The sequence below is a fragment of the Copadichromis virginalis genome, linkage group LG16 (genome assembly GCF_057382275.1).
Source record: "Copadichromis virginalis isolate Kocher_CV1m ecotype Utaka linkage group LG16, C_Virginalis_male_GT1.1, whole genome shotgun sequence".
Taxonomy (NCBI): Eukaryota; Metazoa; Chordata; class Actinopteri; order Cichliformes; family Cichlidae; genus Copadichromis; species Copadichromis virginalis.
The window spans coordinates 1786530-1858618 of NC_140633.1; the positions used below are offsets into that span (position 1 = coordinate 1786530).

The following is a 72089-nucleotide window of genomic DNA, read 5'->3' on the forward strand; positions in this document are numbered from 1 at the left end:
CAGATCAGACACATGTTTCTGTGTTGCAGATGTGCAGTAAAGAGCCAAAGACCCAGTACTGTCTCCTGCCTCTTACTTTCACGCCAGAACACAACGCAAGAACAACAGGCGTAACACATGAACGGGTTACACATACTGAGGTGAGTTGTTGAGGATATGTCGAGCTGTTGATAAGCACGGCTGTTTCTGTGCTCTTATATACTGTTAGCCTGTTTTGCTGGCGTTAGTGAAGCTGTTTTCAACTGGATGTAACATTGTTGAACTCTGATGATTAATGAATAAACTCTCGATGTGACGACGTGAGCATGTAATTGTAACCCTGTGTTCATTTAGTCGTTTGATACCGTTTAATATCCAGTACATCTATTGGGTGTTTTATAACATGCCCTGGAATCATTTTAAGTTTTACAATGCCGGTGATTTACGACTCTTTCGCGACAGTCAACTGTGGCGTAAACTCTGGCGGGTCTCAGAGCTAGCTTATGTGAGCCAGCAGTGACATCTATACATGCAGTAGCCTTAAAATACTGATTATTTATTCTCCTGCTAGGTAAGAATTTGTGTTTTATACGTTTATTGTCACATTGTGCGCCATGTTATTGTTTCGGTGAAATGAATTTCTACAATGGCGGACTTAGACAAAATAGTGTTACTGTTAATTTGACTCTCTGCAGTGTTTAAATGCTTACATATACACACACAGTTACTGTCCCGCCACACGTAGGACTCAGTTCTGCTTCTATGCCCCATCTTTGTTTACTCTTTCCCACCCAACAAGTGCATAAATAAGATGTTAAAAACGTCATCATCATATCAAACATGATCGATTTGGGGGGAGTTTGTTTGGCACATGCTGACTGCATCCTAATTATAACCAGAAGAGGAGGCGAGAGCAGAGAACGAGAGTGCAGCAGTTTGGTCAAAGGAACAGGTGAAGAAGAGGTGAGCATCCAAGAGACGAGCAAGAGGACAGTTTCAAAGCAGACATTATGGCACAATAAAAGCTGTAAGAGCAGAGATTCATTCATATCTTTACTATTTTTCTTTAGCTTCTACTCCCGCTGCTTACAATAAATCTGAGATAAAGAACAAACAAGAACAACTCACATGGCATTGATTGTTTAGTTCAGTGTCACTCTGTGATTGTTTGACATTTCATATAAATGTGACTCTAAAATATAGTCAATAATATTAAAAAGTTGCTGTTACTGAGTGAAACTTGAAGGATTATGATAAACTTCAGTTCTTACTGAATCTGTAACATTGCTTTTTTAAAAATTGTTAAATGACTTTTGTGTCACTGTGCACAGTGAAAAGCTCACCTGATGTAGTGGTGAGGCCATGTTCACCACTAGATGGAGACAACCTGGCACAGGTATTTTCTATACACTAAATTTCACACTGAAAAGCCTTGGTGGGAATTGTTGTTTCATAGAAAGTAAAGGAAAACGCTCATACTCTCTCCCGCACTCGATATATGATCCATTGTTGATCTGCACGCAGCTGTTGTCACAAATGTGGCACTCGCTTACGTCACTGTCATGAGACATTCTCGCAAAAAAAAAATCACGGTTTTAGTAACGCAGTGTTCCTACGGGAAAGTAACAGTAATCTAATTACCGTTTTTGCAATAGTAATCCCTTACTTTACTCGTTATTTGGAAAAAAGTAATCGGATTACAGTAACGCGTTACTGCCCATCTCTGGACGTCATCATCCCGTAAGCCAATTAGGTTGTCACTAGGGATGGGTATCGTTTAGGTTAGGTTAGCAGTGCTTAAACAATGGAAAAAACACAAACTTTGTCCAAAAACCTCTCATGTTTAGCTGTTTTCCACTTTTTCTTTTGTCATTTTAGCTTTTTTGGCCAGGATGAAGGGAGCATCTGCCATCAAACAAGAAGACAGCTGCATGTAACTACGACGGTGTTTGCTACTTCACCTTACATGCATTAATGTAATAACGTGGTTAGCCTACTCAACGTAAATTACACACGAACAACATTAAGCTCCTCGCCCAGAGAAGAACGGCTGCTGCTGCATCATCATCCGTCATCATTTCCGCTACACTGGCAGGGCTAGGGGCCAGGACTCTCGTCTTCGGGTTCTTGGGGGATGTTGCTAACTCCGGGTCTGATAACAGGCACCACAGCCGCAGTAGATGTGCTTGGTGTGAGGTCTTGCAGCAAGCTATCAAATATGGTGCATTTCTCGGCTTTTAAAAAAACGCTATGCGTCGCCAGGTTCGTCGTCAGATTCGAGATGTTACCTCCTTTGCACAGTATCACCTTAAAGCACTTGTTGCAGGCTGCTGAGTTTGCATCTTTTGCTGTGAAATACAGCCAGACTTTGACCGCTTCGCCTTGGGCATTTTTAATCTGTAGCTCTGCTCTAAAAGAACGTACGTACCTGGGCCCGCCTACTATCCTCGGAAAGGTAAAATGATTGGCTAGAATCCAAAGTGTATGATATCTCAGGGGAAAAAAAGCACCGAAATAAAGCACCGAAATGTGCGCTGCTTTTCGGTCTGTTTACTACCGTTTATGTCAGAACCAGTACCATAACGGCACCGGATACCGGTACCCATCCCTAGTTGTCACATGACATTTGTGGACCCCGGTATTTTTTTAGTTGGACAATTTATCAGTAAAGTTTCAATCTCTGACATTACCCCTAGACTAGACCGGCTGCACCACACAGACACTGCAAACCTCATCTCTGAAGAAAAACCACAAGAACAACATCCAAAAGAAAGAAAACATACCTTAGAAACATGCCGGGTTAGAGGAGACGGCAGCACTGCAGAGGTGAGGACAGGCATCTGTTTGAAATAGACAAAACAGTAAACATAGTCATACAGACTCAGAGACGCTTTCCATCCAATCTGTCTAAGTTTGAGCTGTTTTACAGTGAAGAATGGGCAAATAATTCAGTCTCTAGATGTGCAAAGCTGGTAGAGACGTACTCCAAAAGACCTGCAGGTGTAACTGGAGCAAAATGTGGCTCTATGAAGAGCAGGGGGTGAATAGAAAAGAATGACACACTTTTCCAAATTTCATTTGCTTAGAATTTTGACAACCATGTATTATTTTCATGCCACTTCACAATTATGTGCTACTTTGTGTTAATCTACCATTGAAACTGTCAATAAAAACATCTTTTGTTTGTGGTTGTAAGGTGACAAAATGTGCACAAGTTCAAGGACTATGAATGCTATTTCAAGGGACTGTAATGTTAAATCACCCCCCATGCACACATCAGTGCACATGCATGTACACATATGCAGAGTTACATTATCAAAGAAGCTAAAAAAACAAGCTCTGCTTTAACTTTTAACTAAAAAAAAGACTGCAAACTTTAGGAACAATATGGAATGAGTGATAATGTCATCATTCCATGAATTGAAAAAATTTGTTTCACCTTAAATCTTTTTTTCTTTTCTTAATTGCAAAAACTGTAAATTTGGCTCAAGGGGACCTGAAAGCCAGGAGACAATTTATTGACTTTGCCCACAATCTTATGAAGAAAAAGATTTCCATTAAATATTAATAGAGCAAAATCTCTCTCTCTTAAGTATTTGCACCTAACCACGTCCTAACCTAGCAGTCATATACAGCTATTAATTAATCCTGCATTTTTTTTGTCAAAGACATTTCTCACCATGAAATTACCCGATTCAAAACATGAACACTGTTAGCCTTTGCAGTAATTTCCATAGCTTAGTACTGCAAAATCAACAGTAAAAAACTCTAAAGGATGTTAGCAGTTTAGTACTGTAATTTGCATGTAATTGTGGGAAAATTCCATGAGATTACACTATTTTTACGGTAACTCACCGTACTCATGGAAACAGCTGTAAAATACAGCAAATGTAACAATTGGTGATGTTACTGAGATTATACTATTACACCATCTGGATTTCTGTTGTTTTCTACTGTAGATCTAAGAGTAATTACTTAAATCCTCATTCAGTTGTTTTTATTTGTTTGCTTCTTTTTTCTTGCTTTGTTTGTTGGGTTTTTTCCTTCCTGGTCTGAGGGATAGGGGTTCTAAGTGTTGTGGGTAGGGGATAAACTGCTGGAAGCAACTATAAGACATGTGAGTGTGTCATTAATCTGTATTCTGATATTTCAGTTTTAACAGTCACTGTGAAACTTGCTTGTTTGGCGTTTGACAATTCTGCGTGTATTTGCTTTTCTTTGTTGCTTCAACTCAATAAAAATATCTTTGAGAAAAAAAAATCCTCATTCAGAGTGTATTACTATAAAATGTGATTCACTGTGAAAGCAGTATAACATATAAACTACAATATACAGCATAATTTTTAACTTAAGGAGTAAGTTGCAGCCACACTAAAATTTAATTCCTTGAACTGAATGGAACCTCATATATTAATAAATGCATTTGTTTAGTCAAACAATGTGAAACATTAGTAATACTATTAATTAATAGTATACTTGTAAGGTTAGTATTGTGATAGAGTCGAGTATATTTAATTATACTCTTGTAGACATTATGACATTATGCTAGTACAATTATGGTGAACAAAAAGTACATCTAAAAGTTAATTTCAAGAATACTGTTATGTACTAAAACGGGGGCCAATATAGTCCCAAGAAGCATTATTAGTATACGTACTAGGTAAGATATACTTGGGAAATATAATTGAAGTATACTTATTTTTGTATGGCCAGCAACAAAAACTAATGGCTACATTTAGAGTAATGTTTAAAAATGACTTCATTTAGCAGGATGTTGCTTTTTTTCTCTTCTTATTCTTTCTTATACTGGACCTTCATTTGTTTTGTATAAGGTGGTACTTTTTAAGACACCTCTGCCTAACTACAGTGAACTTACCTAATAATATGCTCTGGTCGTCATTTTACACAAGGTGTCACATCCATGAAACCTACACCACTAACCAGCATCAGTCCTACAACTTCACTCTCAAAATTAATAAATTCTGGGACAAGCAGAAACTGTATTTTTAGCGGTGCATTTTGTTGCAGGCCAGACTGCTATTAAATGCTCTCCTAAAGAAATAATTCCTTTGTAGCACCACTTCGTCTTGGTTCAGAAGAGATGTCCTGATATACGTGATTGTTAGGTATTTTAGTACCATGGGAGCATTTACTGGATATTGTTTTATAGTGACATTATGCAGGAAAACTCTGTCATTCAATAAGGCCCCTTTGTTTTAGTTATTTTTCTCTTTGACCCAAGAATTGATGTGTGAGAATCACAGGCTGGTACAAGGTTGAAATACCACAGAGATCACTCCCTCAGCTACATTAGTTTCTTAATCTTTTAGGAGACGCCTGTTGAAGGCCAGATGGTTTGTTTCAGAATTCACTAATGAAAGAACTCTTTATTTCATGCCTTGAAAATATGTCGCTGAGATAATCACAATTGTAGCTGAACTGATACACTATACAAAGGATGCTTCTTCACCCAAGGGCAGAAAGACGCTCCCTTATCTTGGTCTGTACTGGTTTAAACTGAGAATCTGCTGACTCATGAATTTGTCCCTCTATATAAACTGTTGTACTTGTGAATAAAGTTGAGTCAATTTGGGAAGACAACCTGAAGCAGTCTCTGTTTTCTTGTTCTCCCAAGCTGCTCCCGAGCTCGTACTAACACGCTGAATGGCATGCTTGAATATTACTTGAGAATATATTTGACTGTGTTACAGACTAAGGTACATTCTCTGCTGATAGACGTCCACGCCTCGGAGGAAGCCGATCCACGGATTAGGCCCTGGAAGCCGTTTCTTTCAATTTTGGTGTCAGAAGTGGGATCCTGACGAAGGTAGGCACTCGTCTTTTATTTTATAAGACTGTGTTATGCCTTTCTCAGTGATCCACATAGAAACGGGATACGCTGACGAGGCCTTCTTCAGTGGCCCACATAGTAACAAGTGGGATACGCTGAGGAGCCTTCTTTAGTGGCCCACATAGAAACACAGGAAGTTGCCTGTTGTTTTGTAAATTAAAGCAGAAAGGACACAGGAAGTTGCCTGTTGTCATAAACTAAGAAGTTGCTCACCAGCAGAAAGGACACAGGAAGTTGCCTGGGGTCATAAAACGAGAAGTTGCTCGTTAAAAAGTGAGAAGTTGCTCACTAAAAAGATAAAATTGCTAGCAAAAAATCAAGTAACCTCAGGTGTGCCACAGCAAAATAAAAACTAACTTAAATCCTTCAAGCGTCTAAACCCCTCTGGAAATCACTGACCATGGGTCAGAATAATTCAAAGACCTTAGACGGGTCCGATAAAAAATCAAAATTAACTGTAAAACCAGATACCACCACTTGGGTGGGCCTGATTATAGATATATATTATGTCAACGAATTCCAGGTGTGACTGAATCTCAGCTTATTGAAGAAGTAGAGGAACTAGACCCTAAAGATGACCAAGCAGCCAACACCACCTCGTTTTTGTGGATAAACGATGACAAAATCACAGCCTTTTTTCAAAATCTAAAGAAATTTCTGCTCACAATGTCTAGAGATAAAATCAAACGTTTCACACACTGCTGGACTAATGAGGCATGCACGCCTGAAGGAGGAAATGATCAGATTTTCATAACAACATTCTTAAACAATATTCATCCAGAATGTTCACAACTATTGAAGCTGACTGCCACTGATAATCTCTATGACATGAAGATAAAGAACTTTATCACACTTGTCAAAACAAAAGCTGGTGCAGATCTTTTCCCCAACAGCACGAAGGCTAAAAGTGTTAAGATGATGTTGAATTTTGATGTTGAAGGCTCAGAGGAAAGTGAAAAAATGATGTATGCAGGGGCCCCGCCCCCTCAACAAGCGCAGCAGGGAGATTTCAGAAGGAGAGATAGGAGTGGAGACGCATGTTTTTATTGTGGAAAAATAGGACACTGGAGGAGGGAATGCAAATCAGCAGCACGTAGGTCTCAACCACAAAACACAGGACCAGCTCCTGCCACTAGGCGTCAGCAGAGCTCTTCCAGACAAGGTAACTGGCAACGCAGACAGGAATCACATCAAAATAATGGCCCTTTTGCACTTAGGCAGCAACCTTATAATCCACATTTTAATCCCCACCCATATGATAACGAAAGACTGGACCGACAATAGGGAGGCCCAGGTGAAGACGAGGGACAGTGTGAAGCACTACACACGATGCTGCATTTGCAATTGTCCCGTAACACAGAAAGCTTGCCCACGTTAGATATAGAAATAGGTGAAAAGATTTATTCCTTTTTAGTTGACAGTGGAGCCACTAAAAGTTCACTGTCTGGAAAATTCTATAGTGGGCCTGTTTCCTCTGTGTGCATCAACACCATGGGAATAAACGGAACTCTAGTGCAATGCCCCAAAACTCATTCTCTAAAAACACGCTGGGGCCCAAAACCAGACGAAATTACATATCATCCATTCATAATTCTTCCAAACTCGCCTGTGAATCTATTAGGCAGAGATTTAATGGCAAAAATGAACTTGTGTATTTCATTTAACACAAAGGGTGAAATGTTTGCAGACACTGATAACAGCTATGTTTTCTCTGCCCTATGCACCGACACCATGGAGAAGGAACAGCCTCTGTGTCAGCTGGACGCCTCAGCAGAGAATGAACTCAATATCCATCTGACTGGTACCCCACGTCACACACTGTGCCAAACACGTGTACAGACACCACTACCAGGTAACCCCATGCCTGGAAGCCACATATTTGTTTCTCTCACACTGTTCAACAACATGATAACTGCTCACACCAGTGAAGGCCAAACAGTGGTTTTGTCGCATAACTCAGACATAGGCTATGACATTACTGCACCATGTCGACACATAGATCTAACCTACCCCATACACTGTACTATCTTTGCTGTCACATTGCCAGCTGAATATCAAAACATGACATTATGGTCAAGAGGTGAGAATGATGTAGGATTTATCGACTGTACACCTTATCATGCTCAGCTGAAAAACAACAAGCCGGTATATGTCAAGCAATATCCCATTTCCGCTGAAAAAGCCGCAGCCTTAGACATCATCATAGGAGATTTATTGACAGCTGGAGTAATAAAGCCCACAGTATCTCCATATAACACTCCTGTCAATCCTGTGCCAAAGCCTAACAAACCTGGCGTATGGCGTTTCACACAAGACTTAAGGCAAATTAATGCAGTCATTATGCCTCTGCCACCTCTTGTCCCAGATGTTCCCAGCATACTGACATCTATTCCAGCAACAGCCACACATTTTACTGTGGTGGATTTGTGCTCCGCCTTTTTCTCAGTACCTGTGCATGAGGACACACAGCCGATATTTGCTTTTACACATAGAGATAAGCAGTACACATGGACTCGCTTACCCCAAGGCATGGTAGACAGCCCTGCGGCTTTCTCAATGGTGGTACGTGCTACCCTGGACGGCTTCATTCCTCCAGAGGGCTGTACCTTGATCCAGTACGTGGATGATCTCCTCCTCTGTGCTGAAAGTGAAAAACTATGTCAAACTGCCACACATATGCTACTCCAGCACCTCCAACAGACTGGCCACAAAGCATCAGCAAAGAAAATGCAGTACTGTCAGACTTCTGTTCAATATTTGGGATTTACACTGTCTCACGGACAACGTTCCATGACTACAGACAGGGTCAAAGCTGTGACCTCTGTCCCTAAGCCCACTACACAGAAGGAAATGCTGTCTTTCCTAGGCATGGTGAACTATTGCAGACAGTGGATACCAGACTGTTCTTTTCATGACCACATTCTGCGTGAATGCTGCAAAAAAGACAAGCCTCCTCGAATACTGTGGTCAACAGAAATGACTGCCTCTTTCAATGCATTACAGGGAGCGCTGACCTCTGCCCCTTGTTTGGGTCTGCCTGACTACCACTTACCGTTCCACCTGTACGTCACAGAGAACGGCACAACCTGTGCAGGCGTATTGGCCCAAGAGCATGGCTGTGGCTACTGTCCAGTAGCCTTCTACTCAAAGGTGCTGCCAGCAGTAGTTCAGGGGATGCCGGCCTGCCTGAGAGCAGTAGCAGCTTGCTCTATCATGATAAGGGACTGCGAGAAGCTCACACTCTCACATGACACTATTCTACACACCAATCACCAGGTCACGACCATTCTAGCAAACATAACTACACAACATATGACCGCACAACGTCGCTCAGGTTATGAAGCTACACTGACTTCAACAGCAAATCTCACTATAAAAGCAAGCAGCACACCCAATTCGCCAGCACGCTTACTCATTCGTATGCTGTGTTCCTCTGACCGACAGGATGGTTCAGACGACCCTGACGATCATGATTGTATGACACGTATACAGGAATCCACAGCACCACGCCCAGACTTAGAGCAGACACCAATACCAGACTCAGTCATTGTTTATGTGGACGGGTCCTGTTCAAAACCAAATGACAACTCATTTCTTTGTGGCTATTCGGTGGTGACATTGCCTGACATCATACTAGAGGCTCACTCATTACCATTTCACTCAGCACAAAAAGCAGAGCTCATGGCTTTAATACGCACCTGTGAGTTACATGTGGATAAGCGGGTAACAATTTACACTGATAGCCGTTATGCATTCGGTGTGGTGCATGACTTTGGCACATTGTGGAGACAGAGAGGCTTCACATCTGCTGATGGAAAATCGATCGCTAATTCTGATCTTGTTCAAAGACTTTTGCAGGCTATACAGCTGCCATCGGCAATTGCAGTTGTTAAAACGAAGGGGCACAGCACGGCTGACACAGACGAAGCAGTGGGAAATGCTCTTGCAGACGTAACCGCGAAAGCAGCTACTGCCTCACAGCAACCACCCAGAAAGGAAGTATTATCTTTGCCTTTACAGCTGCCACTTGTCGCACTCCCAGACTATTTAGAAACAAATGTTGACCTAAAATTCATACAAGAGCAAGCCTCTGCCTTAGATTACACTTACTGGGAAAGTAATGATTGTACCTTAGATAACAGAGACGGCTTATACAAAAACCTTGAGGGTTTGATTGCCCTCCCATCTTCACTACTGCCAATCCTTGTCCGCCATTTTCACGGTGTGAGTCATGTCGGACAAAGAGGGGTAATAGGAGCAATAAAATCAAGATTTGTAATCGAGAAAACATCACACGCAGTAAAACGCATATTAGCAACCTGTCTAACATGTGCACGAACTAATGTAGGTAGCTCAAAAGCAAAACATCAGCATTTACCACAACCAGATTTCCCATTTCATACATTACAAATTGATTTTACACACATGCCAGCACAAGGAAGCATCAAGTACTTACTGGTAATAGTGGACCAATTTAGTAAATGGGTAGAAGCTTATCCAACATCAAAAGAAACTGCAGAAGTAGTCTGTCAAAAGTTGTGCAATGAAATAATACCCAGATTTGGAATACCTCACCAAATTAACAGTGATAGAGGACCTTCATTCACATCAGAAGTAATTCAAAAGTGTGCTAAAACTCTAGGAATAGACTGGAAATATCATGTGCCATACCATCCTCAGAGTTCAGGAGTTGTAGAAAGAATGAATAGGACCATAAAAAATCGCCTGACTAAAGCAATGATAGAAACAGGAATGACCTGGATCAAACTACTTCCTCAAATCCTCTGCGAGATTAGAATGACTCCATCCGCAGCAACCAAATTATCTCCATTTGAAATAATCATGGGAAGACCGTTTCCAACACCATGGTCAGCCTCCAGAGGGGCACCGCTATTGGAAGGGGACATAGACACTGCATTGTCTGACTATGTTCATAACCTGGTAGAAACACTGAATAATAACTATCAGAAAGTTTGTCTCTCTCAGCCTCTCCCTTCCACAGATCCAACCCATCCGTGGAAACCAGGAGATGCGGTGTTGGTGAAGTCGCTAAAACCAAGGGCACTCAGGGAGGCCGCGTGTTCCAGCCCCCAGACTGTACTTGCAGTGACGAGAACCAGCATCCTAACAGACGGACAACCTCAGTGGATTCATGCCAGCAGGGTTAAGACCAGCCCCACCAAACCACCTAAGGCGTCGGATCAAGTAGATGACGACTCAGGCGAGCCAGCGCCCGGATTCAATACACCTACACACGCACAATCACTGATTAACACACAACGCCTGAAAGAGCCAAGACTCAGAAAGCCCTTTGATCCCCCACCTGAACAACAACAAGGTACTCGAACATCCAGCAGGAACAGAAAGCCTAGAGTACCACACAATGTCTAACCTGATAAAGATAGACTCGTTTCATCCTGATAATGGAAAAAATGAAATGCCCATTGTCATCACACGACGCTTAGGTCTCTCGAACCTGGGACCAGGCCAGGAGACGACTGAAGAACTGTGTTTTTTTATATATTTAGATTATTAATCATATCTACTGCATTAACCTTAGGATTTTTATTTACTATTTTGTATTGTAAACTGCAACCCTGTTCACATTTCTACAAGCCACATTTTGCTGACAATACCTCATGCTCCACTTGGCAAGACACCCACCTAGTACAGCTACTTCAATGTATTTGCAATTAGCACAAATTGATCCTGAGGATGTGCCAGATGTTACCAATGATGATCCTGGTGTGTATATTGAACATTAGGCTGTGAACTATTACATTTTATGATTTGCTTTTTATATTATGTTATTACATTTGTGATTTTTCCTTTCTATTTGAGTTATTATTTTAAAAAAATAATAAAAGAGGGGAACTGTTAGGTATTTTAGTACCATGGGAGCATTTACTGGATATTGTTTTATAGTGACATTATGCAGGAAAACTCTGTCATTCAATAAGGCCCCTTTGTTTTAGTTATTGTTCTCTTTGACCCAAGAATTGATGTGTGAGAATCACAGGCTGGTACAAGGTTGAAATACCACAGAGATCACTCCCTCAGCTACATTAGTTTCTTAATCTTTTAGGAGACGCCTGTTGAAGGCCAGATGGTTTGTTTCAGAATTCACTAATGAAAGAACTCTTTATTTCGTGCCTTGAAAATATGTCGCTGAGATAATCACAATTGTAGCTGAACTGATACACTATACAAAGGATGCTTCTTCACCCAAGGGCAGAAAGACGCTCCCTTATCTTGGTCTGTACTGGTTTAAACTGAGAATCTGCTGACTCATGAATTTGTCCCTCTATATAAACTGTTGTACTTGTGAATAAAGTTGAGTCAATTTGGGAAGACAACCTGAAGCAGTCTCTGTTTTCTTGTTCTCCCAAGCTGCTCCCGAGCTCGTACTAACACGCTGAATGGCATGCTTGAATATTACTTGAGAATATATTTGACTGTGTTACAGACTAAGGTACATTCTCTGCTGATAGACGTCCACGCCTCGGAGGAAGCCGATCCACGGATTAGGCCCTGGAAGCCGTTTCCTTCAGTGATAATGTAACACATTATCACAGTTTAGCGCGTTGTGTTGTGTTGGATTGTTACGTTTTTAAAGCTTTGTAATGCGACAGGTGCGATAGCCGACACCACACTTTCACCTGACGTACAACGTGACGTATGACGCACACGTCGGGTATTCACTTTCAAAACAACACTGGGGATAGAAAATAGTGCTCGAGGTGGTTAATGCTCCTTTCGCTGGTTGCCAACCACCATTAAATAACAACAAGAAGAAAATATTGATCTGCTTCTCTTAGTTTTGCACGTTTAAGCCGCAATTCAGACTCAAAAAAAGCTGCAAAGCAGGAGAACGACATGGCCATCAAATATTCTGTGCCACAGATACAGTTCGCTGCAGCACAGAGTGATGATGAGACCGTTAACATGTGCAACTTAGAAGTAGTCAGAGGTAACTGGATGTTCAATCGGGTTAAATGCAAGGTTGATTGGATTATATCTGAAGATCGTATGCTATTCGTGGTAACTCTGCTAGACTCCAAATTGCTGCTCGTCCATGCGGGAGTATCTCAAAATTAAATGAAACCACTTAACACTTTTTCCCTAAAACGGACTGACATGGGACACATTCAAGTTGGATCGGAACCTGCTAATCAGTCTGAAGGTAAGTGTTTTTTTCACTTATTCGAGAGAAGTCCGAAATGCGTTCTTAGTACTGTTTGTTTTGACTTTTAAGCTACCCTACCAGGATATTTTCATTTAAAGACAAATTGTCAATATCTCTGAATGTGGAGACTCAAAAGACTAGTTAGGTAATTTGCCGATGGATTTATGAGACTTGATAGAAACTTGGACGTTTGCAACAGGTGAATCGGTGAACTACCGAGGTTGCGCCCAAATGCTTAAAGCTGTTAGCTGGTCAGTGTTTTCAGGTGTGCTTGTACTACCTGTACGGTGCAGAGTGCTGACTAAGTCATGTTAAACCCATTAAAGCGTCGAGCTCAAATATCTTTTCATTTTTGTGCACTGTTCTCTTGTTGGCACACATTTTCTGTTTATTGAAGCCTTTTGTGAATAATTTTGATCATGTAAAAACTGGGAATTGGTCCCTATTGACAATACTCTTATTTTTTGCATTGAATATGTCATTCAGGAAAGGTAATTGGTCACTGAAGTTTTTGCAACTGTGTATTTCTAAATTTTGTGGCTTCAGTGCACACAAATTTATATTGTTCAGTTTGCATGTTAAAAGCCTGCCAAGCACCCCAAGGCTGATTATGCTTGGTAAGAAGTCATTTATGACATAGAGCTGATTAGACCATATTAAAATTTCTGTTTGGCACAGGAGCTTTTCGTGGACACAGGTATCCAGTCTCTGTTTTGTTAGCTCAAATTTCTGTAATTTCCTTTATAAACCAAGGTTGTTGGACATGTGTCTCAGTGAATCCAGCAAAGTAACAATATCAAATTTCACATTACATATTACTGATCAACAGTAGTCTAGCTACACCAACAGCAGAAATACTGAAGTCAATACTGTAAAGTTTAACAGCAGCACAAACTATAAACTCCAAAATAACCATACAGTTGATTCACCTCCGGTACTTTAACTGGGCTGACTCTTTGTTAGGTGTGTTTAATGTGCAGAATAATTCCCAATTATGTACAATTATAATATGTTAAAATGGACTTATGTACATAAGGCCATTAATAATTAACTGTACGTAGGTATTTGCTTTATGACTATCTAGACAGTGTGAAGAAGTGAAGTATTGAAATTATTTTATGTTGCATAATGACAACATGTTGCCCCTATACATTTAAGGACAAAGTTCAATGACCGCCACCTGCTGGATGGTGAGTGCAGAGGGGCGTGTAATTGTTGAGCTGGACAAAGAGAACACCTGTGCTGATGCAATGTCAGTCTTCTTTGGTTCATTCTATGTATTGAACCTGGAATACCAGGAGTCAGCGGGTGCAAGGTTTTTTGTAAGGATAAACCCTGAAGAGGGAACAAAATGTACCTCCAAGGTTGGGACAAGCAGGAAGACTGGGACCACTGTGAAGCGAAAGGTTGTTCACATTAACCCTCATGTCACAACTTTCCTCCAGTGGCTTACTGAATTTGAGTGGAGAACTTCAAATTAGGGAAATTAGTACATTTCTTGTATAATTTAAGTGACCAATGTGTTGTTACCCATGTCTCCACAGATGATCCATGGCCCATGCTTTCTGGACATTTACACAAGACGAGCAACAATGAAGACAAGCTCTCTCGCCATCTTGCAAGACGCTGTCTCTGTCCAATAGGTTTTTTTGAGTGCAACAGTTTTGATTTTTTTCCCTTCTTTTACCCATCCATCCATCCATTCACTTCCGCTTATCCTTTTTCAGGGTCGCGGGGGGCGCTGGAGCCTATCCCAGCTGTCATAGGGCGAAAGGCGGGGTACACCCTGGACAGGTCGCCAGTCTGTCGCAGGGCCAACACACAGGGACAGACAACCATTCACACTCACATTCACTCGCACATTCACACCTAGTGGCAATTTGGATTATCCAATTAACCTATCCCCACAAGCTGCATGTCTTTGGACGGTGGGAGGAAGCCGGAGTACCCGGAGAGAACCCACGCAAACACGGGGAGAACATGCAAACTCCACACAGAAAGACCTGATGGTGGAATTGAACTCAGGACCTTCTTGCTGTGTGGCAACAGTGCTAACCTTCTTTTACCCGTTTGTTAAAAATTATTTCAGCTACTTACACTTTAATTGTCACATGTATTGGCTCACCCTACAAATCAATGAACTCAGTCCACAAAGCAAGATCAGGGTTCAGTGCAGGTCAGTCAAGTTCCTTCACACCACACACGCTCATCCATGTCCTTGTGGACCCTGTTTTGTGCAATGATTTGGTCGTGTGAGCCAGTATTTTGGACAAAGTGTATATAAAGGCAGACGTGTGGGGCTTGATATTATATCCATTACAATTCAGTTTGTTTGTATGGTGCCAACAAAATGAATGCCAAGGCACTTCACATTGTAGGTTTGAGACCCTACAAAATATAAGTAAGGAAACCCAACACTTGAGCATGTGTTGTCTGCCATGATATGGATATGACATAATATTGTTATTGTTTGTACAACCATCTGAGAAAATAATGGATTACATGGTTTAGTAAAAACAAGTGCTTCCTCAATGAAAATATGTTTTCAGTTCTTTTCAGTTTTTGATTTTGGAAATGTGTATTTCAGCAGGGAAGAATCAGAATTGAAATAAAGTGGTGTAAAGCACATGAATTATATTTTGTGTGTGTGTGTGTGTGTGTGTGTGTGTGTGTGTGTGTGTGTGTCCATCCATCCAATTTTTTTGGAACCCTCCAGTCTCTTACAGTATGTTACTGTTAACTGAAATTACGGTAAATTACGACCTTTTAAAAGAGTAAATGACCGCCTGTTAGGACACGGTGTCCTCTAGCAGAGATGAATATTTTTGGTACTGATGATGCGTACCAACGGTAAGTTACTGGTTAATATATTGCAGTTTATTACCTTGCAGCGGGCTTACAGTGACATACCGTGAATAAACGGTAGTATACCAATTTATTAATCACAGTATGATGTTACTTTGTTGACGTAATTTACGACATAACGACATAACGGTATCTCACTGACATAACTGTCGCCAGTGAGATACCGTAAAAAAGGCTACGGTGCGTTACCATAATTTGTCCAAGAGTATTATACCACACCAGCAAAAAACGGTATCATCCTGCAGAAAGGTAAGCTACCGTAACACGGCGTCACGATATGACGCTGGCAGCATGCAGTGACGCCAGTATGTTACCGTAAAGTGGCGATGAAAAGTCTAACGGTGCAGATACACGGAGTAATCAGAAAAGTTTAGCATGAATCTGGACATTAGATTTAAGATTTAAGTTTTAAGCTTATCAGATATCACTTGTTAGAAGCTCCTTACCGTTTGAATAAATCTCTTCTCAATCTGCTGTCCTCTTCTGCTTGCATCTTTTTTTTTTTCATCTAACACTGACGTTATTTTTTCTCCGTGAAAAACACAGCAACTCATCTTATCCCGGGGTGCCAGGAAGTCGAGCTGCGGATCTCAGCAGAAAACTTTTCAAACTGATTGCAGGTTGATCCAGGTATACATTTGAAACAGGTTCTCCTCGGTGACGTGACAGTCGGAACGCATCTGCGTAACCATGGTTACAGGGGGACGCTTTGGAACTCTGCTGCTCAGCAGCAAAATATTTCAGATGAATATGTAAATACTCCAACTCTAAAACCAAGTAATATAAATATGCTGCATATGTGTATAGTGCGTTCATGTGTGTGTGCGCTGCGTGGTGACGTAGGCGCGTGCATGTGTGCCCCGGTCACAGCTCCTTTCAGCATGGCCGGAGGTAAGTCACTGCCACTTTGCTCTCAGCTAATTAAAGTTTGTTCAGATCCCAAGCTGCAATGTGAATACAGCCAAACCGCCGCGTTTTTATTTGTCATTAAGAGACTCATTCGGGATAAGTTTTGTGGAGGGCGGAGTTCACTAATATACGCTTATGAGTTTTAGCCGAGAACGCAGCTAAAATGCTAGCATGCTAAGTTAGCCTGATTGCTAGCGGCTACTCGCGGCAGTCTTTTTTTAACAGCATGCACTCTTTTTTCCTTCGTCAGGAGAGGTGTACTGGCAGTCGCGTGACACACACAGATCAGACACATATTTCTGTGTTGCAGGTATGGAGATGTTCTTATGTTTTGGAGATGCTGTCTTTCAGTCATTGTTTTTATAAGTACAGTGTTGTACTGCCTGTTAGATGGCGGTTATTAATATAATTGTACTGAAGTATAATGTTTGAACTATAAGTACCAGAATATTGGGTCCTGGTTATTGAATTGTATTTATCTGACTGTTTATTTGTTTTTGAATTATTTTGTTTATTGTTCTTATAAGTTGTTTTTGATGTTTTTTTCAGTGACATATTATTTATTTTGTGCTTTTTGTTTTTGAGAGCTTAAGTTAATGTTTTAAAACAATTTGTTGTATTTGATTCATTATATTATTGTAGTGTTAATGAAGCTGCAGACACAGCTGCTTTCAGCATGGCCGGAGGAGAGGTGTACTGGCAGTCGCGTGACACACACAGATCAGACACATGTTTCTGTGTTGCAGATGTGCAGTAAAGAGCCAAAGACCCAGTACTGTCTCCTGCCTCTTACTTTCACGCCAGAACACAACGCAAGAACAACAGGCGTAACACATGAACGGGTTACACATACTGAGGTGAGTTGTTGAGGATATGTCGAGCTGTTGATAAGCACGGCTGTTTCTGTGCTCTTATATACTGTTAGCCTGTTTTGCTGGCGTTAGTGAAGCTGTTTTCAACTGGATGTAACATTGTTGAACTCTGATGATTAATGAATAAACTCTCGATGTGACGATGTGAGCATGTAATTGTAACCCTGTGTTCATTTAGTCGTTTGATACCGTTTAATATCCAGTACATCTATTGGGTGTTTTATAACATGCCCTGGAATCATTTTAAGTTTTACAATGCCGGTGATTTACGACTCTTTCGCGACAGTCAACTGTGGCGTAAACTCTGGCGGGTCTCAGAGCTAGCTTATGTGAGCCAGCAGTGACATCTATACATGCAGTAGCCTTAAAATACTGATTATTTATTCTCCTGCTAGGTAAGAATTTGTGTTTTATACGTTTATTGTCACATTGTGCGCCATGTTATTGTTTCGGTGAAATGAATTTCTACAATGGCGGACTTAGACAAAATAGTGTTACTGTTAATTTGACTCTCTGCAGTGTTTAAATGCTTACATATACACACACAGTTACTGTCCCGCCACACGTAGGACTCAGTTCTGCTTCTATGCCCCATCTTTGTTTACTCTTTCCCACCCAACAAGTGCATAAATAAGATGTTAAAAACGTCATCATCATATCAAACATGATCGATTTGGGGGGAGTTTGTTTGGCACATGCTGACTGCATCCTAATTATAACCAGAAGAGGAGGCGAGAGCAGAGAACGAGAGTGCAGCAGTTTGGTCAAAGGAACAGGTGAAGAAGAGGTGAGCATCCAAGAGACGAGCAAGAGGACAGTTTCAAAGCAGACATTATGGCACAATAAAAGCTGTAAGAGCAGAGATTCATTCATATCTTTACTATTTTTCTTTAGCTTCTACTCCCGCTGCTTACAATAAATCTGAGATAAAGAACAAACAAGAACAACTCACATGGCATTGATTGTTTAGTTCAGTGTCACTCTGTGATTGTTTGACATTTCATATAAATGTGACTCTAAAATATAGTCAATAATATTAAAAAGTTGCTGTTACTGAGTGAAACTTGAAGGATTATGATAAACTTCAGTTCTTACTGAATCTGTAACATTGCTTTTTTTTAAATTGTTAAATGACTTTTGTGTCACTGTGCACAGTGAAAAGCTCACCTGATGTAGTGGTGAGGCCATGTTCACCACTAGATGGAGACAACCTGGCACAGGTATTTTCTATACACTAAATTTCACACTGAAAAGCCTTGGTGGGAATTGTTGTTTCATAGAAAGTAAAGGAAAACATGTCTTGAGGTCTTTTTCCAGTGTTTTCAAAATTGTGTTTTTCACATACACATCAAAACTTCACACAGACAAACACACACACAAAACAACAAAATATGTCAAATTAGGGAGGGCAGAGAGCGCAGCCTTTACATTGTTTTATTGTAGAGTGACAGGAACTGCCTATGAGCTTCTAATCAAGCAGAAGTGTTGACGGAAAATCTATCAAAGGAAATACATTGATGAAAATCAAAGAAGAGAAATATTTATATGATGTTCCATTTTCCTGAGAGCTGATTGGCTTTGATGACCCCTTCAAGTACTACATGCTACTTTGTCCTGCTAGTTAAGCCTGCTGTCTGTTCTCAGGCCTCCTCCTGTTTCACTGCCATATATCCACCACCAGAGGGCTCCACTGACCTGCCTGCCGACATCAGAGCACACCCCTGTGTCATGTGACCTGGCAGGAGTAGCAAAGCTGGACTCAGACCTGGCCAGGCAAGTTCAAAGGCAGCTGTGGTAGAGAGAGTATATGGGCTCAAATTGTGCTCATAAATATTTTGTACTTGTAAATCAATTTGTGTGTGTATGGGATCAGAACGATGCCACCTTGAAATGAAACCGAAAAAAATATTGAAACTGAAAAAAATATTGAAACTGAAATAAATATTGAAACTGAAATAAATGTACAGCGCGGCTGCAGTCACGGACAAACTTGCATGTGTCTGTTCGGGAATGGCAGATGCTGAGAGGTCCAGCGTTTACATTACCGGCTATTTCAAAGTGACAGCCTGAGGTGTTCTTCAGTAAATTGGACTACCAGACAGGAGGACCTGAGGCCCCACCGTATTATTTTCGGTAAGTTAAATGTGTGTGTAAGCTAATCCGTAACTTAGGTCCTTAGGTGAGCACTCGGCTGTCGGGGAAACTTGTTTTGTAAAGTTCGTTTAGCTAACCCGTGCAGGTGAATGAATTTACCCTGACTAAAGAAATCAAGAGAAACGCACCGGGCTGCTCAGTGACTAACCACGGTTACTGTACTTTCTTTATGAGTATTATACTGTAAGAGCAACAGGCTGGACTCTGCTTCTGCTCCTGTGCAGAGCTGATTATTAATAAGAAGCTCGGTATACAGACAAGGATAACACAGTACCCGGGCTAGAAAGACAACTCCAGTTTGAGGCGCATGTCCTCCTGACATTTGGTGTTTGTGTTAACGATCCAATGGAAAAGCTTTGATGGGAGTGAGCTGTTCACTTGCACTATAGCACACAAAACGCTGCGCTGAGCACTGAGTGTTGCATCCGTGTACACACTGCATTGCTTCATATTTCACTCGTAAAGTAGGAAATGGGTGGAGCAGTTTATTAAAAGGGTAAACGTACATGGGTTTGATTGTAAGGCCCAAACAGAGCTGGCACAGGTCTAACAAGCTTGTGCATGAAGGGACAAACTGAGTGTGACATAAGGAAATGCTTACATGTGTAATTATCTTGATTACTGGTGAAGGACTACGTCACATGTAATCAAACATGACTCATTACTTATAAAAACCCTTTAACTAAAAGTGTATCAGAAACTCTCCTCTACTGTTTACTCTGTTTATCACCCAACAGTGACCTCGACCCTCTTCAAGCTCCTCACTGGTCAGTTCGAGTCAGGACGGCTGAAAATCCTCAGTGTTTACTGGGTAAGTTAAACTGATCAGTGGGACACTCAGGAACGGAGACCATGATGCTTTGGGGCTGACCACAGAGGTTTTACTAGTCAGTACAGATTTCAAACACACCGCTACATACTACATTAAGGTCAGTGCATTAAGTGCACTGACCTTAATGTTGTATTTTTCTGGTTGCTAATACACTTGGATCCATTACAAACATACACATTGTTGTGTGATGTGTGAAGACTTTTTATGGCTTTGTTTTTTGTCCGAACAGCACAGAGGAAACTATTTCTAAGCCAAGAGGCTAAAATTCATGCACCAAATGATACGCAGCAGATAAGATGGATGTAATCAAGCTACCGATAGAAAGAACATAATCAAGGACAAATAAAGTGTCTTTTTTTCCTCATTGTTCTCTGTGTGGGCCTCCTACTTCCTCCGTGTGGTAGTTTGACTCGTACTGATGTGGCTCCTCTGCTTCTTTTCACAAACAGTTTTTCCTTCCTGGTTACTGTTGAGCCCGTCACACTCAGCAGCTCGAGCTCGAGCTAAGACAGCCTTGAATCTTAAAACTACAGCCGTAATTGCATTTATGTCTTAGAGTGCTGGCCACAGATATTGATCCCATCTGACAGCAGCTCAGTAAAGCACAAGAGCGTCATCTTAAACAGGATATCAGGCAGCGTTCTTATTTTTATTGTCTACTTCTGGTCACATCCTGCTTTTGCCACTGAGCGATCAGCATCCTGTGTTTTATCATGAAGTGATGACTACGTGAGCTCCACTTGTTTAATTCTTCTAACATCTATAAAACAACAGAGTTTCTAAATGACAGACTTATTTATTTGTGTTTGTGTCTCTGTTTCCAGATGCTGCTGTGGAGAAGTCTGACTGTAAGAATAACACTCAGCTGTCCAACTCCAGTGGGACATCGGAGCAAGAGAAAACCTCTGATTATGTATGTTTGCCTCTTCACCACTCGCACACTCAAGGTTACACTCAGGTCAGGTCCAATATAAGTTTCAGAGTGAAGACAGGCTCAGTGCTGTCAGTACTTTGTCAGGATTTTTATTAGAATGTATTAAATTTGGTGTCCTGCTGTTTGATTTCATGCTGGTCTTTTCCCTCGTTGTAGAACCTTTTCCACCAGCTGAAGTCAGCCCCCAGTGACAGTCTGACCTACCGTCTGGCTCTGTGTGTGTGTCTGGTCAACTATTACTACGGTGGGCTGCGGGCTGTTGGACACCTCTGGCAGGAGTTTGTCCTTGAGTTGCGTTACCGGTGGGAAAATAACCATGTTATTTGTGGGTGGGTACCTCACAGGCTCGTGCTGCTTTGATTTTAAAGATGTCACACATATTAACATTTTCATTTTATAGCAGGTAAAATAAGTATTGAACACGTCAGCAGTTCTCTAAGCAAATATATTTCTAAAGGTGCTTTGATGTGAAATTATCACCAGATGTCGGTAACACAGGGACATTAAACACACAGACATTTATTTATTACTTTATACAAATGTTGGTGATGACAGTTCATGGCAGCTTCTGTATGGAGAAACCAGTCCCATCATTGCTCATGACTTTGACCCACTCACCACACAAACAGTCTATAAATCCCGAATGCTCCGTGGATCCTTCCCACAGATTCGGCTCAGGTGATTGGCTGGGCCGTTCCAGCAGCTTTACTTGATTCCTCTGAAACCAACAGTTTCCATTGGCTGTGTTTGTGATCATGGTCTTGCTGAAACATCCATCCTTGTTTCATCTTCATCATCCTGGTAGATGGCAGCAGATTTTAATCAACAATGTCTCCATTCATCCTTCCTGGAGTTAGATTTAATGGCTCAGTCCCTTTTGCAGCTTGTTATAAAGTTTTTATGCATAACTTTTCTAAGCAATCACACATTTTTTTTGGGAACATCAAAATCATAATGCTCCCACCTCCAGACTTCAGTGTTGCTGTGGTGTTTTTGGGATGCAGCCACCCAAACACGGTGTGTTTACAGCATTCAGAGAGTTTTGCTCTTAACAAAGGCAGTCGCACTTTTCTCCTCTCCCTTAGCTTCCCTGCTTAGCCTCTTGTGTCCTTGTTTACTCTCGTGTTTTTTGTATTACTTTTCCCTGGAACATTCTCTCACAGTCTGTTCTCTAAAACCTAAAAGAGGAATTATGGATTTGATCAACTGGTCCCTGAATGCAATTGACACCCCTTTCTCAACGAGAAGTCTGGGCTCGGGTGAGCCTGAGTGCTGAAGAGATCTACCTGTTCGGAACCATGGTAACAGGGTTCTGGCTGATCGGAGCTGGCTTGGCCCTGACTTATCGAAGAATTAAGAAAGCGGAACCGGCTGTTCAAACCCCCACAAGGCTGCCCGCTGGGATTCAAACGATGGGAAGAGGCGTGAGTTTCTCAAAATGAGCTCATTGAGTGCAGCATGGATAAGATCTTGGAGAAGCTTACGGCTGCTGTGAATACTCAGAATAAGACTTCTGAGTGCAAATTGGATCACATCTTGGAGAAGCTCACTGCGGTCGTTGTTAACTTGTTATTTTCTGTTATACTGCGAGAGTACTGTTGCCCGCGAAGGGTTGTTGTTGGTGTGGAGAAAAATGGCGTAACAAATAAAGCGCTTGGAGTGAGACTACGACGTCGTGTCTTTGAGTTCTCAGAATCGGCTCTCTGAGCACAAGAATGACAACATCACGGAGCGCAAGTTTGATAACATCATGGAGAAGCTCACGGCTCTCCAACGGGAGATTGAGAGACCAGTGTCGGAGTGTTAGAACAGCTTTGAAATTCATATGAGCTGTTCGCACTAAAGTAAAAACCTCCATCACTTATGCGGATACCCCTTCGGCCCCAGCCGTGGGCTCAAGGCTGGAGCCGAACAACAACTCCCTGATAACGACTGTGTTTAGACTGTTCTTCCCACTCCATGCAAGGCCACCTGGGTTGGCTGGAAGACTGTTTACTTAGCCTGGCAGGGAGGAGGACACTGTCTCAGCTGAACTCTGGACACGCACACGCTTACACAGACATATATACACATGCAGATGTACACTCCTCCCCCCTCCAAACGCCTTCGACGCTTATTCCCCTCCGATGCTGACGGTGGATCAAGGAGACCAGCGCACGCAGGCCCGGATGTACTGTCTACACTGGCTGTCTCTCACCCTTTACCCATCCCTGTTGCTTGTCATGTGTTTCTTTCGTGTATTAAGAGTTTTTTCATGTGCAGAGGTGTTTTTTTTCTGTTCTCAAACTGATCTCCCTGTTGGAGCTCAGTCTGGGGGGAGTTATTTTTTTCTCCTTATCTTTCCTCATGTGGTGCATTTTCCATTGTTATGCCTCTCTGACCTGTCTTCCCCATGTGATGTTTGTGTCATGTATGTATGGTCAGAAGGGTAAGATGGCGCTGGCAAAGGTCGGCAGCCTTAACCCAATTTCCATTGGGGTCAGCCTTCAGGATCAATAAAGTTTTATTGAATTGAATTAAGTGACCAAACTATAAAGTTAAAGCGTATTGTTGTACCTATGCATTACACTGGAGCAGAGCTTACATACATTCTTACCTGCTTACACTCATCATTCATTCGTCAAACTGAATAAAATAGCAATAAAATAGGGTGGCTGCAGCTCAGGCGGTAGAGCGGGTCGTCTACTGATCGGAAGGTTGGTGGTTCAATTCCTGGCTTCCCCCAGGCTGCATGCCAAATATCCTTGGGCAAGATACTAACCCCAAATTGCTCTCCGATGCGTTCATCGGAGTGTGCGCGTGTGTGTGTGTGTGAGAGAGAGAATGTTACTTAGAAAGCACCTAGAAAAATGTGCTTGTGTGAATGGGTGAATGCACAAGTTGTGTAAAGCACTTTGAGTGCTCAGAAGAGTAGAAAAGCGCTATATAAGAACCAGTCCATTTACCATTTAACCAGAGGAGTATTGCACTGGTTGGATGGCAGCAGCCATGGAGGGAGGGTGTAATTGTCCCGTGTTATGCTGGTGTTTTGTATTAGATGTAAGCTTACATTTGGCAGCATTAGTGAACATTATACTGAATGTTACACAGGAGTGTCTCAGGTAGGAGGGAGGCTCACTCGGTCCGTTCACTGAGCTTAGTGTTCAGTGATCGATGGTCCAGGGGAAAAGCTGTTTTCTTAGCCTGGCTGTCCTGTTTCTTGAACAGGTGCTGTCCAGGATGAGATGAGATTTGATTGGCTCTCCTGAGACAGCGAGTGCTGACCATGTCCTCCAGGGAAGGAAAGGGACAGGCACTATTCTTCTGTGCTGTCTTAATGACCCACCGAGCAGTTAGCATACCAAGCTGTTAGCAGTAGGTGGGGACACACTATGGTGCTGTGGTAAAAAAGCCACCAAGACTTTCTTCTCCAGATGGTTCCTCCTCCTCCTCAGCATCCTGAGGTGGAGTCTTTGACTTTGGACCATGAGAGGTCCTCAGCTACGTGAGTCCCCAGGAACGAGGACACTCGCTGAACACAGTCTGCTTGATGTGGAGAGGAACGTGTTTCCCTCTGCTGAGGTCACATCTCCTTAGTTTTGATGGCGCTGAGCAGACGGTTGTGTTCATTGCAGCAGCCTGTCAGGTTTTTAACCTCCTGCCTGTTCGCCGTCTTCTCCGCTGATGATTGTCGCATCATCAGCAAATGTAACGATGGTGTTAGAGGGGCAGGTAGGTGTGAACTCATGAGTGTACAGGAGAGCAGGCAAAGACGCCTGTGGATACTTTATGAATGCAGATGATAATATTCTGCCAGCGTTTCACAGACTTGTTCAGCAAACTTTAAACACACTTCACGCTTCTCTTTTTTTCTGTGGCTCTTGCGCCCATATTGTTTTCTTTGAAACAGTCGTACCTGCTGATTCCAGGCCTTTCTGTGGCTCTTCATAACTGGGCCTTGACTCTTCTGATAATTCTTTTCACTGGTCTGTGTGAAATCTTGTGGGAAGCACCTGGTCGTGGCCCATTTATGGTGAAATAATATTCTTTCCACTTTACCAAAAGTGCGCTGGAACCTTCAGTAGTTCTACTGTGACCACTGCCACCAGCATGTTTTGCAAAAGTCTTGAGAGAGCTCGTTGTTTTTACCCGTCATGAGACGTTTCTTGTGTGAAACCTGAATAATGAGACCATCAGTTGGGACTGAACCAGCTGATATTTGATTTGATATTAATTGGCGAGGTCTGTGACGAGTTACATAACTCTTTGGTGGCAGGACTCCTGGGCTGGAGGTGCGAGTCCCACTGAGTCTGTGGATGTTGTTGGACTGTCCTGGTTTCCCACCTCGGGATAAGCAGACTACAGTAGCGGTTTCCCTTTCTAAGAAGTGGGACTAGGGGCTGAGCTTGAACTTGGGAATGATACTCCAAAGCCTCCCTGGAAGTCTGTGACTGGGTCAGTTCGTTAGTTGAACCTGAGGTTGAGGATATATTTTCAGCCCTGGAGCTCCTCTGTCAGATGGTGACGGCATACAAAGTATCTGGTACCACTGTCCTCTGTGTGCTGCTGTTGGTCCATCAGCTGTGGAGAGAGTGAAGAATAACTGATAATGAAAAGTTGTTGTTCTCGTTGAACTCTGTTATTGCTGCTTTATTCGTGGCCAACACTCAGCAGATATTGGCACCAGCCGATTTCAGTCGGGATCTCAAAGGACTTCGTGGAAGAGCAGAACCTATTTGCAGACATTTGTGGGACCTCGTTAGACTGTTGACTTGGACACAGACAGAAGACAGAAACACATTTTGAGACCAGAGGAGATGGATCTGTCAGAGTGGGGGCCCCCAGGCTGTGGAGTGCTTTGCCTCCATCATTATGTTGCTTTGATTGCATTTATTTTTATAAACAGCAGCTTGAGACTCATTTATTTAGCCTGGCTTTGAACTAGATTTGTGCTGTTTCATATTATTGTGAAGCACTCTGTGGTTCTTATCCTGTGCCATATAAATAAAGTCAAATGCTGGATGTCTGTACTTTGTCCAGCTGAGCCGACACTTTAGAATCAGGCTTTGGTCTTGTTGTCAGTCATGTTGGATCTCCGTCCGTCTCTAATAACAGACAAATGACCAAAATGTAAAAATCCAAGTACATAATACCAGGCACAAAAGCCCCTGCAGTGTTTGTGCCGTGCTCTAACTAAAACTTTGCTTGAAATTGTTTAAGCAGTATTTGTTTCTCTGTTAACACACTGGTGTTCACTCATATCCATCTCTGTGCTTCCTAATCTGCAGGCTGGCAGGTGGAGCTCCTGATCTTCGCTGTTGTCTTTTGCATCAGAAGTTCCAGGTAGCCACACAGTGCACAAAGTGCAAGGACTAATCGAACGATTTAAAAGACAAAAAACAACATCATGCACATTTGTAGACTTGCAACTTTAATTCCAGTGGTTTATCAAAAGTGTTGTGTTAACTTTGATAATTGGAACGATGTTTAGGTGATAAAGAGAAAAATGAATTCTGAGAGCTGATGCTCAGTGTGATACAGCATCTTCAAACTCCCAAACACCTGTTTATGTCGTGTTGTCTGTTGAACACAAGTAGCAGTGTTATGTTTCCATGTGTGAAAAGAGTTTTTGTTCCTGGACAGATGCTGAATTGTTGTATCGAAAGGAAGAAGGCCAGAGATGAATCTCACAAGGTACCCGAGGGGAAAGAAAAGGAACACAGGGTCTCAGGTGCCTGCCAGAAGAGCCGCCAAGGACCAGAGTGTGCAACCAGTGCTTCCAGTTCAACAAGAGAGATGTCTCAAGGAAAATCCTGGGACTCGTGGAGTGACAGCGAGGAGGAATTCTTCGAGTGCCTGAGTGACCAGGGCGAGACTGAGGCGACACAAGCTGAGGGCAGAGCTGAGGGCAGGCTGCACCCCTACAACAACATGACTCTGCTCAACTCTGCAGAGCCTCTCTATGTTCACAGGTCAGAGTCACTGCCTCACTGTGCAAACACATCATATGCTGTTATTTATTCCAAATACAGCATGTTGAAAATAATAGTCGGGGTCACACGGGGTGGAGCCTATCCCATACCATAGGGCGAGAGGCGGGGTTCACCCTGGACAGGTCGCCAGTTGCAGGGCGAACACAGAGAGACAGACAAACATTTAACCCAGGGGTGGGCAACTCCAGGCCTCGAGGGCCGGCGTCCTGCAGATCTCACCCTGTGTCAACACACCTGAATCAGATGGTTAGTTCAGCCTCTGGAGAACTTCCACGATAAGGATAAGCTTTATTTGTTGGTTGCCTGCAACTGAGATGACCTAATCGACCATACATACCATGTACAAACTTAACATTGGGGATACAGGTCAGGCTAACTAGCAACAAAGGATAGCCCTAACCCAAGACACTTTGAGGAGGTCATTTAGCCATTTAAATCAGCTGTGTTGGATCAAGGACGCATCTAAAACCTGCAGGACACCGGCCCTCGAGGCCTGGAGTTGGACACCTCTGATTTATGCTCTCATTCACACCTGTGGGCAGTTTAGAGTCAGAGTTAACCCAACCCCACTCGCTCCATGTTCAAAGACCTGCAGTTAATAATTAGAACTAAAAGAAAGCGGTTGTAACAGTACAGAGGCGGCCTTTGTGTGACAAAACCATGAAAGCAGATCTCATATAAGTGGTTCACAGAAATGTCATTAACCTCAGCTGAAGCTGACTGAGTCTGATATCTGTGCATCATGTTTCATTTTCAGGAACCGTCTTCTCTGTGCAGTTAATGAATGGGATATTAATGAATTAATAATAAATGTCATGTAGGCTTTTACAAGTAAACTAGTGTGGAATAAGAGGACTGTTGATCAGCCTACGCTGTGGAAAGCTGTGACTCTGTCACTGACACGTGTGGCATGATGGATGCAGTCATGCTGGGAGAAGCTACGTGAGTGCAGAAACCTCTGATCACCAGACGATCACGTGGTCGTCAGTTTTCAAACAGCTCATTGCAGTTTTATAAATCATCTTCAGAGGTTATTTGAACCTTGTCTTTGCAGAGACCTGCAGATCTGAGGCAGTAATGCAGTGATAATGACCAGCACACAGTGTAAGTCATGCTGCAGCTGCCCTGAATCTACAGTGTTGGTTATTCCCACCATGTCTCTGTTTCTGATCCAGTGTGGACGAGCTCTTTATTCAGTCTGAACTGGTTTTAATACTAAAATACAATTGATTTGTTATTCATAGATTTTCAGATTTACTCTTACACAAAAAAGTAAAACATTTTTGTTGCCAGATCACACGTATTTACTTCCAGTCCTGAACAGAAGGAAATCGTTTTGATGCCTAAATGACATTTTATGTTCAGTGACAGCCTGGTGTGCTTGGGTCCATGAATGCAGTGGTGTCGTGAGTGGGCCCTGCTCGAGTCGTCAGTGCCAGTATGAGGTGTCAGTGAATATATTTACACATTACTTCATTTAAAGTACGAGTTTGTGTCTCTGTCCACAGGCAGCCAACCCCGGCTGTGTCCTGGAGGATTTTGTGCGCTGGTATTCACCTCGGGATTACGTAGAAGAGGAAGTGGTTGATGAGAAGGTCAACACAATGGTGATGGGGACACTCAGTCCCAGGATGAAGATCCCAGGCAACATGTGGGTGGAGGCTTGGGAGACTGCAGGGTCACACCTGCACGACGCCAAAAAAGACTTTTTGATGACACCAAGGAGGCCGAGAAGGTCTGAAGCAGGTCGTTCGTTTTGCCACATGCGTGTTTTAAGCCAAACGTGTTTACTAAGTGGATCACAAAGTGTTTTCATGAATGTTTCTGCTGATTTTCAGGATCAGCTTCTGCCATGGGACCGTTTTGGCTCATGTATGTTGAAGAAGTCAGTTTAACACAGATCTGTGCTCACAGACATGTTGAAGCATTTTCACATGTTGATGAAAAAGGATCTGATGCTGTCACACACGATGTTTAACTGACACACAGCAGCTTTCTGTGGTGTGATGGTGTTAAATGAAGAACAACTTTAAACCAGCTTCTATTAATGATCCGGTCGGCTTTATGGGAAAGGGACAAACAGTAACTGGGGTTAGTTGTTTCCTCACCCAAAGAGGGTCCTGGATTTGGACCCGGGCAGGTCCCTGCCAAGCGTTTGCATGTTCTTCCTGCACATATGAAAGCAGAGCTCGGAGCTCCAGTTTGCACCGTCACTGAAAATGTTGCCTGTCTTTTAAAGACATTGTTTATCCAAAAAGAGAAAGTTAAAAATAATGCTCACTGATAGTCTTATGACAGATTTAAAGATCTGGGTATGACTGGTCCCTCTGTGAATAACCATCATAGAGAAAGGTCACCGTTTATCTGGAGTCTTCTTCAGAGGCAGCCTGTTGGCTGTGCAAAAATATTCTGTTGATCTGAAAGAGCAAAAGGAAAACAGAAGCCAGGCAAACTAAACTTTTTGGGGGTTTGTCTTTAGGTTCTGCACTACATGGCGATGCAGAAACCTGCAGACCTGGCCCGTCACCTCCTGCCCTGTATACTTCATGCAACTATTCTGAAGGAAGAAGGTAAGTCCTCACCGTTTGGTTGAAAAACACGTTTATATGAAATAAAATCAGGGAAAATAACTCTAAGCCCACAGCAGGTAAATTACAGTAAGACCGAAATACAAAAAACTAAAGATATTAAAATAAGTACTAAGAAAATGAAATGCAACCTGAGATGTTAATGGAGAAAAAAAAAACAGAAGCTGCATGAATAAAAAAGTAGAAATCTTGGACGCTGCCAGCATAATGCACAGCCTTTTGACGGGGCTCGCACACAAACACAAAGCAGAGGATGAAGCATCACCAAATATGTTTCCAAGCCAAAGAAGATAAGATGAAGCATACCTGCGCAGTGGTGGGTGATGAGGAGAGGCCGCAGCGTGTCTGTCTTAAAGTGCAAGTTTGTGACAGTTTAAAGCTTAACAAGCTAAGACGCCAAACATCCAGAGCACAAAGACAAGTCAGAGGGCTTTTTCAGACACACACTTCTAAACCGTCGTGCTCAACAGTGTCTCTGCTAAAACTGCGTCTGTGCTCTGCTCCTGTAAAGTTGCCTATCGAGTGCTTAATGATAAGGTGCATGGTAGCTGCTTTCCTCTGCAGGTGGACAAAGGAATGACTTCTGCAGACAGGCTCCTGGCAGAGCCACTGCAGAGGAACTCTTTACAATCACTGACTGTGAAACATGAGGACTGTGTGGGGATGTGCAGACGGGGGCGCGACGGCTGGGAAACGAGGAGGGCTGCAAGTGGATGCACTGTATGATACACGCTGGCGTCTACACAGCTCAGTCCTGAGCTGAGTGATGTAATGACTGATTGCATCGACACAGTCATTACATCAAAATACAACCCCTTTTTTTCGGCACTGAAGCGAAACAGGCTCCGCCCACACAGCCGTTCTGTATCACAGCTGTGATGCAAAAAGATTTGGGCACCACTGGTATAGAGTGAATGGAACCCAGAACCTGGAAGTGTCCAGTGATGTGAGGGTAAAGGACGTCTCACTGTGTACTTTGGTGCACAGATGAGTTTGTGGTCGGTTCAGTGAATGCAGCCCATGAGCTGCAGAAAAAGCCCAAATCCTGAGCCCCCCAAGATTTGGGCTCAAGATGTGTTCTGCACTGCAGGCCCTTGGACTCCATCAGGGTTTGGGCCAGTTTTGAGCTCTTATAAGTATCAGAGATGGACACGTGATGTTTTCAGGGCTGCGTAGGCATGATGGGTAGAACATGACCCTGGTGTTAAAATGCAGGTAAATGTGATTTAGTTTGTTTACTCTAACTAGCTACCCAACCCTCACTGTGAAAGGAGCCTGGAAAGTTTCCCCAACATGAATTTCTTTCAGTCAAGTTTTCTCCAGTAATGATCAGAAATCAGATAAAACCCACTCTTTATTTTATTCTACACACAATAAATTGATAATTATTCCAGGATACAGAAAAGTCTAGATTTCGTCTTCAGACTGTCACATCTGGAGCAGGGCATAATTTGAATTGGTTTTTAGAAGAAGCTAAAGATCTTTCAGTCGTGTTGCTGTTGTTCCCTGACACCTGCAGTGCAACCATTAATTTAGCTAATGAGAGTTCACGTATAATTATAACAGGTCTTAGTTTCTGGATCGTCTCTAAGTTGACGGTATACTGCTAAGACCAGTTCTGAGTCTAGAGACAGCCAATGGTAAGGACTAGTAAGGACATCACTGAGGAGAGTTTTCTAGTACTTTGGAGAAACCTCAATCAGCTAACGTCCTGCTGTGATACTCAGACCTTTTCTCTAATTAAACCAGAAAGCTAGTTTTCATTTATTCTGTAATATCCCAGAATGTTTCAGCAGGTCAGAAATGCTTTGGTGCATATCCAGGTTGTATGCAAATTAATTCTGATTAAGTCTGGACTACAAAATACAAAACATAGCAACAATAATGTCCTCGTTTCACTTCTTTAAAAAATGTATTTTGATCTTATGACACTTACTAAAAGCTTTACTTCCAGAGGTTGACAGAGACGCTCCGTGCTGATAACACGTGAATGTGTGAAGGTTTGGATCATATCTATCTAATAGACTCCAGTTTGTGCATGTAAATGGAGAGTCCTCTTCACACACTGAGGTTAATTATGGAGTTCCACAGGGTTCAGTGCTAGGACCAATTCTGTTTACATTATACATGCTTCCCTTAGGCAGCATCATTAGAAGACATAGCATACATTTACACTGCTATGCTGATGACACCCAGCTCTATCTGTCCATGAAGCCAGATAACACACACCAATGAGTTAAACTGCAGGAATGTCTTAAAGACATAAAGACCTGGATGGCCGCTAACTTTCTGCTTCTTAATTCAGATCAAACTGAGGTTATTGTAGATGGCCCCGCCCCTCCCTGAGCCTGGCTCTGCTGAAGGCTTCTTCCTGTTTAAAGGGAGTTTTTCCTTGTGCCAAAGCACATGTGGGTATATTCCTGGACAAAAGGCTTAGTTTCTATTTGCAGATGTGTTCTGTGATCCTCTGAAATAGCTGGATTAATTAACTCCAATAATAATCCATCAAGACTTTGTGGATATGTTTTAATCTCTGTAAAGATTATTATAAAATGTTGTGAAGGTTTTGTTTATTTCAAAAGGATCTGTATTAGTAAGATAATAGTTTGCAGGTTTACTCAATTTTAGGCTTTTTCTCATGTTAACAGTAATTGAGGTTACAAACGTGGCAGGTCTTTCTTTTAATCACAGCTTTCTGTCACTCTGGAAACACTGTCATTTCTTCTCTTTCAGAGTCTGCTGAAGATATTCCATCAGTGCAAAAAACCATTCAGCAAGCTACAGTTCAAGCGAGCAAGCTCCTGCAGTCCCCCAACCAGGACTACAAGAAGTTAGAGGTCAGTGAAAACTCGACCGGACTTTCCACAAATGATTCAGTTTAAAAGAAAGTATCATTAGATTCACCCAAAAAAGTTTTGTTTTTAAATACATTATTGATTGATTGTTAACTGTGTTTTTGTTGTAGTTGAGTATGTGCTGTACATGAGGTGTACGTAGACTGGACAGTGTGCACCATGGCTGAGAACTTGGCTGATAATTATTATGGCCATTGATGGTTGAACCATGAAAACAGGGGTGTGGTGCAGTGGGATTGTAGTGGGAGCTGGAGTAACAAACTCCAGTGCTTCCTCAGTGATGGCTAACTTTTTTCTAAACCTAGGTAATTCCTTCGGCTGTTCCCACCTGGGCTCAAAGCTTTTATACTCTGCTGATATCGGATGTGTTTATCAGTGATCGAAAGCAGAGACTGAGATTGTTATTATTGAGTTTGATCACACGTTAGGTGCATTAAACATATGCTTTAATACTGTCCTAAAGTCTGAGAACAATCATCACTTCTTCACATATAAAAATGTTCTTCTCACTAGCACTCAGTATCCATACAGCCCCTTTTCTTTGAATAACACTGTACAGCTGCACAGCTAAACCCCACCATGTTAGTTCGGCTTGACTGGACAGTCTTGTTGTGTAAAAGCATTCTTGGCTTTCTCAAAGTACATTTAAGTATGCCATGTATCCACTGTGACTCCAAACACGCCTTTTACACCCCGAGACTCAGCCTATAACGTTCCACGTAGGAAAAACCACGTATGTGTATAAATGTGACAGTCTTGGGGTCTCATGCTGTCAGGATTGAGCAGACAGTTGTTCTTGTCCTGTGTGCAGGATTTCATTAACCAGCTGCTGAGCATGGAGACAGTCATCACTCAAGCTCGCTCGCTCAAGGCCAAGTTCTCCGTTCCTGAGGACGACAGCGGAGAGGCTGCTGATGAACTGAAGAAGTGAGTCGCAGAGTTTGAGCTGCGCTCACTGACAGCTTTGTTTGTGCTGTTGGTAACATGTAACCGTCTTCACCGTCACTATAGATAGTTAGTCAGTAACAGGTTGTCACGATGAATCTGTTTCACAAAGACGGCGTCTGAAGGATCACAGTCAGTTCACACGTTTCTTTCTCGCTCATGTTGGTGGTCTTATTTTATAGTTTTGGTGTCTTCAGGTTTTACATGTTCTTATTTAAGTGTTTTGTTTTGTGGGAATATTGTAACATTTTCCACATTGTGTGTTGTCTCTAGGTTTGTGAGCTCCCTGCTGGAGGAACCAGAGGTGGTAGTGACAGGAGCAGGCCAGGGCCTGGCTGGCAGTATAATCCACGGACTCTTCATCAGTGCTCAGAGGGTAACTCTCACTCTGCCTCCGTGTCCTTCCCACGTCTTGCTGTCAGTTTCATGTATACAGTCATGTATTTGTCATCTATAGAGACATCTTTAGAGGTACACACACACACCAGTCAACCACTTATTCAATATCAGCATCAAGAATAGGTCGGTGTCCCGGTCCTAGAACAAGACATGAAGTCAGCGCTGTTTTATTTTGTTGTGGGCAGTCTGAGGCACACCTGTGCACTACTCATGATGTCAGATCAGCATCCTGATGTGGCACACCTGTGAGGTGGGATGGATTATCTCAATATAGCAGATGTGCCCACTACCACACATTTGGACTGATTTGTGACCACTGTTTGGGAGGGATGGTTATATTGTGTATCTGGAATGAATTTTAGGTCTCTACGTCCATCCCATGGGGAATGGGAGCAGTAACAAAGGTGTTGCGTTTATATTTTTGTTGAGTGTATATACTTCATGTAGATGAAACTGGAAGGACGTGGTCAGCACTGATGTAAAGATGCGGTGTTTTCTGTCAGTGTCAGGAGAGTCTGCTCTATTGTAACGTTGTTTCTTCCTGAAACACACAATTGCTGCTGCTGTGCTGTGAAGCACGTTCAGAGTAGAGATGGACCGATCCGATATTACGTATCGGTATCGGTCCGATACTGACCTAAATTACTGGATCGGATATCGGAGAAAAATAAAAAAATGTAATCCGATCCATTAAATATCACGAAAGCACCTCACAAAACTTGCAACACGCCGTAACTCACCTCAGGTTAGCACGTCGGAGCAGTATGCATCACGTGATAGAGCGGCTGTGGCATGCGGGACCTGTCGGTGGTCTGGATAGCATTTGGAGCTTCGCTAGCAACCCGGCATTTCATCTCCGACAAAGTTATCCCGAGAGAAGTAAAGCAAGTGTGTAAGTCCATCTCTGAATGTTTGTAAAGCATTCCTGCGTTAAGCTTAACAAGCGACTGCCTCTTCTTGCTGCTACTTCAATCATGAAACTGCTTAACGATCAGCTGATCGGCTTTTCTGTCGCGAGTCCGTGTCTCTTGTTTGCTTTTGGCCCACTTTGCACCAGAAAGAGGAAACCAGTGGCTGAACAACAGCAGCACGTTTAAGCTTGATCAGCTATTGTTAGAATGTATTTAATCTTACTTTCTACTCGAGGATCTTTTTCTACGTAGCTGACGGCTGGTAACTGTGCAGGGGCGGATCTAGCAAAGTTTAGCCAGGGGGGCCGATAGGGCATGAACAGGGAAAAGGGGGCACAAAGACATACTTTTCTTTCTTATTCTCATTTAAAATGTCGAGCTTTTAATAAATAATTATCTGACAGCCAAAGTTTTAATTTGATGCAAAATGAATAGAAGTCCATTACTGTATATAGTGACTGTTAAGTCTAATATATATACCCTAGTAAGCTATAGTACTTTTTACTTTGGGAAGGTACCATCTGTGCAGTCTGCAATTTTGTTGAAGAAAGATGTTGAATCTATTTAATATTTCTTGAAAAATAATTGATTTCTGTGCATTTTTTTTCACACTGCATTAAATTAAGGTTGATTACGGCGATTAAGCATCATGAGGTGGAGCGTGAGGGGTGGTTCCCTATTTTTTATTTATTTATTTTTGTTGTTGCTGGGAGTTGGAACCCTATTAGTTAGGTTGCTTAATATTTACGCTAAGTACTCTTTAAAATACCAGAATAGGGAGGATGGTGTAGGTTTAAGTTTATTAGATTGATCAGTATTGCTGTACTATGAAATATTTTTTTTTGCATACAGGTGTAACAGAATAGCTTTAGTGTAGTTGTTGTTTTAAACTTGAGTATGAACTTATACAAAATGCAGCAAGATATTTAAAAAACAGTTTTGTTGATTAAAAAACACTATATCGGATTCATATCGGTATCGGCAGATATCCAAATTTATGATATCGGTATCGGACATAAAAAAGTGGTATCGTGCCATCTCTAGTTCAGAGCTATAAGAACCAGTCTGTTTAACTATCAATGAAAAATGAAGAATTATCAGTTTGACTGTGTGACAATTCTGCAGGAACAAAGTTGTGCAGCTCTCTCCACAGTGGAGCAGATCTCCTTCCTGTCTTTGACGCTTCTTTTTCTCTTTCTGCAGTAACAACTATTAATGTGCATTTGTATATGTTTACAGTGTTAGCAGAAACAAAGCTTTGGTGGCCGTGACTCCAGAGATGGAGCCGAGTATCTAATCGAATCATCGGTTTGTTCTTTAAGCCTTAAAAGTGTCCATGTGCTCCACACTGGATCCCAGATTGACTCTGATGCATCAACTGGAACATGAATCCAAAATCCTGCTCCTCACATACAAGGTCTTAAATAATCAGGCCCCATCTTATCTTAATGACCTTGTAGTACCATATCACCCTATTAGAGCACTTCGCTCTCGCTCTGCAGGCCTACTTGTTGTTCCTAGAGTATTTAAAAGTACAATGGGAGGCAGAGCCTTCAGTTTTCAGGCTCCTCTTCTGTGGAACCAGCTTCCAGTTTGGATTCAGGTGACAGACAAAACTTTCCTCTTTGATAAAGCACATAGTTAGGGTTGGATCAGCAACCTTAATTAGTCTGCAATAGACCCTGTGCACGAGAAAATGCTAACTTCCTGTTTTAAGATCGGATGCAGGGTTGTACATTTCCGGTAGCTTTACTTTGCGGTCAATTGCTGCTGCAAAGATGGACTCCAAAATCATGTCCAAAATATGAAAACAGAAAGATGGCGTTAAGTTACAAAGAGCAGAAGGTGGGAACACTCACCACTGCTGTGTCATAAAAAAAATCAAATGATCAGTTTTGAGGTTTGAAGCGTGCAGATCGATTGGTGGTTTACATCACTCAACACAAGCAGAACTGCATTACAGAATCAGAAGCACATCTCTGTATTGATTGATTGATTGGTAATTTATTTCAACATGTGAACAATATACAAGTACATTTAGAAAAGAAATAAGAGAGAAAAAAATACTATACAAATTACATACAAAAAAAACCATTCTGATTAATTTACATGTATAGTGACAGTTCTTATGATTTAAACAGGCAGATGTTCAGCATTCAAACTACAGGTGAACAATAGTCAAAGGTTTCCCTGCTAGTCAAGTACACACCTACACAGCATGTCAACAAACCGTGGTAAGGGTCTCTATGCATGAGTATTTACGAAGGGTATGTTGTGACGTACCTTCAAAATTACCGCGGTCCCTCGCTATAACGCGGCCTCGCTGTTTCGTACATTTTTTTTGTGCAAGTTTGCATGCTTTTTTTTTTTTTGCGCACAGCGCTTTGTGTTCTGCGTCCTGATTGGCTGCAGACTATTGTTGATCTCCTCCGTGCCGTCTCTCCTGTACAGTACAGAATCGCTGATTCATTGATTCATTAATGATTCATTGATGTTGAATTATCTCTCAGCTGCTCTGTTCTCATGTGCTGGACCTGAAAACACGGTTTGATCTTTGGTTTCTGTAATACTGGACTTATTTGTCTACGAAGGTTTGAACTTTGAGAGCTTAAACAGGAGAGAAACGTGTGAAAATGTTCATGTCTGTCTGAGTGTATAAAGTGTGTAGTGAGGGGTTTTACCTTAAAACATCTATAATAATTGTAAAAAATAAAGTTGGCTACTTCAGATTTCACCAATCGCATTTTATTTTTAGAACGTAACTCCCGCGATAAACGAGGGAGCGCTGTATACAAATACTGAGAAGTATAAAATTTGAATCCTGTCTCTCTCTGAGGCGCGGGGGGAAAAAATATCGACAAGTCGATCAACATCATCTACAGATACATTCGACATCTCGAGAAATGTAAATCGCCACTGGATTCGTCCATTTGGTTGAAAAACCCGACCGTGAACAAGGAGCGAATATCACACCGGAAACTAAGCGCTATGCCCTGGAAGTAGCATATGCTAAGGCGCACAGGTCTAAGTTATAGGTCTAAGTTTCCCATAATGCACTGGGTGTTTCTTCTTCACTCAACATGTGTTAGTAGACCTCTCTGCATTCAGTCCGTCTGCCCCTCATCTATCGATGGATGTTTGTTAGAGGCTTTGGTTCCCACTGTCGCTCACAGACGGTCACCTAATGTTTCCTGTGTAACTGCAGGGTCTTTGCCTTATAACATAGAAGCAGCTTGAGGTAACTGTTGTTGTGATGCTGTGTGTGTGTAATAAAGCTCCCTTACTGACAGTGGGTCACCACAGCTTGTAGCTCCATGTATTTGATGTGGCACGTTTGCCCTCGCTGACACAACCTTAAAGGGATTTGTGTGTATGAATAAAGTTTATTGTTCATACAGTTCATTGCCGTATGTCTGTGAAAGGCTGAATGAGGGTTGTAGCTCCCTCAGCAGCTGTGGAGCGATGGCTCGTGGTCACCTGATTCAGCCCTGGAGATGTGGTTGGTTAGACACGCTGCTTTAGTTTACACTACAAACCACACTCACCTGTTTACACTCCTTTTGTGTTACAACCACCTTGTTACACTCAAACACCAGATGATGCATCTGAGCCAACTAAGGATTCACTGAGACTGAAGAAGCTCGAGATCATAAGAATTTGAGGCTCAGCTGATACAGTATCATAGGAGAATCCAACCATTGTATGTCAAGAGACTATAGGCAGTGAAAGCTCCATCTGGAGGAGGAACGACGTGGTTCAGAGCGTTGCCTCCTGCAGCTGGTGACATGTTCAGATTTCAGCTCTGTCGGTTAGAAAGTCTGTTTTTGTTTTTCATCTGTGTGTTGCTCTTTCATCCTTTTCTTCTTCCTGTTTCTTGCATCAGGCTGGCTGACTTCACCACTGATGAGGTAACCATGAGCAGTAAGCCTCGTGTCGCTCACAGTTACATTTAACATAGTGCGATAAACACACTCAGTCATTATAAGGTACATCCTCTCTAAAGGTTCACATAACAGACAAACAGGATAATAAAAATGATCTGGTTCTTTGCAGCGTCCTGAGATGAACAACACACGACATTATTACACGTCTCAGTATTTGTTACACTGAACACAAATATAAACACAACACTTTTGTTTCCATGAGCTGAACCGGATCCTGACTGGTTTTGCGACATGTGTGTCATTGTGCTACACATGTACGGCATATTTCAGAGTGGCCTTTTATTGTGGGCAGTCTCAGACACACCTGTGCAATATTCATGCTGTCTAATCAGCACCTTGACATGCCACACCTGTGAGGTGGGATGGATTATCTCAGCTAATGAGAAGTTCTCACTAACACACATTTAGACAGATTTGTGAACAGTGTTTGCGAGCAATGTTCCCTGTAATGTTTCATGTGTCTGAGCGAACACACAAACTCCCTGAGCGTCCCTTGGACCACTGTGAGTAACAGCAGACGTGTGCACTGTGGTCACGCCAGCATCCAAGTTACATGTTTATTAAAATAATCAAATTACAGCATTTACATTTATGTTAGACTACTTTTAATTAACTGCTTTAGCCCACTTACAATGAAAATTAAAACAATCTTCTTCATGACCTGTGCAGCATGTTAACACTAATGGAAGTAAGAATAACTTGAACTTCAATTTTGAAAACACAACTTTCTTTAAATAAAGCTCTGACTTGTATTATGAGTCTGTGGTCTGAGAGAGAGTCTGTAACTCTGTCTGCAAAATACAGTAAATAATGACCAATGTTGGGCAATTAATTATATAGTTACTTCTTCTTCAAAAAAGTAACTGAGTTTTGCAAACAGAGTTTTTTGCAGCTGTTTACCTAAAAATGCAGCCAAGGTGTTTTTTAAATAAACATTTCAAACTATTTACAGAACAATCAGCTGTTCTGCATCAAATCTGATGCCACACAAATTATTTGTGCCGCTCCAAAAATAATTTCTGTCCACTATGAGATGAAGGAGAACAACAGCCTGATACCTGCAGGCCTGACAACAGGAGATGTATCACTGCTGTAACACCTGTAACACTCAGCAGTTGCCTCATTGTTCTGACACACACAACAAAACTATTGACTACACTACACACTAACTACACACTAACTACACAAGATTTGTGCTAAACTTGGCAATCGCATCTCAAACACCGCCGTCACTCCTAAAACTTCCCCCTTCCTAAACAACTAAATGTCATGTTGCCATATCATTTTTTGATTGGTCGACATGGTGCATTTTTCCACCAATAGGAAAGGCTGGTGGGGGTTTGTTTTGGTGTTGTTTTGGCTCACAGGCTTTCGAGCGTTTTCCTTATAAAACGGCGTTTTTACCGTTTCTTCCCGCAGTAAATATAAACAACGACAGTATTCAGGAAGAAAAACAAACATTGCAGATATTTTTATCATAACTCTGGTTTTACGCGGCCGATCAACACAATTTAAAAACTGGTATAAAGTCCACACTTTGTCCGTCAGTTGTTCCGTCTGTCCTGCTCACGTCTCCAATGGTTGTACACGCCACATCAGCCGCTTTGCTAAAACACCGGTGTCGCACATAAGGACGCTGTCATAGCCTGTCAGCCACGTTGGTCAGCTGCGTATATACGAATGTGAATCGCGTGATTGGCTGGACTACGGGATAAGGTGGCCTCGTTCTGATCCCATACGGGAGCAGCCAGTCACTGACTAACACTGCAGAACAGAATTGTTAGTTTTCATTTTAATTTCAATTCAGGTGATTTTTTTTTTTTTTTTGTGCGCAACGCAGATTTTCTGTGCAGAGCCCGTGCCAGCAGTGCACAATTGTGCCAGCAGTGCGCAATTGTGCCAGCAGTGCGCAATTGTGCACGCGCGCAGCTTAGAGGGAACATTGCTTGCGAGTGTCGGGTCTTTTGTGTTTGTAGAAAATGTTTCATATCTTTGAGTTCAGCTCATGGAAAACAGGAGCAAAAACAAAAGTGTTGCGTTTATATTTTTGTTCAGTGTAATGATAAAACATCAGGTTTGACCCAGAATACAGTTTGATCCACATGATGGCGCTGTGAAAAGTGCGCGCTGTACTGGTGGCACCAGTGTCCCCAGCCCACAGACCAGTGCTGCCACTAATCGTCATTAGCAGCATCTAAATGCTGTTTAAAGGTGGACTTCATCTGTCACACAGGAGCAGTTTGGCTTCGCTTTGCTTAAATAATGACCTGGTGTATTTCTGTATACACACCTGCTAAGGATCAGGTGACTTTTATAATAAAAGGTTAATACGTAAAACCTTAAAAATAAAAAGGGCTGTTTTTAGCAGTATTTAGGCTGCAGTCTGTGTATTATGTCCATGATATTCTACATTACAGTAAAAACAGTAATTATATAAAGAACAGATGGATCAGGATCCTGTCTGTTCTTTACTATGATCTCAGCTGATAATGAGGCTTGAAAGAGACATGTTTGAACTTTTGCATTGATCAGACAAATAAGCCTGCATGTTTGCATGAGCTTTACCTTTAACTGTAAAACATGAAGCCTTTATTATTAAAAAAACAAAACCCTTTTGGTGTCATACAGGTAAGAAAGCAGTGAAGCGTTTTTCTCTCTAACAGATGTTTCATCTGTTTTCTCTGCCGTTGCTCTGATGGGACCTGCAGGGTGTTTTTGGTGACGTGGAGGTTTGCACATGTTTCACTTGCTGCCTGTGGTTCATGTTCTAGTCCCACTGTGAAGCACATAGACGTGTCCTGACTTCCTGTCTGTCCCACACTCTGTTGTCTCTGTTTGTTGCTGCCAACAGTACAAGTCATCTTTGCAGATTTTACTGAATTAACAAAAACATGTTTACTGAAAGACTTATTCAGTAAACATGAGGGCTGGGCCATATTATACCGTTCACGGTAATACTGGTATAATGTTAGGCAATGATAGGAAAATGAAATATCGCGATAGAATATGAGTAAAACGCGCATGCGCAGTGCCTTTGTTTTCATACGCACATGGCCGATTGTTGAGTGAAACAGATGAACCAGAATTGGTTTGTAAAAATGGTGCAACTTCAGTGATGTGGAACTGGTTTGGTGTTTGTCCGTCAGATACACGACAAAGCACATTTTTTTGCAGAACATGCAAGCGGCCGTCGTTACTGTCGTATTTGTCGGACTAAGATGCTCTTAAATCTGGGAGTAATCTGGGTCCTAAACTCCATATGGTTCAGGTCAAACAAACACTGCAGCATCACTGAGCGTTAAAAACTGTCTAAATTCTTTCATCTTTAATAAAACGATCAGCATTGCTGCTTTACCAGGTGTAACTATGAAGTTTAACTTCCAGGCATCCATGAAAACAAAAGTTATTACATTTAACGGAGTTAGAAGTTAGCAGGAAGCTAGCGGAAGTTAGCTCGCTAGTTTCGCTAGTTACCTAAGCATGATATAGCATGTTCTGACTGAGAGATTTCTGAAAAAATTCAAACGTACAGCTCTGCTATCACTTCCAACATAAATGAAGACAGGAAACTAAACAGCAGTGACGTTTGTAGGGTTACTGAAGTTGGGCTAGCTGGTATATAATGATGTGCTACGTGATCGCTAGCGACACAGCTATGTTAGCATAACATAAACAGTGAAGCTGGAGGACGAACACTAACACTTTTCCACTTATAAAAGTTAACGTGAAGGTTCCTGATGGTTAGAGACAAATACAATCGCATGGCAGGATGCTGTAAACGGACCAAACTTCAGTCAGGAGAACAACTGAGATAATCCATCCACAGTACGAGGTTAGTCATTAATATACTGCAACAACATGGGAATAGAGCAGCTGCCAGAGAATTCAACATTAATGAATCAATGGTACAGAAGTGGAGGAAGAATGAGTTTAATAAAGTTTGATTTATCTGACTGCTTTGTTTCGCTTAATGTGCGTTATAATCCCGTGCACCGAAAACTACGTACTGCACACTGCAGTTTAATGTTGCAAAGCAGCTCTTTTTAACTTCAGTGGATATTATACATGCTCAGGATATGTCAGCCCATTTCTACTGGAAATGCCTTTTGGTTAAACTTTCAGCAAGGAATTTGCATTTGCACTGTTACATTTTTATAAAGCTTTAATGTACATAAAAACCAGCTTCTTGTTTAAGTGAAAATAAATGGAAGGTTGTCTTTTTGCGCTAGTAATGTTGTGGAGTTGTATTTTGTCTCGCATCAATTATATCGTCAGTTATATCGTTATCGCAAATTTTCAAATATATATCGTGATAAATATTTTTGGCCATATCGCCCTGCTCTAGTAAACATGTTTGTTACACTGAGACTGAAAAAGAGATCCCTGTTTACGCTCATAGAAAACGAGCCTCTGTTTTAATTGAAATCATTTCTAATCACAGACAGGATCAGCAGCGTGCAGCTGCAGTGAGGTGTTAGTAGAGGAGCTGTGTTTGTGAGCTGTAGTCTGGATCAGGTCTCTGTGGGAGACTCGGTTACAGTACTTCTGAATATCCACGTGTCCACCTCACACAGCACATTTCTTCAGAATCAGTTGCTGTTTGCTAACATTTGACCTTTGCCCTTTTAGGCTGCCCTTCTGGCGCCCGTCGATAAGGACTTGGGATCTGACAAGAAGCAAACTGGGGGAAGCAGCAGAGTACCAGACTTCCCTCCTCCAGCAGGCCGGGAGATCTTGTTGCGCACCTGTGTGCCGCGACCAGCAGCGTACTCCAAGGCGCTGCCTCAGCGGCTCTTCTGTGTCCTGATGAGGGAGGAGTTTAGGTTGACCGGAGCCTTTTCCACAGACACGTCCTTCTTTTAAGTCCTGTGAACAATTCACACCTGGGATAAAGATAAGTGAAGGACACAGGATGGAGACTTTCACATGTATGAACGTGGCCATGGAGTAAGATCATAGAAATACATTTCTTCATTTGTTTGCTTTATTTGTAAGAATGGTGCAATATTTCAGCATCTACGGCTCGCCCAAGCTTAAAAGCAGGAAGCAGTATATTACTGGCATTGATTAAGAAGCATTTATGGCTTTGTCTGGAAATATGTGAAACTACATCCTTCTCTGTATTCATAAATCTGCAGCTTCCTGCAGCTGTGATAAAACAGTTTCACACTAAAACCTTCATTTTACCTTCAAAGCTTCTCTTGATGCCTTTTTAAGGAAATGAAATTTGTCGTTAGGATGGAGTTCCCCATCCTGCACTCACCACACGCTAACACAACCTTCTCAACTCTGATATTTAGTAGATTATATTTCAGTTGCAGGGATTGGTCCTGATGGTAAACATGAGAGTCGGTGAGGACTTCATGGGTCGTTTCAGCTGAGCTCCATCCTCCAGCATGTCCTGCTGCTGGATTAACACACAGCTGTTTGTTTGCATCCAACCAGAACCAGACCGTGCAGATCTTATTCCTGTTCATAAGCTGATTGTTCAAACATGAAGCTCTTTGACGTTGTATAAAAACTGAAACGACACTTTACAGCTGACTGTGATGTTTTAAATGGAGCTGGTTCCTCGAGGCGCGTCCGACAGCATGAGGGGAAAATTGGTTTTGTAATATTTTCTTTGTTTTGTTAAGGGTGTATCCATCCCATGATACAGACACATACAGTTTAAACGAAGCACTGAAACTTGCACATATTTATTATAGATGCACTGAAGCTAATCGAGATATTTGCTGTCAATCTGTGGCTGCGATTAAACACTTTACTGGAAACTTTATTAACTAGTAACTTCATCAGTCATGACAGAAGCTAATATTTCTGTGCTAACATCGTTTAAACAGTAACAGCTTTCCTCCAATATAAGCTAACATTTACACCGTAACTTTAAGCTAGCACCATAAAGACGGTAAAACACGTAATAATATCTACAAATGCATCTTAAAGCTGTTATATTAGCACTCTGTGTATTACTAACATAACCACATTAACATTACTGACACTCGCTGACTTTTAATAGTCAGTCTATAAATGCTGTCCGTTTAAATGGTCTTACCTGTACCCACTGCATATCCACCGGGTTCCAGCCAGAGTGGATTCTGGAGTCTTCCACGCTCCTGTTAGTGATCCTCCATCTGGATGGATGAGAACAACCTTCTGAACAATCTAGCAGGAGATGGCCCATATCTATGGGACCGATTTGTGCTAATAACGCCCATTGTATGGACTGATAACAGCCGAAGCGGGTGAATAAAGTCACCCAGTAGCTAGCTGTGCCATTACCCAGCATACATCACTCCCTCCGTAAATGCAATAAACGATACAAAAGTATCGTTCTACCTGTTTTTCAGGTAGTTGTTTACATTATATAATTTATTGTGTTCAGTATACGTCACTACAATGTGATTTGGAAAATGTCTAAATATACCGACAGCAGGCACTTCCGCAGCAATCTCTTCAATCGGAGGACCCTTCACGTCAATTCCCGACGCGAGAGGGGTACCCTGCGCGTCCATAAGTGCAGCAGAGGGAGCCTGACCATGCGTCACACGTTTGACGAGTTGGGAGTGAGAACGTGTTGTATTATCGGATCGTCCATCTCTAGTAAATAGTGCACATTCATACAGTGCAGACCAGCAGCGGCACTGCTCACATATTTTGTGCTCTAAGAAGAAACCAAACCCAGCGAGTGATGTCACAGTGATTGTGTCCATCTTTCATATACAGTCTGTGGATATATCATGGTTTTAATGCCTCTGACAGCTTGTCATGAAATACAATGTGATTAACGTGGTTTTGTTTTAGAGGACTGAGGGACCTCCAGGGTCAAGAGGGTTGCTTTTGATTTTTGTAAAGACTCACACGGTGTGCTCGGGTGCTTGAAAATCTTTTCATCTTCACCAAAGCCCTCTGTTGGTTTGAGCTCAGTCTAAATGTGTTTGTGGTTTTCTGTTTGAACCCTGAAAGAAAAATTCAACTTCCTATTGCCGAGCTAATTTGCTTCATAATGACTCTGCCGGGTCATTATGAAGAAAATTTCATCAGGATCTCAACAGTGGAAACAGGATCAAACAATCAAATGTGTCTGTGCAAACGAGCTGAAACCACACAAAAGGATCCCAGACCGGCCCCGTCTCTCAAAGCGATCAACACGAAAGCTCGTGAAGTTTCATTTGAGGTCACGCAGGTTACATTTTCTTTGAAACTACTGACTATGTGTCAAATTCAGAACTATTGCTGCAATGTGACCCAAATAATACTTTTTATTCTGTATTCAATGAGATTACAGTCGTATCGCTGGGAGATCTGGCTGTTATAATAAGGGAAAAGTTAATGGAGTTATCAGTCGTCGCTGTACTTGAAAGGAGAGATGGCCCAGCCAGATTTATTGTAATAAAATGCGTGGACAGCAACATGAGCCCACAGTTTTATGTCTCTATTGTTTTATAGTTTGGAAAATGATTTGCCAAAGATGAGTGCTTCCAGTTTTCTGCAGACTGCACGACCTGACTGTGGAAGTCTGTTTCTGCCACCCAAATATGAAGTCGATGATAGTTTTGTGTTATTTTCTTCACAAGTTGGAGTCAATAAGTGGAGATAATAACCTGTTAAGTTTTGAATCATGATGAGGATCTCTGTCAGTGCCTGCATAAAAATCTCAACTGTAGCTCAACACAACCAAGTGCAGTACAATGAAAACACTGACCCCGGGTTTAACGAGGACCAGAAGGATCCGGAACAGAGTCAACGACTAACTAAATCTGACGGGTACTTCAATACAAAAACACACGCAGAGTTCATTTTTCATGTGCTGCAGCCTCACAAACAACTGATATCATGGAGATATAAAGTCAGAGCAACTATACGTTACTCTTACTGCGCATTTTTAATTTCTTTTATTATCCCTTTATCATCCAACCAGAGTCAGAGAGGAGTCGACCCCACCCACCACAGGGCGAGAGGCGGGGTACACCCAGGACAGGTCACCACTGAAGTACCATCAAATCAAATGAAAACATCCCTACACAGCAAATTCAAAAGTGTTAAATGTTTTGGTGTTAATAGTCTCCTTGCAAAAGTAGAGTTAATTTTACTCTAAGTAGAGTCACATTCTTTTAATGTAACTCTGAGGTGTAAAATGATAGTAGTTAAAATCGAGTGTTAAAAATGAGTGTTTCTCTGTCAAATCTGGAGGTGTTACAATGGAAACATTAACTCTTGACCTCTTAACTCTGAACTCCTACAGGGGCTATGACACCAATAGAGTAAATTCACTCCGCCCCCAGCACGGCTCCAATCGAAGCTGAAGTGAAGCCGTTTCAGAACATTTTGCTCTACATATTTGAGTTGTTTGCCATGCTTGGTAAGTCATTTTTTCAAAGATTGTTTCAATTATTATTATGAGCTTTTACTTCTGTGGCTCTTTGGAGTTGAGACAAAGCTGTGTGAAAGGCATTAGCCATGTTGCTCGGTGATAGCATAATATTCTGTTTTAGCTAGCTGAAAGGTATTGTCTGCGGGCAAATACCACAGCCTTGAAAAAAAGCTTGCATGTGAATTTTCAGTCAAACGTTTGGTCAAATACACCTAAAACAATGTCTAGAATGTGAAATGTTGGTATAATGGTGCTACTTGAAGCCTGAAAACGATCGCCCATAAAAAAAAAAACGAGCAAACGGCAGTAGCAGGCGTCCTGACTGGATTCTACGTTAGCATAGATCCCTCCAGAGTTTTGTGTACACGGTTTAGGTAAAAATGAAAAAGGTTGAGGTTTTACATTTAGTTCAGTATTACCTGTTGCCTGTGTCTTTGTCTTTTGGGAAAATACTTTACACAAGTAATGGCTCAAAGAGGATTCCTTTTTTTTTTTACTGTGCTGCAATTGTTTACTGGATTATTTGTGCCATTAATTAGTGTCAACTAATTTTTATTCAATCTCCGCACAGGATATGCTTGTGAAGATGGAATATGGGGGAGAGCAGAAGTGCGTTGAAGTTCCACAGAGGGATGAATGAAGGACATGCATATTGTATTGAAGAAATAAGTGATGAGATGCTGTTATTTGCATTTACCATGTCAGACCTTTTGATAAACAAAATTCTAATGAAAGTGAGAACATGTACACTGTTACATCTTTCAGAAAATGTTTTGAAATTGTGGTGCACAGTTCAGAATAAATGTTTTTCAAAAACCATTGCATCTTTTTAGTAAATGTTTATTTCCAAAAGAAATTTCTAGAAGTTCAGAACAGTAAAATTACCGCTTTTTAGATGAATTAGAAGATAACTCTTACGTAGTTAAACTAAAATACTCTTTGAGAGTTAATATATAAACTCTTAACACCAAGTGTTAAATTATCAACTCCAGACAGATTTGGTGTTTAACACTAAATCAGAGTTAACGTACCAACTCTCCAAAAGGAGTTAAATTAACACTCTCTGGTGTGGACCCATATAGACACTTTAATAGTGTTGAAATCAAATCCGACAGTGTTAATTTGGACATGCTGGATTTGCTGTGTACAATAACTCTGCAGTGCTGTTTGAAGGACTTTTACGTTGCTCCATTGCTGCACTTCAAACTTGTCCTCAGAGCAAACATCAAATTCTCTTTCAGACTCTGAGGCTCTGGAAGTCTCCTGCATATTCGCAGAATAAGACGGCGGCACAGAAGCCAACCAAAGTGCTGCTGTGCATGTGGTCAGCACTGACATGGACTTCAGATGTAGAATATTTTCACTCCCTTCCCCAGACAGTCCTAATGTTAAGCTCTTTAAATGCCATCAGACTTTGGCAGGACGGAGTCTGGAGGAGCCTCATGGAAGAGAGGAGCTCCGCCTCTTTGGCTACATCCACACGGGTGTTTTTGAAAACACAGAGTTTCCGTTTTTGTTTCTTTGTTTTTAATCCCGTCCACACGTGCAGTTTGGAAAAATATCTCCGTTGTGGGATTACAATATTACCTTATGCCATGTTAGACCCCTAATTAAAGATTGTGAATTATTATGTAGTTTTAGTTTGCATTATTCTCCTGAATTAGAAGAAGCTGATAACTATTGCATTTATTAAACTGATTTGCATTAGAGTGCTGATTTATTGTGAATGAATGATATTGTTTTATGATGCATTATACTGCTGAGTTATAAGAAATACTGTTCACAGAAAGTCATCGCCTTATTTGTCTGATTAGAAGAGAACAGCCTAACTAAGCCTAACAGGGGACAGGTACTTCTGCCCAACCTGGCAGCCACAAAGTGAACTCATTTAGGTAAAGATAACCACATGCACCTAACCAGCCTGCACCAGCCTGACATTTCTTCCTCCTAAGTAAAAACGAATGGATGGATTGAACTTAAAGTCTCAGCTCAGTTTTCTATTTTGACCACCTACACCCCAAGATACTCTTTTAAAAAGTGTTGTTTTCAGATCCCTTTGAAGTTCATAAAGGGCCTGTTCATTTTCATTCAAATGTTTTATTGCATAAATGTTACTGTTTTCTTTTGATTTATGCTCCCACTACACTGCACCTCTACAAACAACAATGCCACGGACTGTCAGTTGCTTTTACATGCTATAAACATGAGTAGGTTTGATCAGAGTTTCAGTTATCAAAGAAAAGACAAACTGAGCAAAAAGAAGGAAAAAAAGACCAACTTCTTCCCAACTGACAAGAAAAATACTCGTCATGTTTTCATAATAAAGGATCAGGCTCCCCATTTATGACAGCTTGGACCAATAATGTATGTTACATTGATGCTACTGTAGAGACAGTGTCAACATCTCTATTTAAATATAATTAATATACAAAACACAATAAAAGTTATACATGAATTATTCATTATTTTTCACTATTGATAAAATTCATGTATACTAATCAAGGTTATACATGAGTAACGACATTATTAATAATGATTAATAATAATAATTCTAATGCCAACATGATGACTGTTCATAGCTCCTGCTTTGAAATACTGAACTTAAACATTGACCTGATGAAAGATCACAATTCACAGTGGCCCACTGTCAGAATCATTCTGAATATAAACTCATCGAGTTAATCTGAACCTTTCTCAAATGTGCTGTGAATAAATGCTGCTGCAAGCCACTGTGGGAAAGCTGTGTTATTATCATGAAAACATCTGTGACACATTCACAGAGGACGAGGACACAAAGGGACGACACGCAGAGGCTGTGTTAAAGTCAAAAATCCAAATCTTTAGTCCTAAACAGGCAGTGGTTACAAACAGGAAGACGAGCAGTCCATTAAACAGTCTACAGGGTCAAACATACAGAGAATTCAAACAGCTATTAAAAACAAATAACTGGACACTGAAAAACTTCAGTGATGTGTGAGGCACCAAAGGGAAGCAGCTGAGTATATTCAATTAATTATCTTCAAATACAAAGACAGAAACTCCTACAGGCAGCATGCAAACTGAGCAGGATACACAAAGATCAGAGATTACAAAATAAATCAGAAAAGGATTTCAAACTTACTGAGAGCAAGGCCTCTGTTACAAATCTGTCTAATAGAAAAACATGCTGTACAGATACAATACGCTCAGTGTTCATGGTCATTTAAAAACTGGCTCTACCTGAACCACTTCAATATTTTATGAAGTCACTGAGTCGACCATTTCTACAGTTTGTTTCCTTCATTGCAGTTAGAGTGTGGCTGGTAAGGATGAAAACACACACAGAGCGTAAATTGTCTTTGTTAGTAAGAAACGTCAGCAAAGAAAAGACAAAACACACAAACACTCTCATGATATTCATGAATCATTAGAAAGCATCCAAACATTCTGCTCGTGGACTTTTACAGTCTTATTTGCACTCGCTCATCTTCATAATCATCCTGATCAGTACATGACAGGGGAGGCTTTGAGGTAGGCGGGGCTCTCTGCTGATGTCAGCATGAAAGGCAGGACCAGCGTCTGCCACATGTTGGTGAAACATCACAGTACACTGGCGTGGTTTCCTTTCCAGATGTTGGACGTTTGACACTTCAACGTTGAGGCGAACAAGAAGACACAGTTTTGGGTCGGGTTGCTGCAGGGTTTCTAACTGAGCAAAAGCAGAAGCACACAGACCAACAGGGATCAGATGCTGAGTGTTAGAGGAACATCTGTGCTGATCACTGAATGCTGCTGTGGTCTCTTGTTGAAGTTGGCTGGTGGGACAGTCTAATAGTGATATCCTGCCCATCGGAGGAACAGTTTTAAAAACACATGCAATACTTTGTTTGTATTACAGTCAAAGTTTATGTTAATTTTGTCCTTTAAAAGTGTTGCTGTACTATAAAGTCCTATAATTTGAGGCTAAAATGGCTCAGAGAGTCTCTCTCTCAGAGGATCTCCTTTGAAAGTGGAGACGGCTTTGTCCGCTGATCCACGTCACTTTACCTGGATGTTTTCTTTGAAGCTGGATGAAGACTCCTCTCCCTCACTCCTGTTGCAGCTGTGTGGTCCAGTTGGCCTCTGAGGTCACAGTCAACATCTGTAGCAGAAGAGGGGAAATAAAAGTCCAGGTTACCAAAACTGGGAGCTTTTCCAAAATAGAGCGTAACTGGACTTTTTCAGCCTTACAGGCAGATAGTCGTCTGAAGCTGCAGCTTTTTCTTTTTAGCTTTTTCCAATCTCTGCTCTCGGCTTTCTTTGAGAACATGTCTGCTTTCTTGGCATGGGTCTGTCTGCTGTTGGTGAAGAGACTAAATCCACATACTCGCTACTAAGATCTCCTCAAGTAGTCTCAACCAGATTACAGTTTAAGAGTAAATGTCTCCTGAGAGTTTCACCTTGGGGTGATGCTGTCTCGCTAACATGCAATCATGAGCATTAATCTATGAGGTGAAAAAGTAATTTTAAAAGCTCCAGCCACAAGTTTTATTTCATCTGTGTTTTGGTCAGAGTCCCATCAGACCTCCAGAATGGTGTCAGAGTGTTTTCTATCCACGTGATGAGCACAGGCCTCAGGTCCAGACCTCCACGGGCACCATAGCCTCTTTGGAGCTAATAGGTGCAAGAAGGTTTTGTTGGGATAGGAACTGAAGAGGAAACTGATGAGGAAGGCAAGGATCTTCTTCAGCTCCTCCGAGCCGGGACCTCTTTGTGTAGGCCAGCATTGGCCAGGTAGCCCTCCAGCATCGCTGGATGGCCGACAGTGGAAAACCTGGAGGAGGAGGAGAGAAACAGCAGCTTGGAGCATGTCTTTATACTGTTTAGTTTTTAGAGCCACAGACTTTCTTTTAATGTCATTGTTCAGGATCTATGACTGATTATGTATTTATTGTATTCCTCCATGACTGTGTGACAGCAAGTGGAAAAAACCAGCTTCACCTTTGTTGATATGCTTGTAATTTTAATATTGATTAAATTGCCCATGAAATAATAGAAAGCTCATATATGAAAATGTATTTTAAGAAATAAAATGTTAATCTGAGTACAAAGGAGTACACTCATCTTCTGGTAGATGGAGGTGTAGAGAGCGCTGGTGAACATCCAGGCCTCCTCGTAGAACTGATCACTGATTGGATCCAAAACATCGATGGAGGATCTGCGCTGAGGATCGTCCTGATGGACAGAACAGAAGGAGAGTGAGACAAGTGAAGATATACTAAACAACACTGTGACATAAACTGACCCACACACAGTTTGATTCACAGGTGATTGACACATTATTTGATGCCGTCTTTGTAGCCAGAAACCAGCTCTCTCCTCGGCTTCCTCCACTACACGCTTCCCCCACGCCAGTCTCCTCCGTCACTATAAAGGGGAGAGTCATGAGCTCCATCACCCTCACCTGTGCCGTCCAACGTCCCGCCACCAGCCTCCACTGCAGCAGGCCAGAGACCACACCCCTGCCACAATAAGTAAAAGTATATCCTTGCTGTACCCTTAATGCTAAATGTGCTAAATTAACCGCTGCCTTTGCCCCTTTGGGATTATTCTTATGTCACTGGGATGTTGACCTTTGACCTTCACATTAGAGAGATGGGCAGACATAATTAGTGTATGAATTTTAAAGTCACAGGTAATAAAGAGAGTGTAGCAAATGTAGTCAGGTTTATTACTCTGTATCACACATGAGTGCCCGAGGGAGGCGGGGCTGACTGGGGAGACACAGGAAACAGAGAGACAGGGCTGACTCGACATGAAACGATGAAACGTGGGACACGGGAACAGAAACTAAACACAGGCTGAAATGAACACTGAGGGAGGGAGAACTAAGATTACTGAGAGCCTGATAAATAAGAAGAACAAAAACCAAGAAAAACAAGAGTCAAAGAAAACCAAAAACACAAAGCATTGGGCCAGGACCCACTGCTGTGACATTTATATGTGATAAAAACTGCTCAGATGTTGAAATCTTTCTACGTATACTTTAGGTTCAGCTCTCCAGCCTGGCATTTGGTTAAGCATGATTCAAACATTTTATTTTGTTTAACTGGTTTTAATTATAGTTACTTTTTGTGAACATTTGTTGCAGCATTTAAAAATACATCATTTATTTTCAAACTTTTATTTGATTTAGAGCATCATATTTGACCAACGTAAATGTTTTAATTTCATGTAAAATAACTGAAACAGTGAACTAAATATCTGAAATCTTTCCTTCCTTAAAAGTTATAATCCTACTTAAGTTATAGTGCAAACGCTTAAGCAACAAATATACTTAATGCTAATTAATTAATATTTCCCTTTGATGTTGCAACTATGCGGTCACTTCTGTCTTTAAACAAAATAATATTTTCCAGTTACAGAAATCATAAAGTCCAAACTAAAGTGCTACTGTTGCTATATGCATTTTATATAAATCATGGATGATGGTCCTGACATGAAGGAAGAGAAAGTTACAGGTTGCATCCTTTGACTTTGTCTCCGTGCCTTTGGGCGATTTTCAGAAGGACAGATGTTTCTGTTCAATTCTTAAATCAATTTTTTTCAAACGCAAACACTATTTTAAAGCTTCTAGAGAGTAAAATATTAATGATAATTATAATAACAATAATAAAAACAAAAGCTCTCAGATCCATCAAACCAAGCAGCAGAAAGAACAATAACTGAAGAGAAAACTTTAACCTTGTAGACTTCATTATGTTCCAGCTGCTCTACAGACGCTGTGACCTCGAACTTAAGCAGGTCGTAAAGTATGTGCAGCTCAATAACTTCATAATCAGACCCTGTGGTATTTAGGCAGCAGAACAACTAAGAATAACAACTACAAATAATGTTTTTAGATTTCTGTTGTACTGCAAGGTTCTGTACAGGAGAACCAAACCAAGAGCAAATATTACGTCTCATTTACACCTGAGCACGAAGAGCCATCAACATTTAGCAAATTGAATCATCTTTGTTTAGATGCAAGAAGAATCATATAGAAATGAAAAAGTATAAATATAAATCCAGAGCAAAGATATCCTCTAATTCAGCGTAGCACACGTGCAGCTGCTGCGATTCACGTAAGCATTCGGCTCGTCGCTGTTGCAGATTTTTCTCTCGCTGTTCTGGCTCACAGCGCTGCAAACACAAAAATAAATATCCCCAAAGGTGTGAAAGGGAGCTAATTAGTAAGAGTATTGTTATTCTCCGCAGGAGTAGTCCAGCAGTAGAAATCAGTCCAATAACAAGGTGTGTAACATCTAGCAGGGTGACAGAAAAACCCAGGGTAACTTCTAAGGACCTCAACGTCTCTCTCACATTGTGTTTTTTAAACATGCTTCCATTTGTCACTTCAGTCTTTACTCTGAAATACAGGAAGAGAAATCATGGCTGAAACAATTTCTCATGAAACCAGGGGTGTGGTCCAACAGTCAGTTTGGTGAGGAAGGTTCCTAACTGAGAGAAGTGACCCAGAAGTATCTGTGTAGCAGCCACAATGAATCCAGATCATGAGCTTTATTAACTGATCAAAGTCTCTTCTTTCATCTTCTGTATCATTCAGTTTGCATTGGTAATGCCCATTATTGTAATGCTTTTTTAAGATGAGCAAAACTTTATTTCACTTTGGGTTAGCTGGGATAAGTGATGGATGGAGGGAATTTTACTTCAGCCACAGAAATCCTAAACAGGAAGGAGGAGCAGAGTTACAGTGGATCACTATCCAGCAGGGAAACAAGGTTTATTTCAATTTCTTGGCCATGAGTGAGATTTACTGAGTGGGCAAATTAGGGAGACGACACCATCAGATCCCGAGCCCTCCATGTGTTAATCAAGAGACGGCTGCTGTGCTACATCCATAAATAATGAATAAATTAGGAGCTAAAGCTGAAAGGACAGTTTATTTGTACCATCTTCACGTGAACACATTCAAGAACATCACAGATGAAGAAACATTAAAAACTTCCACACTGCATAAAGCAAGAAAAATAGTTTCTCTTTCAGGTGGTTTCAGAAAAACAGAAACATCAAGCATCTCCAAGACTCTCTTTGAAAGAACTAAAAACCTTTGTTATCATGGTCCAATCATGAGTGAACTCCCCGATGAAGCCTTGTGTGCTAAAACATGTCAGAGTTTCAAAGGTTAAACATGAGTTTCCAAAACGTTTTGCTGGAGAACAATGAACTATTTGACTGAGTTTCAATCATTTACAGACGAGCAAAACCAGGACAGAGAAAAAAGGACAAAACTGACTCAGTAAAAAACAGAAAAGAAGATCCCATGTAGATCTGTATTATGTAGAAGTTCAGCCCAGCAACCAGTTCAGTTCAACACAAGTTTAAATGATTCTATCTGAACTCTGTGGAGCCTGATCTCAAGCTTTTTGAGTCTGACACAGAAACCAGAGGATCTTTCTGTGTCTTCAGATTCACTGTGATCCAGTGATGGGAGTGATTTCAGCCCTGAGTGATGGCGCTGATGTTTGCACAGAGCAGACAATGAGGTGAATGTTTGGGCACATTGGTAACAGTGAAACAGTTTATTAGTAACGTGGGATCGTTTGTGTGCAGAGTATGAACTGAGATTCCTGAAGCTCTTGTCACACTGGTCACAGCTGTAGTTTCCTTCCATGTGTCCACGTTCATGACTGTTACGACTACCTGACTGTGAGAAGCTTCTCTCACAGTGTCTGCACTTGTGTGGTTTCTCTCCTGTGTGGACTCGTTTGTGTGATTTAAGGTCCCTTGCAGTGGTGAAGGATGACCCACACTGATCACAGAGGTGCTTTTTAACCCCACTGTGAATCAGTTCATGTTGTTTTAAGTGATGTGATGTGGTGAAGCTTCTCCCACATTCTTTGCAGTATTTCAGTTTGTCTCCAGTGTGTCTATGTTGATGTACTTTTAGGGTCTTTTGCTGACTGAAAGTTTTTCCACAGAGGTCACAATGAAAGTCTTTCCCACCACCACAGTGATGACAGGGTTGAGAACTGGATCCATCTGTGTCGCTCTGCTTCTAAACAAAGACACAAAGACAGTGTAAGTCAGTCCTTCAACATTTGTATCCTGACCGTCGCCTGAAATAAAGAGCTTCTCTGCAGACGTCCAACTACATTTGACTGTTTCAGTTAACACACTCAGTTTACTGGGCTGCAATAACTACAATACTACCACCATAATACTACAGTAATACTAAAATCATAACTGAAAGGAAAATCTGAATAATCACTCAGAGCTGCTTTTCCATGCAGTAGAATTGCTAACATGCTAACACAGTTTAATGAGCAGAGTTGTTCCAAACAGTCAGGCTAAAATGACAAGATAACAATATAAATACATACCTCACAGTAGCTGCACTTGTAGAGTCTCTTTCTGGTGTGGATCTGTTGGTGTTGTCTCAGGTGATGTGGAGATTTAAAAGTCTTCTCACACAGGTCACATTGATAAGGTCTCTCCTCAGTGTGGGTAAACGTGTCGTTGTAACTGTGCGTCTGTTGTAAACTCTTTGCCACACTGTTCACAGCAGTACACATCATGTCTGGTGTGAATGCGTAGGTGTGTATTTCGGCTCCCTCTCCGGCTGAAAGTTTTTCCACAGATGTCACAGCTGTATGCCTTAATTCCAGAGTGGGTAACTAGATGACTCTGTGTCAGAGATTTACAGTTAACAAACAGTCAGGTGAATAAACAACAATGAGACACTTGTGTAGGTTAACGTGCTGCACGGGTGAAAAGCTCAGAGCAAATCACACCGAACTGCAGTATTCGTTTATTTTTATAGGTTACATCGTCAATATGCAAATATAATCACATTTCCTGTCACGCAGGTCCTGATGTCTGTCTGCCTGCATGCAAGCTGTGTGTGTGTGTGTGTGTGTGTGTGTGTGTGTGTGTGTGTGTGTGTGTGTGTGTGTGTGTGTGTCACAGAGTATGTGTGTTGCAGGTCAATTTCTAAGAATAATATAATGCAAGTCAACCTCTGCGGATATGTATTTCTGTGCTGGTCTCTTGTCAGTGTCACAGGGTCAGCTTCCTGTTTCTACAGAAAACTGTGTCTGGTGAAATATGTATAACATAACTTTTGAAGCATAAGCAAATAAAACAATAAAAACTCCCTAACATTCCTCCCTGTTGTTACCGTATTTCACCACTTCAATCATACTTTATTATCAGCTAACAATCACTTGCTTATAACATTTTCAATTGTAGCATCATTCAGTATGTGTGAGTGTGTGTGTTCCTATACTAAATCTTCTTCGTCCGGTTCATCTTCTTGTGGCAGTCCAACATAGGTGATTACTGTGGCCTGTACCATCTTGCCAATCATTGATCTGATACAGGGTAGAATGCATGTAGAGAACATGCAAAGCAATAAAAGAAGAACTCCTATCAAGACAAGTCCTTTGATCACGAGGGTCGTCCAGCCGCCGCTCAGTAGCCAGGTCAGCCAGTCCTCTGTGTTCATGACATAGTCTTGTTGCTGTGCATTACTCAGTTGTCGTAACTTCTCCAGGGCGGTGGTCATGGTCAAGGAATGCACGTTATCTGGAATCTAGGTGCAGCAAGTGGTGTTGAATAAGACACAGAGGCCCCCTCTCTCAGCGAGAATCATGTCCAGGGCGACTCTGTGTTGCATGACCACTATTCTGATCGCGTCGATTTCCTCATTCTGAGCCTTGTTTTATCCATGTTGAGCTGTTCAGGAAAAGTCCAAATCTGTAGTCAAGAGTCTCGATCCTTAGCATGTTTTTTCCATTCCCGATCCATGGGAAAAGTGAGTGCAGGACTTTCTGTCCGGTGGTCCACAACTTGAACTCCGCTGGCACATCACTGCCCCAGATTGGATCATGAGGTTGCACGTCATCGGTGCTCCTCTTGCGTCTTGGTTGGTCCTGATGGACCAACTTATGTTCGGGGGAAATTGGCACGGGGCATTGCCGTCCTGGGAAAAGCAAAGCATATGTTGGATCAGAAAGCACTGCACATTTTATACTGTGCTTTACTACTGCCATATATGAGCTACTGTGTAGAGGTCTGGGGAAACACATACAAAAGTAACACACAAACAATAACTATAATACAGAAAAGGGCCATTAGATTAATAAATAATGTAGGGTACAGGGACCATACAAATGCACTCTTTGTCAAAATGCAAGCTATTAAATTCCAAGACTTGGTGAAGCTTAAAACAGCGCAAATAATGTATAAAGTCAGAAATAAATTGCTTCCCAAAGAAATCTGTAAATTGTTCATAGAAAGAGAAGGTGGGTATAACTTAAGAGGGAAATGGAATTTAAAAATACAAAGTGCTAGAACAACTTTAAGAACTATGTCAATCTCAATTGCAGGAGTTAAATTATGGAACAGTCTAACAGAAGAAATAAAAGACAGTCAAAACATAAAACAGTTTAAAGTAAAATATAAAAACCTAATTTTAAATAAGTATAAGAATGAAGAAAACGGGGTTAACCCAGGATGGTAATGTTGCTGGTAATGGTGTTGCGGTTCTTTTTTGTTTTTTTTTGTTTTGTTTTGGTTTGTTGTTTTTCCATAACTTGTGTATCTGCAAATATACACATTCTGTATTTTTCATATGAAAGAAACTATACTGTGGTGGGGCTTGCTAATTTCTTGTTTTTGATTTATGTATGTTATGTTTTGTTTTACTTCATATGTTTATATGTTTCATATGTTGTTTGTTTAATTTAAGACAAAAAAAAAAATTAAATGAATGAGAGGTAAAACTTGAGGGGGTAGGGACAAATAAGTAAATACTTCAGCCTACTCCTTTTCAAACAAATAATGGAATGATATTTTGTAATGATTGTGAAGGCACATGTTTGAAATGTTTGAAATAAAAATGAACTGAACTGAACTGAACTGATGGAATATTCTGAACGTGTGGTCTGACACTAAAATTGGGGCGCAGAGTCCGGTGCTGTTGGGTGGGATGGTGAAGTATGTCTTTGAGCCACATGCCCAAGCTGTACCCTGCACCCAATATGTGCCATTCAGGAAGCTTATCCGTGCCTTTCTGTCCTGCGGCATCCGGAAAGTCTGGGAGCAGTTCTGGTTCATCCCCAGCTTTCTGTTGCCGTATGCGAAGGTGAAACACATTGGATGTTGTATTCCTGGTTCCCTCCTGACGTTGAAAGATTTTCCCTTGTCATTGGTCGCATTCAGGTGTACCCAGTATTGGTCATCACAGCTGTAGTTCCAGTCTGAGACCTCTGGCGCACAAGAAACTACCTCATTAGGTTTAAAGTTGATCAGTGTTCCTTTACACCGTCGCAGGTCAATTTTTGTGACTTGTCTTTTTAACTCAAGCTTGAAGGCGAAGATGTCTTCGGGGGAAAATGTTCCGCTGGTGGCTTTGTAGAATGTACATAGGGCTTCGGAAAGGCTGGGTGATTTTCCATACAGGGTGGCTTGCATTGCTGTTGTTGGGAGGTGTGAACAGACGTAGCAGCCAGTGTGGTTGTCTTCTGTATGTACTCGGTTGTAGACGTACCGGTACCAGGCATTGTTCAGCCAGGGGTGGTTATGCTCTTTATCCATATCCTTTAGGTATAAGTTGTCATACGACCATTTCTTCTGCAGGTGGTGCTGTGGGTCCTTGTCTCTCCAGGTGAGTATCAGTAGGCTCACTAGGAGCGCAATGCCAGTCATTATGAGGACAAGGTTCTTCATTATGACCAGGCACACCCGGGCTCCAGGTGAGTAGACCACTGGCGAGAAGACAAAAGGGCAGGATATACCCAAACAGCCCTTTCCTCCACCAGGAGAACACCTAGGAGTCGGGGGAACCGGCGTCTATGCTTGTGTTGTCACTCACTTTTTTGCAGTGGCTTTGGTGGATCCAAGATGGTCTTTCTGCTATTTTGCAGGCAGTCGGTGTGCTGAGTAAGACCTGATATGGGCCTTCCCACCTTGGTGAATTCCAATTCTTTCTCTGGAGTACTTTGATCAGGATCCAATCACCTGGTTGCAACCTGCAAGAAACTGGAGAGGTATCATCCGGCAGTTTATTGTTTAGCACAATTTCTTTATTCTCAAATAGTTTAGTCATCCACTCTGCTAGGGTGGTTTCTCTTATAGACTTATTAATAGGCTCACTAGTGAGAGGCAGCGGAAATTGCCTCCCATGAACGATTTCAAAGGGTGTGAGCTTTTGCGAACCCTGGGTTAGTCGCATCCACATCTTCACCAGGCCCAAACACTCAGGCCTTTGTCTGATTTTATCAGAGTAGGAATGCCGTAAGTAGGAATAAAATGGTTGCATAAACATTTTGCTACTGAGATTACATCTGCTCTTTTTACTGGATAGATTTCTGGCCATTTTGAGAACACATCCACAATTACTAGAGCGTATTTTGATGTTTGACATCCGTTCAGTTCAATAAAATCCATGTGGATTGTGTGAAATGGGTGCGGTGGTGTTGGGGAAAAGCCTCTTTTAGGCCTGAGGTTTCCCTGTGCAATATGTTTCTGGCAAATCATGCATGTTCTGATAAACTCTTGTGCTGAAGCTTCAAAATTTTGAGTATAGAAGTGTTTGGGGAGGATACTCATCATTCCACCCCTTGACAAATGCTTTAAGCTATTTGTCACTAATGCTGCTGTCTTGTGTAGCAATTTTGTAGCCGTGCTCCACACTTTAGCCATTTCACTCAACTTACATATTTCAACTTTGAAGTTAAAGTTTTCTTATTTCATCTCTCTCTCTCTCTCTACACACACACACACACACACACACACACACATATATATATATATATATATATATATATATATATATATATATATATGTGTGTGTGTGTGTGTGGAGAGAGAGAGAGAGAGAGAGAGATGAAATAAGAAAACTTTAACTTCAAAGTTGAAATATGTAAGTTGAGTGAAATGTGTGAATTCTTTGAGAAACAAGAAATTATTTAAACATGCCTTAAATGATAATTGATAAGATTTTAACGATTCCGATTCCGATTTCCGATTCCATTTTCGATTCTGTTTAACGATTCGATTCCTTATCGATTCTCTTATCGATTCTTTTTTTTTTAAAAAGGAGAACACTAAAGTCGATTAGCTTAGAACTGTGTTTTATATCTTCTCTTTGAACAAGATAGAAATTTAGGAGTAACATGGCCTTACAAACCCAACAGTGAGATCTTAAGAGATCCAGCCTATGGCTCTTCAATGGGGTGTCACAGGGTCCCCAGGAAAAAAAATGTATATGTAAAATAATAAAATAAATATTCTCCTGTAGCAATAACAAAGTTTAACATAAATTATTCTGTAGCAATTACACAAGAATATCCAGTAATGTCCTGCCTACAATTAAACACATTCACTTACCAAAGTGAAATCGGGGGCATCTGCTGTGGCAAATGGGTGCAAGCCTTTGACCACAAACTTAGTCACTGCTCGGTGACGTTCGTCTATCCTGCCTGAAAGGAGACGCTACAGGTAGACTGCAGCGAGAACTGCCAGCATCTGAGCCAGACTCTGTCTCTCTCATCATGGTCACTAAATGCAACGCACAGTAATAGCAGGTTTTGTAATAAGGTAAATCGCGCTAACATAATATGCAATGCTAATTGATTAGTTACCTGCAGTATTAACGGGAGAGGACGTGGAAACGCTACCGCTGCTGCTGGGTTGAGCTTCGCTAGTCCGGAGCGGATCAAAAACACGACATTCGTTGAAAGCAATCGCGTGTTTTTTGAGCAAATGCTTTTGCATGTTCGTAGTGTTTCCTCCCTCTGATGAAATCTCTACTTTGCAAGTATTGCACGTTGCCCTGTTGTCATCCTTTCTCATAAAGTGTAACCAAACTTTTGAGCGTTTGTGCCGCTCAGGCGCCGTGTTTCCTACTGGGTAAAAGACGCTACTCAACGTGATGACGTCATTCGGGGCGACTGGAATCGATAAGGGAATCGTTTTTAAAAGTGGCAAACGATTCCAAGGAATTGAAACAGTGGGAACCGGTTCTCAACAAGAACCGGTTTTCGATACCCATCCCTAGCTGTTGGACTCATGAACAATAACCGTATGACTATTCGCACCACTAACACATGACCCTATACTGTATTCTCTGCATCCGTTCCATTTTTGCACTGACCATCACCTGCGCACATGTATACATCAATCTGCTTAGCACTTTATATTTTTATGTTTATTTAAGCGTTGTCTGACAGTATGTTTTGCACTAAGTACCGCAGCAATTTCCTAATGTTGTAAACCTGCTCAACATTTGGCAATAAAACCCTTTCTGATTCTGATTGTGTCAGCAGTGTTTGATGTTTTTTTTCTCTTACTGACCTTCTGTCAGCCTCCCTAAAATTGACCTCGCCACCTCCATCACATTGTCTGAATGCACCTGCACCATCACTTCTACTGTTTTCAGTCTGTCTGCATTCTCCAGCTGGCACTTATAGATTTTAGGGAAGTCAGCTCCAGGTTCATACTGCAGGTAAAAGTGGAAAAGCTTCAGGTCCTCTTCTCCCAATTTCTTCAACATTTCCAGGAGCTGCACAGGTGAGGGCTTCTCCATCTTTGATCTGTTAAACATGATATCATGTGAACAGTCAGTCTCATCACATCTACTTTTTACTAATTTAATATATTTCACAGCAGATTACATGTTTGATTATTTAAGATTTACTTAGGATTGATTTTTTTTCTGGATGGATTCTTCTGTGATGGGAATAACATCACAAACTGCATGATAAAGAATCAATAATGAGACCTGATGTCTGTGAAGGTTCTCATGAGACCTGATACAATAAGAACTGACCCCAAAACACCAAAGGATCATTAAAAGAGAATTGTGCAGAACTAAGTGTAACATGTAACTTTAACTCTAACACTGCTGTTAAAATGTAAATGAAATAAAAACTGATTGAACTGATCAACGTGTCAACAGAATACAAAGAGAGCTTACAGACTTTAGAAAACTGTTTAAAATCAGCTGAGTGAATAAAAATGTAATATGAATTTAAATAAAGAAAATAAAAGCAGAAGACTCCAGAAAAAAAATGAAGGTTCTCAGTCATCCAGGTCATTGTAGTCTAAGGAGCTTGAAAAGAAAACCATCTGGACTTTAAGTTGCTTGAAGATGTTTCACCTCTCATCCAAGAAGCTTCTTCAGTTCAAGATGGTGGAAAGTCCCAGATTTAAACCCAGTGGGAGTATCCCACTGAGAGGGACAATAGGCCCCCTAATGATCCTCTACCTAATCACATGAGCCAAGGTGTGAAAACGGGTGTGGGTCACAATCAGCCAAGGTTTCAGTTTCCTGATTTTAGATGGCCCTCAATTAGCCCTATCAAGAGTTATTCTTGAGCCTGTTTAACATGAGGTTTCTAAATCAGGAATCTGGTACCAAGGAATTCATTATAATAACAGTTACAATATAATTATCTGATGACGGGTTAACTCTGGTTCTTGGAGATATTCTCAGGCTCCTGTTGAATCTAATGAGCTAGTTCGCCTCTGTCAGAGCAGACAAACACACAGCTGAGCTTAAACTTTGGCCACTGAGGGCTGCACTCACAGACTGGAGCTGATCACTCGCTCTAAAACACAAACACACCAGTTTCACACAAATCCTAATAACTAATAAATATCAGGTGGAAATGTCTCACACTCATTAACAGTGTTGGGACTAACGCGTTATTAAGTAACGCGTTACAGTAACTACGTTATTATTGTGGTAACGAGCACGGTAACTAGTTATTATGCCAAAATCAGGGACGCGTTACTCGTTACTGGGATTTAGATAGGGTCGTTACTCGTTACTTCGTGTGGTGGCTATCGCGGAGCTTCCACAGATTCAGTAACATTAGCAAGTGGTGGAGGCCAGCAGGTGGATGAGAGAAAGCAACACGTTCTCAGGCTGGAGAAAGGGGACGCAGAAGGAAAAGAGACCCGAGGCGGCCGCCGGTCCAAGTGTGAACTGAACTTCAGGTAAGAAGTTATGACCTGCAGTCTCTCTGGGTCAGATATAAACCAAGTTTAGGTGGAGTTTATTTTCGTTATGCTGACTTTTTCCGTACTGCGTGCTAGCTAGCATGACGGAGTTTCTATATAGCTGGGTGGGTGCTATGAAGTTAATGATGTTGAACTTTATTTTGTTCATAAGTTATTAGAGTTGCCAACCGTCCCGTCTGGTATTCAGAGAAAATATTACGCGTTTCTTATTGAGGTGAAAAGGAACAGAGTTTGTCCCGTAATTCAGCTACAATGAAAAAGACACAAAGCTGGAGTTATTCTGTGTCTTTGCTGCACAGCTGCCTCTTCTTCTCTCATTCTCCCCCCTCCCTCTCCCGTTTCTACTTCAATCATGAAAACTGATCAATGATCAGCTGATCGTCTCTCTTGTTTGTTTATCGCCCACTTTGCGCCGAAAGAGGAAACCAGCGGATGTCGCGCTAAACAACAGCAGCACGTTTAAGCTTGATCAGCTGTTGTTAGAATTTATTTAATATTAATTTCTAGTATCAGCTGATGTTTGCTGGAGCCACAGCTGCAAAAAAGCTGCTGGTCATGATATCGGTTTGTATATCTGGTGAGAGGGAAACATGAAGATGAAACCAGGAGATGTCCTTACTGGATCATCAGAGCTGAACAGGTGATGGAGAAACAGGTTTACCTTTTAGGTCACATGAATGAGTTGAAGAGAAGTTATGAACTGTTTCTGAGAGACAAATAACACCAGGATCCTTTTTTAGGTAGCTGACAGCTGGTAACTGTGCAGGTGCGGATCTAGCAAAGTTTTGCCAGGGGGGCCAGGTAGGGCATTAACAGGGAGAGGTGGGCTCAAAGAAATACTTTTCTATCTTATTCTCATTTAAAATGTCTCGCTTTTAAAAAATAATTATCTGAATCTTACAACAAACGATTGATAGATTAATGCATATATACCATCAAAACAGTGTACATCACTGTCACAACAGCGTTTGTTTTCATTCAAAGGCTTTATGATTTTTCCTATATTGGTGGGCCAGTCTCTAGTCAAAATGTCTGGGCCAATTTTCTGTCCCAGTCCAGCCATGTATGCAGCTCATCTGCAGTCTGGTGTTGCCTACATCTTCCTATTCAGAAGGCAGAATTTCCGAGTTCTGAGTACAATCGAAAGCACCACGACTGCAGTTTTTGTGTTGGATGTAAAAGGCGCACATGACGCTGTGACGCAGGCTAGAATCATGGCAGCAGTCAATGACGGTCCAGGCGTGGGATTTCTCTCGTGGAAATATGCACATTATCTTTTCCTTTCTATTGGTAGGTGGCACAGTGCACTGTGGCAAGTAAGCAAGCTAGAAGACTGGCAAAGTTATGGAAGCAACACATTAACAAGAGAATTCTGAGTAAAACCAAAGTTACTTTCCCTAGTAACTAGTTACTTTGAAAGTAACGAGTAACTTGAAGTAACTGAGTTACTTTTGAGAGAAGTAACTAGTAATGTAACTAAGTTACTATTTTAAAGTAACTTACCCAACACTGCTCATTAAACTATTCATCCTTGTCCATCCAGCAACACCTGAAACATCTGAGTGAAAGTTCCTCCCTACACTGTGTTTGAAGCAAAGCACAAAGGAGACACCTGCTGGAGCAGCTGGAGTCCTGCAGACACTCAGCCTCTTCACTACACAAACACCTCCCACAACATCCACCCTATACACTCTGACTGCTGTGTTTGTGGAAACACTCCAACACCCATTGCTTCACATATGACCATAGAAATGTGTGTGAAAAGGAGGTGAGCTGACATTAAACACGATGGAGGATTTATTCACAAACACTGAGTCACAACAACATTTAGACACATATTACCTCTCTGCAGGAGGACCACCGCCCTTTAACTTGTCACTCTGTAAGGACACAGAGCTGGGTGGAGGTCCAGGCTGGTTCCTGTGAATAATGATGGAGCAGTGATGTGAGTGCTGAGCTGTGACGTGGAGAAGGGTCATGGACAGTTAGAGTTGGTCATCTCACCTCTGAGCTTTGGTCTGGCTCTCATGTTCCCCACACAGAGTGGTTTTAGAGGGAGGGACTCCCTCCTCTCTGTCCTCACACTGATCCATGCTGCTCAATTCACATCAGCTCACACACACTTTCTACCTTCACCTGCAGAGGAAACACAAATCATTCATGTGCACATCAACTGAAATCCTCCTTTCCATCATGTGTGCTGTCCAAATATCAGCTGCTTCTTTCCTGCTTCATCTCAGTGTCAGCTGAGAGAATGACAAACCCACTATGTGTCAACATTTGATGGATGATGAAATGTGAAATGATACTGACCTAAATCTGTCCTAACGATAATGAGAAGCTTTGATGAGTTGTGACTCTCTGAGGTGTTACTAGGATGTAGAAGCACTGGAGCGCATCCCTGAAATCTTTGCTATTTTCACTTGATAACAGCAGCTGTTTAAAGTTATTGAGAGTATTTGACAGTAAAGTGAATGTAAATGTGAGACACTGTGTGCTCACAGCTAAAGGCTGCAGTCAGCTGTGTTAGAGCCTCTTTCACACAATGATCCTTTAATAAACACTCCATGAGCTCCATGTTGATGAAGCAGTCACGTGTGAGCTTGTGTGCTGACATGTTGACAGTGTGACTTCAGCTTTTACAGGCTTCCTGTTTCATATTACACTTCCTCCTCACAGTCAGCCTCATTTCACAGCTGTAACTAAATTTCCTGAAGAAAATCCACAAACAGCTGAAAGTGAAGCATCACTTCCTGTATGAGGCGCCAACAGTCTTTTTACATGTCATGTCTAAGTTACATCTGGAATAAATCATCATTTACAAAGGCTGCTGCTCTATAGCAGCAGACAGAGAGCTCTCTGTAACCATCTGACCATCCACTACCTCTGTGCTGCAGCTCTCATTCACACAGGGCTCAATTGCATTTTTAACTTGTGTCTTTAAGAGCTCTGAGCGTTAGCATGCTGTCTGCTTAGCTTAGCGTTATTATGCTGTGTGGCTAGCTTAGCATCAGAGCACTGCAGGTGTCTCGTGTGTAAATATTAATCGGTAAAGGTCCTCTGTGGACTCTGTGAACTCAAAAAGTACAAACTATAAGAACACAAACAAGAACGTAGCTCAGAGTGGCGGACACACTCGCCTCGTTGGTCCAGCTGTGAGTCCGTTACCGTGAACTATGGAGCGGCAGATTTGTGCCGGAACTAAGCTGCACACAGCTGATGTTAGCCAGGAAACATTACACACTGACTTTAATGGAGAGACCGGAAAAACAAACACACACAGTTTGTTGTGTAAAGAAATCAAACATGAGCTGAACAAAAAGTAAAGTTCTTAAAGAAAAACTGTTAAAGGAGGAAACAAAGCAAACTTACAGTTTCTTCACACACCAACAACAAGCTCCACTCCACACCTGGGGCCCGTTCTTCGTACCTCGCTAAGTAGGTTAGCCGGATTAGATTGTTGACGATTTCGCGTGATCCTGGATCAGTCGGTTCCCCGAAGCTCATCCGGGACTTGCTGTCATAGCAACAGAGCCGTAAGCGTAAACCTGCTCGGGAGCAGGTTTACTTTATGTAAACAGGATTAGATCGCGGCCACGCAGGTATGTCCGCTTCATTTATACGAAAGCAACAGCGATATTTTTCCACTGTTTCACCATAAATAAATATTATCAATGTAACTAAAGGTAATGCAGCACTTGATCCTTTTATTGATGTCACACAGATACATACAGGTCATTTCCTAAAAAAGGGAAATGAACTATTAACATTCTATTACATGTATGTGATTATTACAGATGTAATTCATATTTCAGAGTAGTAATTGTAAATTACTTCGTGTAATCAAGATGAGAGACCACGGCTATAAAAGTGAAGGTGGATTTGGGAAGCCTGTCGCAGCCATGTCCTGTCCGTATACGCGACCAACCCATTGCGGAAGGTGCAAGATTGATAAGGAGAGTCCTCAGAATTCAGCGTATATTGCGGGACAGACAGGATCCTTTAGCTCAGCGCGACAGTGTGCTCATAGAGAGATATCGATATTCCCGTGAGGGTATTATTTACTTAACCAACTTGTTGACGAGGGGGTGCAGGACCACCACCTGTCTTTTTTTCCTCTGCCCTTTTCTTGGTTGCTGTTATGAACAAACTAACAGAGTATTACAGGCCAGTATTACCTTGCCAAGAGACGCAAAGCAATCTAAGAGATAAATATTACCATTCTGTAGAATACTCCTGTATTCCACTTTTACTTGTTCCCATTTTCTTGTGGGTCCTGTTGTGGCTCTAATGTGAAAGGGGATATAATATAACATATTATAATATAATATAATGCCATATGATATTGGACAATATAGTGTCATATGATAGATCTACCCTACCGCCTACTGGTGTTGGCCAGAGGGGCCGATGGCGCGATATGGCAGCCTGGCTACAACCGTAGCTGCCTCCACCAGTGTGTGAATGTGGGAGTGAATGAATAGTGGTATCGTAAAGCGCTTTGGGTGCCTTGGAAAGCGCTATATAAATCCAATCCATTATTATTATTATTATTAAATTACCTACGAGTTTGATTTGTCAGCAACTTTCTGCCAGCCCTCTCTCCTTGCTTTTGCAGCCTTTGCAGTGTTCTCTTGCGTTTTAATTAAACTCTGAAACTCCTGAAATCCCTCACTCATGAGTTCTTGCTCTGCTGCCGGAAAATACCGAGCACGCCCCTTCGACATTTTCGCCGACCAATCAGCGGGTTGCCGATCAATGTTTCTACTATCGATGCGTAGCCCCTTTTACGACACCCAGTGATGTCACATTCCTGCGTCCAGCTGTAGTAATCGTCAACAGCAGGTGTGTTCGGGGAACCGGATTAGCGAGCTCACGGTTAGCGCGATGATTTGATCTTGGATGTGTCATTTGATCTTGGATGTAGTAAGCGACGTACGAAGAACGGGCCCCTGGGCCCTGTTTCAGGAAGCCGGTTTGGAAAACTCAGAGTGAAAAACGACACTCACGGTTGAGTAACCCCGAACTGTCCAACTCGGAATATTCCGTTTCAGAAAGGCTGATAACAATTAGTTCAGTCAACGCGGAGTTGCTTTAACCCCAAGTGAAGCGCGCGGACGAGGATACATAAAGCCCTGATAAGCGGAGCACAGATTAAGCGAGTCACCATGGAGACGGAGGGAAAGAAGGCGCGGTCAATGTATCTTACAGCGCTTGAGGCCGAAATTCTGATGGCAGCATATGCCGATAACATGCAAATTCCGCGGAAAAAAGTAACACAGCCACAGCTGCAAAAGCATGCATGGCAAAACATAGCCGACAGAGTCAATGCGTGAGTGTTAATATAAACATTGATCGAGGGATTTCCACCCATTTAACACGTTATTTTATCATATGTTATTTTATTTGTTATTTTATACATTTTATTTTGTGATGTGATGTGAGCGCAGGTGCAACCCAACAGGCCCCAAACGTGCCTGGAAGCAAGTAAAAATGAAATATAAAAATATAGTCCAAACAGGTAAGGTGTAATTGTATTATGAGCCATAGTGCTTGGTCTGTTTGTCCCATGTAAATCAATTGCAGTTAGAGGCTACATTAATTTTCTTTCTGTAAGCACTTATTGAAATTATCTGAGCACATTACAAGTACATATTTGCTTACTCTGTATGCTCAAATGTGGCCCGTTATAGCCAACAGAAAAAAAGCGGAGGCCCGAAAAACAGGTGGGGGTCCTCCACCACCACCACTCACAGAGGCTGAGCAGTTGGCCCTCAGCCAAAACAGTGGGCACCCTGTGGCCGAAGGCATCTCTGCGGGGACATCCTCTGAGGCAATAACCCCGCAAGACACAAGTGCCTACATAAGGGGTAAATTCAAAATAATACATGATGTGCATACATCCTTTCTTCACAGTCACCTTTGCAGTGCTGCTCATTCATTTGATAAACTCTTTACCATAATGGATTATTTTGTAGTGAAGTTATTTTCCGACTGATCTTGCCTTCCCTCAGCCTTGGTTGTCTTTGAGAGCATAATGACAATGAAGTGTAAGGTGCTTGGTATGTTTGTTAATTGCCATTTGGTCCCTTGTAAGTTATAAGTGACCTGTATAAACCTCATATTCTATCAGTTGATGGTGATGGTGTACTGCATCTGGTGCAGCCTCCTGTTGAGCCAGACCAACATGCAGTTGTGAGTAATACTCCACAGATTATATGAGTTTACAGTAGAACAGCAATGTTGTCTATTTCTTTACTACAGGAAAATAATGAAGAAACATTGACAGCTGTTAAGGAGGAGGAAGCAACAGAGACACTTTATGAGGTTTACATCTTTTAATACTTTGTGTACAGGAAACACAGGCGACCAATAAAGCCAGTTGAACAAAAAATCTGTTTATTCTTCTTTCAACATGTTGAGGTGATGGGTCAAAAGAAATGATTGTGACATATGGTGTCTCTGACTGCGCTTCCATCTTGTATGTCCGTGGGAGGGTCAGGATGTTCATGGTTTGGATCACTGCTGATGTTTGGTTCAGAAGGACAGTGTTCTCCTCTAATTGTGGCAATGTTGTGAAGAATCACACATGCCACAATAATGTCACATGCCCTTTCTGGGGTGACCCTGAGTCTTTGCAGGCACTGGAACCGGGCCTTAAGCATTCCGATAGTCATTTCAATTCTGGCTCTTGTCCTGCAATTAGCCAGATTATATCGCTGCTGTGGGCCCGGTTCAGGGTCAGGGTAAGGGGTAAGCAAATAGGGTAAACGTGGATACCCCCTATCACCAAGCAAGTAGCCAGTGAACTCTCCTAAGACAGAAGGGTACACTTCAGTTCAAATGTCCCTGAAGCAATTGGTCTTTATATATTTTAAAGTATTCTCAACTCACCATGTCCAAATTTTGTGCTCAGTGTACATTCACGGAATATTTGTGAGTCATGGACAGAGCCTGGCCACTTGGCTTCCACATTTGTGATAATGTTGGCAGCATCACATATGATCTTCACAGTGCAGAGAACACAAATTAGCATCCATTACTATAATGAAATAATTTGTTAGTTTGACATGCTACAGGGAACTATGTACCTGTACGTTAATGCTGTGGAAAGACTTCCTGTTCACATAGTCTCCTTCATTTACTGAAGGAGCAATGATTGGAATGTGAGTGCCATCTGTACAGCCAATCACGCCTGGGAACCCTGAAAATAAATGTGCAATTTAAGTAGTAGTCCAAGTATCACCACATCATACATTAAGTTTTGGTCATCCTGATACCTGCAATTTTGTGGCATCTCTCTTTGATAAATCTTGTGGGTCTATGACCGGGGAACACCACAAACGGGTACAGGAGACGTTTCAGTGCAACTGTAACATTCCTGACTGCCCGACAGACGGTAGCCTTGGAAACGTGCTCAGCGTCACCAATATTATACAGAAAGCTCCCGTTTGCAAGAAACCGAAGTGCAATACAAATAATATGCAATGAACTGAGAGCATGTCCGCGATGTGTCACATGCGTAATATA

At 41.7% G+C, this 72089-nt stretch overlaps 1 protein-coding gene, 3 long non-coding RNA genes and 1 pseudogene across 4 annotated transcripts in view; 2 read left to right on the top strand and 3 right to left on the bottom strand.

The window, feature by feature from the left end:
* Positions 1 to 3437, top strand: part of LOC146690041 (uncharacterized) — a 3615-nt gene extending 178 nt beyond the window's left edge. The window contains exons 1-2 of the long non-coding RNA XR_014915668.1: positions 1 to 1375; positions 1858 to 3437. The exon at positions 1 to 1375 is cut by the window's left edge and continues 178 nt beyond it. This is a non-coding gene — a long non-coding RNA (uncharacterized LOC146690041). The remainder of the gene's footprint in view (positions 1376 to 1857) is intronic.
* On the bottom strand, positions 1967 to 16554 carry LOC146690042 (uncharacterized). The gene is made up of 2 exons (XR_014915669.1): positions 16328 to 16554; positions 1967 to 2819 (listed from the first exon to the last, which is right to left on the bottom strand). It is a non-coding gene; the product is annotated as an uncharacterized LOC146690042 (long non-coding RNA).
* A 3170-nt stretch (positions 16555 to 19724) lies between these two features.
* On the top strand, positions 19725 to 48389 carry LOC146690043 (rab3 GTPase-activating protein catalytic subunit-like; annotated as a pseudogene).
* Positions 48390 to 57296: 8907 nt separating this feature from the next.
* On the bottom strand, positions 57297 to 60260 carry LOC146690044 (uncharacterized). Its single transcript, XM_085434934.1, has 2 exons — positions 59442 to 60260; positions 57297 to 58462 (listed from the first exon to the last, which is right to left on the bottom strand). The coding sequence occupies exons 1-2, from the start codon at positions 60258 to 60260 to the stop codon at positions 58235 to 58237; spliced, it is 1047 nt and encodes a 348-aa protein (XP_085291060.1). The 3' UTR covers positions 57297 to 58234.
* A 6115-nt stretch (positions 60261 to 66375) lies between these two features.
* Positions 66376 to 68106, bottom strand: LOC146690045 (uncharacterized). The gene is made up of 3 exons (XR_014915823.1): positions 67932 to 68106; positions 66564 to 66695; positions 66376 to 66479 (listed from the first exon to the last, which is right to left on the bottom strand). It is a non-coding gene; the product is annotated as an uncharacterized LOC146690045 (long non-coding RNA).
* Positions 68107 to 72089: the final 3983 nt, after the last annotated feature.

What these genes read in the sequence shown, in the direction of transcription:
- LOC146690044 (XM_085434934.1), bottom strand. Translation starts at nt 60,260, where the DNA reads ATGAAGAACCTTGTCCTCATAATGACTGGCATTGCGCTCCTAGTGAGC. An exon ending in TATTCCATCAGTTCAGTTCA is followed by an intron (nt 58,463 to 59,441) that starts GTTCAGTTCATT and finishes TTGGTCCATCAG; the next exon opens with GACCAACCAAGACGCAAGAG.